The sequence below is a fragment of the Catharus ustulatus genome (assembly GCF_009819885.2).
Source record: "Catharus ustulatus isolate bCatUst1 chromosome Z unlocalized genomic scaffold, bCatUst1.pri.v2 scaffold_26_arrow_ctg1, whole genome shotgun sequence".
Lineage (NCBI taxonomy): Eukaryota > Metazoa > Chordata > Aves > Passeriformes > Turdidae > Catharus > Catharus ustulatus.
In genome coordinates, this window is record NW_024879445.1 from 257 (window position 1) to 70,986 (window position 70,730).

General features: G+C 44.7%; 1 protein-coding gene and 4 long non-coding RNA genes across 14 annotated transcripts; 3 read left to right on the top strand and 2 right to left on the bottom strand.

The window, feature by feature from the left end:
* The first annotated feature begins 4,865 nt into the window (after positions 1–4,865).
* Positions 4,866–14,240, top strand: LOC117011163. The gene is made up of 4 exons (XR_004420880.1): positions 4,866–5,067; positions 13,318–13,495; positions 13,614–13,952; positions 14,120–14,240. It is a non-coding gene; the product is annotated as an uncharacterized LOC117011163 (long non-coding RNA).
* On the bottom strand, positions 5,565–15,783 carry LOC117011162. Of its 8 annotated transcripts, none has more exons than XR_004420872.2 (6): positions 15,203–15,423; positions 14,973–15,058; positions 8,916–9,034; positions 8,036–8,192; positions 7,565–7,782; positions 6,856–6,964 (listed from the first exon to the last, which is right to left on the bottom strand). It is a non-coding gene; the product is annotated as an uncharacterized LOC117011162 (long non-coding RNA). The 8 variants fall into 8 exon arrangements; XR_004420874.2 differs by having other exon boundaries at positions 6,857–6,964; positions 7,565–7,727; XR_004420873.2 differs by having other exon boundaries at positions 6,857–6,964; positions 7,586–7,782.
* Positions 5,715–7,876, top strand: LOC117011164. The gene is made up of 3 exons (XR_004420881.2): positions 5,715–5,844; positions 6,468–6,535; positions 7,594–7,876. It is a non-coding gene; the product is annotated as an uncharacterized LOC117011164 (long non-coding RNA).
* A 1,257-nt stretch (positions 15,784–17,040) lies between the features above and the next one.
* On the bottom strand, positions 17,041–27,909 carry LOC117011175. Of its 2 annotated transcripts, XR_004420887.2 has the most exons (3): positions 27,708–27,909; positions 22,119–23,428; positions 17,041–17,527 (listed from the first exon to the last, which is right to left on the bottom strand). It is a non-coding gene; the product is annotated as an uncharacterized LOC117011175 (long non-coding RNA). The 2 variants fall into 2 exon arrangements; XR_004420886.1 differs by lacking the exon at positions 17,041–17,527 and having other exon boundaries at positions 22,049–23,428.
* An 87-nt stretch (positions 27,910–27,996) lies between these two features.
* Positions 27,997–58,623, top strand: MELK (maternal embryonic leucine zipper kinase). Of its 2 annotated transcripts, none has more exons than XM_033086477.1 (17): positions 27,997–28,169; positions 28,271–28,372; positions 28,645–28,730; positions 29,139–29,255; positions 29,781–29,924; positions 39,334–39,402; positions 40,475–40,567; positions 41,632–41,730; positions 45,263–45,331; positions 45,869–45,967; positions 46,915–47,001; positions 48,376–48,504; positions 50,176–50,395; positions 52,035–52,128; positions 52,583–52,751; positions 57,135–57,238; positions 58,346–58,623. In XM_033086477.1, the coding sequence occupies exons 2-17, from the start codon at positions 28,309–28,311 to the stop codon at positions 58,521–58,523; spliced, it is 1,821 nt and encodes a 606-aa protein (XP_032942368.1). In that variant the 5' UTR covers positions 27,997–28,169; positions 28,271–28,308; the 3' UTR covers positions 58,524–58,623. The 2 variants fall into 2 exon arrangements, with proteins under 2 accessions (XP_032942368.1, XP_032942370.1); XM_033086479.1 differs by having other exon boundaries at positions 27,997–28,091.
* The last annotated feature ends 12,107 nt before the right edge of the window (positions 58,624–70,730 follow it).

Sequence of the window (70,730 nt, forward strand, 5' to 3'; positions counted from 1 at the left end):
AGGTGAGGAAATTCAACAAGAGAAAGGTAAGTCATTTTTCAATACAAAAAAATTTATAGGAAATACAAATATGTTCCTTTTTATACAATGAGGGCATTCAGAAAAAGGGGCAAAAATTGCATCAGAAATAAAACTTTGTGTTTCAGCAGCATAGCTAGATAACAGAGAGAATTTATTAGGTGATCTAATTAGTCTTTAGTGAATGCAAAAACTTACTATGTGTGTAACTAACTAGGATGGACGAGAATAGGAATGAGAACAACGGTGTAAGTGTCACAGAGACCTCTATTCAGGGCTACCTATGTTTTAAAAAAAACAAGAAAAAGAGTAAATTCTCTGTGAAGTAATTCTCACCCACCCAGTTCTGTGACATCAGTAGGGAAGAGCTGTTTTGCACTGCAAAGGCAGCCGGGGTTCTAAGTGCTAGCAGCTTGTGTCTGGGAGAAATCCTGCTCTGTCTGGCATTGTAGCAGATGGAAGCCCGGTCGCAGGAACGGGGCCCTGGACGAGAACATTGGCGCTTTGCCCTCTGAACCAAAACTCCCCCTCCCAGAAGCATAATAGCAGTTTAAAAGAGGTATTTTGCACTGCAAAGGCAGTCAGGACTTTATATGGAGCCCGCTTGAAGCCGCGATAAATCCTGATCCGTTTGAAATTATAGCGGGTAGAGCACAGTCGCCGTGACAGGGCCCTAGACACAAAAGGTGGCCTCTTTCCCTGTGAATGAAAATTCACCCTTCCGGTGTCCTGATATCATTTTGGGGGAGGTATTTGGCACTCCAAAGGCAGTCGGAATTCTAAGTGCTGGCAGGTTGGATCTGGGAAAAATCCCGATCCGTTTGGACTTGTAGCAGGCGGAAGCCCGGTCTAAGGCCCGGGACGCTGGATGCAAAAGGTAGTCAAATTTACTCTAAAAGAAAAGTCACCAGCCCAGTTTCCTGACAGTAGTTTAAATGAGGCATTTTGCACTCCAAAGGCAGTCAGGGTTCTAAGTGGTGGCAGCTTGCATCTGGGAGAAATCCTGATCCGTTCGGAACTCCGGCGGGCAGAAGCTCGGTCCCGGGCACGGGGTCGTGGGCGAGAACGTTGGCCCTTTTTCCCTCAGAAAAAAACCTTGACTTTCCAGTTTCCTAACAGCAGACCTAATGGTCTGTCATTCCAAAGGTAGTCATAGTTCTTAGTGGTGGCAGCGTGGGTGTAGAAGAAATCCTAATCTGTTTGGAATTTTAGCAAGCCGAAGCCCGCTCCTAGGACACGGAGTGTGACCTATTTAATTGTGAAACAAAACTCAACTCCCCCAGTATATACATAGAAATTTGGAGGAGGCATTTGTCACTCCAAAGACAGCCAGGTTGTAAATGGTGGCAGCTTGGATCTGGGAGATATCCTGATGCATTCTGAATTTTAGCAGGCAGAAGCCAGCTCCCGGCTACTGACCTCGAAACACAAACTTTGGCCCTTTCACAGGTGAAGGAAAACTCACTGTCCCAGTTTCCAGATAATCGCTTCGGACAAGGCCTTTGTAGCTCCAAAGGCACCCAGGGTTTGTGAAGTCAGTAAAGAGTAGGTGTTTGGCAATCGAGAAGCAGCCGGGGTCCTAAGTGGTGGCACATTGGGTCTGGGAGAAATCCCGATCCGTTTGGAATTATGGCAGGCGGAAGCCGAGTCTCGGGTCCAGGGCATTGGACACGAATAGTGGCCCTTTAACCTGTGAAACAAAAATCCTGTCCCTGCTTTCCTAATGTCAGTTTAGAGGAGGCAATGGCACTCAAAGAACAGCCAGGGTTCCAAGTGGTGGCACATTGGGTCTGGGAGAAATTCTGATCAGTTCAAAATTTTAGCAGTCAGAATCCCAGTTCCAGGCACAGGGCCCTGGACAAGAAAATTGGCCTTTTCCCCTCTGAAACAAAACTCACCCTCCCAGTGTCCTGACAGCAGTTTGGAGGAGGTGTCGGTCACTCCGAACGAAGCCGGCGTTCTGAGGGGTGGCAGCTGGGGTTTGGGAGAAATCCCGATTTGTTCACAGTTTGAGCAGACAGAGCCCAGTCTAAGGCATAGCACCCTGGACAGAAACAGTGGCCTATTTCTCTGGGAAACAGAACTCACTTCACCACTTTTGTGATGTCTGATTTAGAGGAGGCTTTTGGCACTCAAAGCACAGCCAGGGTTCTAAGTGGTGCAAGTTTGCGTCTGGGAGATATCCTGCACTGTTGGGAATTTTTGCCCTGTCTCGGTCACTGGGCACTGCAGAAGAACATAGTCCCTTTTCCCTGAGAAACAAAAATCCTGCCCCCGCTGTTGTGATGTCAGTTTAGAGCAGGTGTTTGGCAATCGAAAAACAGCCAAGGTTCCAAGCGGTGGCACTTTGTGTCTGGGAGAAATCCCGATCCATTTGGAATTTTAGCATGCAGAGCCCAAGTCCCAGGCACAGGGCTATGGACACGAAAGGTGGCCCTTTTCCCTCTAAAAAAAAAGCTCACTCCCCACTTACCTGATACCCGGTTGGAGAAGGCAGTTGTCACTCCAAGGGCATCCAGGGTTCTAAGTCGTGGCAGCTTGTGTCCGGCAGAAATCCTGAGCCGTTTGGCATTTTAGCAGGTAGAATCCCAGTCCCAGGGCCCTGGACAAGAACATTGGCCCTTTTTCCTTGAATAATCCTCACCCCTCCCAGTCTCCTGATAGCAGTTTGCAGGAAGTGTTTGTTACCCCAAAGGCAGCCAGGGATCTGGGAGATATCCTGCTGCATTCTGAATTTTAGGAGGCAGAAGCCGTCTCCAGCTACGGACCCCGAAACGCAAACATTGGCCATTTCACAGGTGAAACAAAAGTCACCCTTCCAGTTTCCAGATAATCGGTTTGAAGGGGGCCTTGGTCACGCCAAAGGCACCGAGGGCTCCTAGTGTAGTTTAGAGCATGTGTTTGGCACTCAAAGAACAGCCAGGGTTCCAAGTGGTGGCACATTGGGTCTCGGAGAAATCCTGGTCAGTTTGGAATTGTGGCAGGCAGAAGCCAAGTCTCAGGCACAGGGCCCTGGACAAGAAAATTGGCCTTTTCCCCTCTGAAACAAAACTCACCCTTCCCAGTGTCCTGCACAGCAGTGTGGAGGAGGTGTTGGTCACTCCAAACGGAGCCGGCGTTCTGAGGGGTGGCAGCTGGGGTTTGGGAGAAATCCCGATTTGTTCACACTTTTAGCAGACAGAGCCCAGTCTAAGGCATAGGACCCTGGACACAAACAGTGGCCTATTTCTCTGTGAAACACAACTCACTTCACCACTTTTGTGATGTCTGATTTAGAGGAGGCTTTTGGCACTCAAAGCACAGCAGGGTTCTAAGTGGTGCAAGTTTGCATCTGGGAGATATCCTGCACTGTTGGGAATTTTTGCCCTGTCTCAGTCACTGGGCACTGCAGAAGAACATAGTCCCTTTTCCCTGAGAAACAAAAATCCTGCCCCCGCTGTTGTGATGTCAGTTTAGAGCAGGTGTTTGGCAATCAAAAAACCGCCAAGGTTCCAAGCGGTGGCACTTTGTGTCTGGGAGATATCCTGATGCATTTGGAATTTTAGCAGGCCGAACCCCAGACAGTGACAACTAAATACATGGCATGACCCTTGCCCAGTGGTCGTGATTCACCCACAGAAAATCGAGAGCAAATGTTGCTTGTGCTTTAAGAACTTGAAATAACTTTGAAAAAAAAGCAATCTCCTTTTTCTTTTTATTTTTCTTCTTTTAGATGCTCGACTTGCCTCTGTGGTTATGTGCTGAGCTCTTGCTGCAACGGACTGTCAGCCTGAATTGCTGTGAGTTTGTGTTCTTCTCCCTGAGGAATCAGAAATAATTATTAATTAGACCACTGAAATGCTTTCTGAAACCTTTCCCCTTTCCTGCCCTGTGCTGGTACATCTGCTCTTTCTGCATTTGAATTTACAGCTGTTCCCTGAGGCCATTTCCTCTGCCTCACTTGAGTGCTCCTCCTAGCTGGGAAGAACTGGGATAAGTTAGGGGAGACAGAGGGGAAGGTTTTCAGTTTCACCCAGATCCCAGATTTCCCAGGCAGTTAATCCCAGCAGGGAGGAAAAGAGGAGCCCTGCAGCCCTCTCACTTACCCCACAGCATGGGCAGGACCAGGAGCCCTCCAGGGCAGAGCCCTGGTGCTGAAGCCTCTTGACTTTGGCTGCTTAAACATCACAGCTTTTGGCAAAGATGGGAGGAGTGTAATGCTTTGTCATGTCCTGAAAGAGAGGAGGAAAAGAAAATTAAGTCCACTGCGGAAATCAGAAATTCCCAGATTTCACATTTCTGCTCACTGTGGGGTTTATCCAGGTGATACCAATTCAAATACAAAAGTGCCTTTCCCCAGCATTTTTATTCCTCACTATTTCAGACATTAAAAGGATGCTCATTTTTCCTGTTGCATTCTTTGCTTAATTTTAACACAACCATGTTCCTCCCAGACCCCATTTGTCAGTTATTCCATCCTTTACCCCGGGACTTTGCACAAAGGAACACCTGGGGTGCTGCATCACACAAAATCCCAAAGAGAAACCCCTCCAAAACCTGCCAGAGAGAGGTTTTGAGGCACTCCAGAACACTGAGAGCTGTTCATGCCTTGTCAGGTCGCACCAATTCTGTCACATCCACCTGAGCTGTGCTGGTGAGGCAAAGGCTCCCCTTCCTCCTAGGGAATCGCTGTCTGAGACCACACATGTCCATCCTGGGCAGCACCTGAAAACAACAAGGGAAAACGAGAATTATTTCCTTCAGAAAATGAGTAATAATAATCATCAGAAGTTCTGGAGAAATTTAGGAGCATCACTGTCATGTGATAAATACAGGCCCTGCCCATCCTTCCAGCCCAGGTGAAAACAGGAAGGAGAAGTACAGGAAAAAAGCAGAGTCTCTTATTTGGATATATTTCCTAAAGACTCTTCTGCATTGGATGGTCTTTGTGTTCTTTTAAAACATGGATTGCTGCTAAACTGTCCCGGGCCCAGTTTTATCAGCCACAGCCAGGACCGGGTGAGCTACAGCTGCAGAGCCAGGGAGATGCAGGACCTCGGCACACCAAAGGTAAGAGCAGGGGAAAGCGGGGTTTTTCGGCTTACCTGTATTTCAGGTGCTGCTCCCCTTCACAGCTGTGATTCTGCCAAGGTGAGTTCCATTTGCAGAAGCCTGTGTCCCCTGGAGTCAAGGCTGGAAATCCTCACTTAGGATTTCCACTTCACATCTGGATTTGCAGAAAGCGGTTGCACGCACCCATTTCTGTGACAGGTCAGTCAGAAATCATGGAATCAGAAACTTGCTCCTCACTGCCCCACTGGGAAATACATTAAAAAGCCAGAAAAATCCCAAACCAAATAACAGCCCACAAAACAGAGAGCTTAGTGCAGCTTCATCTTCATGTTCTGCCCAGGGATAGAGAGAAAAAGGAGGAAAGCTGTTCTTCCAGGTCTGCATCAAGCACTTTTGAAAGAGCCAATATTGCCCTCACCTGCAGCTGTGGCAGCGTCCCCCCTTCCTTCTGAGGGTGAGAGGCACCCCACAAACCAAAAAGGATCGGCACTCATCCCCACTGGAAGTACAGACATCTTCATGGTCCGTCATTGGCCAAACAAACCCCAGGATGTTTTTGCTTTCCTGACAGACTGGGCCAATTTCATTCCTATTTATCAAGGCTACAGACCCTGTATGGCTCTGGGGTCAGAGCACCTCTGGAACAAGAACCTGAGAGAAGATTGGAGGCAAGAATCAATGAGCAAACTGAAATCCCAGCTATGCAATGAAGGCCTGCTTCTGGAAGGTTCCTTGTGGCTTTTTGCACTCAATGAAAACACAACTTGTGCCAGGGTGAGTGACCTCAGCACCTCATCTTTTTCCCCCTAAATATCCCCTCCTCATTTCCCTGGAGATGAGCTCAGATCCACTCCTCCCCTCCACTGGTCATCCAAGTGTCCATTCTGTTCCACACAGGCCATGGTGACCGCAGGGAGGTCCCTTTGCCTTTCTCCTGCCCCTCTCCAGCCGGAGGCCGCTCCTCTGCTCGCTCTCTCCGGCCTCATCCCGCATAGAGCCTCTCCTCCATTCCCCACCGGCTGCTGCCAAGGAAGGAGAACGCAGAGAGTCCCGAGTTCGGAGCCCTCCCCGCTATCCCTGGAGAGCCCTGGTTGTGCTCCACAGGGGGCTCAGACTTCGCAGAGAAATGGTCTGCTGGGCTTCCTCCGGTTACCTCAGCAATCCTCTCAAAAATGCCGCTTGCCTCCCCTTGACAACCCCTTGCACGTTCCTACACAAACAGTTCTTGTGTCCCCTCTAAATTACCCCGGGCTTACAGCTACATGAATGCCTTGACCTGTACCCACTGCGCATGATTCCGCCAAGCAAAATCGAGAGCAAATGTTGCTTGGGCTTTAAGAACTTGAAATAACTGGGAAGCACAAGAAATCACCTTTTTCTTCTGGTTTTTCTTTCAGATGCTGGACTTGCCTCTGTGGATGTGTACTGAGCTCTCGCTGCAGAGGACTGCCAGGACTGAATGGCTGTGAGTTGTTGTTCTTCTCCCGGGGGAATCAGCATTTTTGTGGTCTAATTAATGATCATTTCTTTCTGAAACCTTTCCCCTTTCCTGCCCTTTGCTGGTACATCTTCTCTTTCTGCCGTTGAATCTACAGCTGTTCCCTGAGGTCATTTGCCCTGCCTCACTTCCATGCAGCTGCTAGCTGGGAAGAACTGGGATAACTGAGGGGAGACAGAGGGGAAGGTTTTCAGTTTCACCCAGATCCCAGATTCCTTAGGCAGTTAATCTCGGCAGGGAGGAAAAGAGGAACCCTGCATCCCTCTCACTGACCCCACAGCCAGACAGGACCAGGAGCCACAGCGCAGAGCCCTGGTGCTGGAGCCTCCTGTCTTTGGCTGCTCAAACAGCACAGCTTTTGGCAAAGATGGGAGGAGTGTAATGCTTTTTCCTGTCCTGAAAGAGAGGAGGCAAAGAAAATTAAGTCCACGGCAGAAGTCTGAGGCTCCCAGCTTTCACATTTCTGCTCTGATTGCTCACTGTGGGGTTTTATCCATGACAGGTGACACCTATTCAGAGTGTCCTTTTCCCAGCATTTTCATTCCTAACTATTTCAGACATTACATGGAAGCAGGACTTTGGCACACCAAGGCTAAGAGCAGGGGAATGTGGGGGGAGAGCTGGAGAAGTGAAGGAGCAGGCATTTTCTTGTTTACATTCATCAGTGCTAGGGAACTTGGAGAAGAGGTGGTGCTGCACGCATCAAGGACAGAATGCCCAGTGCCTTGGTTGTTCTCCTTTGCTCGTAACCCCGGGTTTCAGCCCCTCTCCAGAGGAGCAGAGAATTCCTCCAGGATGAGAGTGACTCTGGTCCCACTGCAGGGATGTGTCCAGTAAACGAGGGGAGTTGTTGAGAGGGCCTGAGCACAAAAACATGAGACCCCACAAGCACTGCAATGAACTCTGTGAGCTGCAGCACCAAGCGTTCACAGCAGGCAGAGGCAGGAGGTGCACGCAGGACAGAGAAGTACCACTGCGCTTGGTGTTTGTGCTTACCTGTGTTTCTGTTCTGCTAACCTTAACAGATGCTCTTCTGCCAAGGTCAGTTCCATTTTGAGAAGGCTGTCTCTCGTGTAGTCAAGGCTGAAAATCCTCACTTAGCATTTCCAGGTGACATCTGGATTTGCCAGGAAGCGGGTGCACGCTGAGATGACCATTTCTGCGACAGGTCAGTCAGAAATCATGGAATCAAAAACTTGCTCCTCACTGCCCCACTTGGAAATACATTAAAAAGCAAAAAAAAAAAACCAACCACCTCAGAACAACCCATAAAAGAGAGAGCTAAGTGCATCTCCCTCTTCATGTTCTGCCCAGGGATAGAGAGAAAGGAGGAAAGCTGTTCTTCCAGGTCTGCATCAAACAGTTTTGAAAGTGCTAATATTGCCCTCACCTGCAGCTGTGGCAGCGTCCCCCCTTCCTTCTGAGGGGTGAGAGGCACCCCACAAACCAAAAAGGATCGGCACTCACACCCACTGGAAGTACAGACATCTTCATGGTCCGTCATTGGCCAAACAAACCCCAGGATGTTTTTGCTTTCCTGACAGGCTGAGCCAATTTGATTCCCATTTATCAAGGCTACAGACCCTGTAAGGCTCTGGGGTAAGAACCTCTCCGGAACAAGAACCTGAGAGAAGATTGGAGGATAGAAACTATGAGCAATCTGAAATCCCAGCTATGCAATGAAGGCCTGCTTCTGGAAGATTCCTCGTGGCTTTTTGCACTTGGTGTAAACACAACTTGTGCCAGGGTGAGTGACCTCAGCACCTCAGCTTTTTCCCCCTAAATATTCCCTCCTCATTTCCCTGTAGATGAGCTCAGATCCTCTCCTCCCCTCCACTGGTCATCCAAGTGTCCATTCTGTTCCACACAGGCCATGGTGACCGCAGAGAGGTCCCTTTGCCTTTCTCCTGCCCCTCTCCAGCCCGAGGCCGCTCCTCTGCTCGCTCTCTCCGGTCTCATCCCGCACGGATCCTCTCCTCCCTTCCCCACCGGCTGCTGCCAAGGAAGGAGAACGCAGAGAGTCCAGAGTTCAGAGCCCTGCCCGCTACCCCTGGAGAGCCCTGGCTGTGCTCCACAGGGGGCTCGGACTTCGCACAGAAATTGTCTGCTGGGCTCCCTTGGGTTACCTCAGCGCTCCTCTCAAAAATGCCGCTTCCCTCCCCTTAACATTCCCTGGCATGTTCTTACACAAACAGTTTTTGTGTCTCCCCTCTAAATTACCCCGGGTTTAAAGCTAAAGGAACGGCATGACCCTTGCCCAGTGCTCGTGATTCAGGCACACAAAATCCAGTGCAAATGTTGCTTGGGCTTTAAGAACTTGAAACATCTTTGAAGTAAAAGAAATCACCTTTTTCTTCTGTTTATTTTTCTTCTTTCAGATGCGGGACTTGCCTCTGTGGATGTGTGATGAGCTCTCGCTGCAGAGGACTGCCAGGCCTGAGTGGCTGTGAGTTGGTGTTTTTCTCCCTGGGGAATCAGAAAATATTATTAATTAGAACATAGAAATACTTTCTGAAACCTCTCCCCTTTCCTGCCCTGTGCTGGTACGTCTGCTCTTTCTGCCTTTGAATTTACAACTGCTCCCTCATGTCATTTGCCCTGCCTCACTTCTGTTCTCTTCCTAGATGGGACAAACTGGGATAACTTAGAGGACAGGTGGCATTTTTAGCTGGATTTTTTCTGAAATTTCTGATTATACTGAAATTAGTTCCAATTCCCCAGTGACATGAGCACAAACTCACACCTGTCAGCCAGTCAGGCCTGACATTCACTGAGGGAAATCTGACTCAGTATTAATAAGTATCATCACCCCAGTCCTCCAGCCTTGCAGTGACTGGACCCAAGATCTAATGCTTAACCTAAATTTCTGTCAGCTTTTTTTAGAAAGATACTGGACAGCAAATCATAAAACAATTTAAAATTGCACAAAGAATAACAGGCACTGACAAAACCCAACCACCCCCCATCATTGGTCCATCCCACTTTTGGGAGAAGCAGTGATAGAGTTGATAAATCCTCTCCTTCCATGCCATTCCTTCCTTTGATGTACATCCCCAAAGAGGATTTACTCCACCTCTTGTTCCCGACGGCACCTCTCTCTCCAGCACAAATCCCGCTGGGCACAGACGCAGAAGGAGCGGACCTAAGGCCGCGGTTCCGGCAGCAGCTGCGATTCCGAGCTCCCTGGAATCCCTGGATGGCTCATCCCGGCTCTCGTGCCCGTCTCACCTCAGCCCGGGACTCTCTGTCCTCAGAGGGAAACACGGCCTGATGGCACACGGCTCTGGCACCCCATTTCCTCTTGTTCCTGCTGACCTGCAAAGCCACAGGTAAACGCAGTCCCTCAGACCTTGCACCCCTGAACACCAGGAGAGCTGGAGTTTCACCCAGATCCCAGATTTCCCAGGCAGTTAATCCCAGCAGGGAGGAAAAGAGGAGCCCTGCAGCCCGCTCACTTACCCCACAGCATGGGCAGGACCAGGAGCCCTCCAGTGCAGAGCCCTGGTGCTGAAGCCTCTTGGCTTTGGCTGCTCAAACACCACAGCTTTTGGCAAAGATGGGAGGAGTGTCATGCTTTGTCATGTCCTGAAAGAGAGGAGGAAATGAAAATTAAGTCCACTGCGGAAGTCTGAGGCTCCCAGCTTTCACATTTCTGCTCTGATTGGTCACTATGAGGTTTTATCCAGGTGAAATCAATGCAAATATAAAACTGCCTTTCCGCAACGTTTTTATTCCGAACTACTTCATATATTAAAAAGATGTTCAATTTTCTTATTGCATTCTTTGCTTTATTTTAATAGAATTATTTTCATCCCAGACTCCATTTGCCAGTTATTCAACCCTTTACCCCTGGACCTTCCACAAAGGAATACCTTGGGTCCTGCATCACACAAAATCCCAAAGAGAAACCCCTCCAAAACCTGCCAGAGAGAGGTTCTGAGGCACTCCAGAACACAGATAGCCATTCATGCCTTGTCAGGCATACCAATTCTGTCACATCCACCTGAGCTGTGCTGGTGAGGCAAATGCTCCCCTTCCTCCTAGGGAATTGCTGTCTGAGACTACAGATGTCCATCCTGCTTTCTTGGTTTCAAAGACAGGTATTTGCCGAGAAAGGCAGGAAAATCCCTCCCTGCAATGCAGAATGTAAACCCCCACCCTCCTGATTATATAAATTTGGAATCAGGGACTCCCAGGCCACGATATGGGGGGGAAGGAAAAACAGCTCTTTGCTAATATATTTAACCAAACAAACAGAAACAGCAGCAGCTAGAAAAATTGCTGACAAAACAAAAACAGTAACTTAGTTTCGGTCTTTTTTTCAGTTTCAGACACGGTCTCTCTCTCTGTGCCCAGTACCGGTTGTGGGGGGAGCACGGCGCATCCCGCGCAGCCACCGAGAGCTGGGATGGTGTCGGGAGCATCCCAGGTAGGAGGAGAGATGGACAAAGGGGGCTCCCCGGTCACCGTAGCCATCTGGAACGGAGAGGCGGCAACGCAGCGTCTCCGGCAGAGAACCCGGCTCCTGGAGTTGGGCTGGTTCGAGATGAACGAGAGCAGCTTCAGGCGCCTTCCCCCCCAGACCCCCACCGACCAAAGAGACACCGAGCGGCGACAGAGCCGACAGGCGAGAGACACGGCGAGCCCCGCCCCGGCCACTTCTTTTGTCCATGCACATTAGGAGCTGGGTGCAGCCCAACGAGCTGAGCTTAGCATGATAATGGGAAGAAATGCCACAGCAGAAAAAGTAGGGGAACAAAGCCCCCAACCCCGAAAACCAGGGCATCACCAGAAAACAACGTGAGAAGGGCAAAATCAGCATGTTTTCTGACAGAAAATGAGTACAGTAAATTCACGAATACAAGCCGCACGGAATATAAGCCGCACTGCTGGTGTGTTGGCAACATTGTTGCCTTTGTTAATAGATAAGCCGCACCCGGAATATTAGCCGCACTTTAGTTCGCAGCGAACTTTCACAAAATCGTCATTTAGTAACACAATCGCAGGATCGCTGGGGCTTACTGGCTTACTGCCGACCTCGGAAACATTGTTTCCAAGTGAAAAAAGACACACCCTTTATTTACAAGCCGAAAAAGACAGGAACAATAGTGTGGTCATTTTGCGAGCATTCCCAATGGATCCGCGTTGCCTTTAAACAACCTCTCAGCCGCGCGGGCAGGCAGCTGAGCTCCGAGCGGAGCCACATCTCCGTGCTCCGTGCTGGCACAGGAGCGGCCGTTGTAGTCCCCGCGGCCCGCGGGGGCTAGCGGCCCCGTTGTAGCCCTCGCGGCCCGCGGGGCGAGCGCTGCTCTGGCCCTCGCAGCCCTGCGGGGGGTAGTGGTCCCGTTGTAGCCCCCGTGGCCCGCGGGGTGAGTGCCGCTCTGGCCCTCGCAGCCCCGCGGGGGGAGCAGCCCCGTTGTAGCCCTCGCGGCCCGCGGGGCGAGCGCTGCTCTGGCCCTCGTAGCCCCGCGGCGGGGAGCGGCCCCGTTGTAGCCCCCGCGGCCCGCGGGGGGAGCGGCCCCGTTGTAGCCCTCGCGACCCGCGGGGGGAGCGGTCCCGTTGTAGCCCTCGCAGCCCCGCGGGGGGGAGCGGCCCCGTTGTAGCCCTTGCGACTGCGGGGGGAGCGGCCGTTGTAGCCCTCTCCCTGCGGGCCGAGCAGCTCCCCCAGCCCTCTCCCTGCGAGCCGATTGCCCGCTTCATCCCTCTCCCTGCGGGGAGAGAGGCTCCCCCAGCCCTCTCCCTGCGAGCCCAGCCAGCCCCGTAGCCGTACAAGACTGAAAACACTTTAAAAAGTACAGAGAAATATCACACACTTTTATCGAACTGCCGAGGTAACTCACCCCGATAACAACCCCCGCCCCTCAGTAACGCCGCCATCCACAGGCAGGCAATAAGCTGTTCTCTGATTGGTTCATCGTCGGAACAACGGGAAACCATGGATTTCAGACTGTTTTGGCTCAGGATTGGACCAGCATGATACTAGGTAAGGGCAGATATCACATTTTTGTCCATAGATTAGCCGCACCGGAATATTGGCCGCATTTCCGGGTTTCCACCAAAATTTTAGTCTTCTTGCTGCGGCTTGTATTCGTGAAATTACTGTAATAATAATAATAATCAGAACTTCTGGAGAAATTTAGGAGCGTCACTGTCATGTGATAAATACAGGCCCTGCCCATCCTTACAGCCCAGGTGAAAACAGGAGGGAGAACTACAGGAAAAGCAGAGTCTCTTATTTGGGTGTATTTCCTAAAGACTCTTCTGCATTGGATGCCCTTTGTGTTCTTCTAAAAAGTGGATTGCTGCTAAACTGTCCCGGGCCCAGTTTTATCAGCCACAGCCAGGACCGGGTGAGCTACAGCTGCAGAGCCAGGGAGATGCAGGACCTTGGCACACCAAAGGTAAGAGCAGGGGAAAGCGGGGTTTTTCGGCTTACCTGTATTTCGGTGCTGCTCCCCTTCACAGGCTGTGATTGTGCCAAGGTCAGTTCCATTTGCAGAACAGAAAAAGGAGGAAAGCTGTTCTTCCAGTGCCTGCATCAAGCAGTTTTGAAAGAGCCAATACTCCCCTCACCTACAGCTGTGGCAGCCTCCCTCCTACCTTCTGAGGGGCCAGAGGCACCCCACGAACCAAAAAGGATCTGCACTCACCCCCACTGCTAGAGCAGACATATTCATGGTCCATCTTTGGGCAAACAAACGCCAGGATCTTTTTGCTTTCCTGACAGACTGGGCCAATTTCATTCCCAGTTCTCAAGGCTACAGACCCTGTAACGCTCTAGGGCCAGAGCCTCTCTGGAACAAGAACCTGAGAGAAGTTTAGAGGCAAGAATCTATCAGCAAACTGAAATCCCAGCTAGGCAATGAAGGACTGCTTCTGGAACGTTCCTTGTGGCTTTTTGCACTTGGTGAAAACACGTTTGCCAGGGTAAGTGACATCAGCATCTCAGCTTTTTCCCCCTAAATATCCCCTCCTCATTTCCCTGGAGATGAGCTCAGATCCTCTCCTCCCCTGGTCATCCAAGTGTCCATTCTGTTCCACACAGGCCATGGTGACCGCAGGGAGGTCCCTTTGCCTTTCTCCTGCCCCTCTCCAGCCCGAGGCCGCTCCTCTGCTCGCTCTCTCCGATCTCATCCTGCATAGAGCCTCTCCTCCCTTCCTCACCGGCTGCTGCCAAAGAAGGACGACGCAGAGAGTCCCGAGTTCAGAGCCCTCCCCGCTATCCCTGGAGAGCCCTCCCTGCGCTCCACAGGGGGCTCGGACATCCCAGAGAAATTGTCTGCTGGGCTGCCTTCGGTTACCTCAGGAAGTCTCTCAAAAACGCCACTTCCCTCCCCTTGACATTCCCTGGCATGTTCCTACACAAACAGTTCTTGTGTCCCCGGTAATTTACCCTGGGTTTACAGCTAAATGAACGGCATGACCCTTGCCTAGTGCTCATGATTCAGACACACAAAATCCAGAGCAAATCTTGCTCGGGCTTTACGAAACTGAAATAACTTAGAAGAAAAAGATGATTTCTTTTATTTCAGTTTATTTTTCTTCTTTCAGATGCTGGACTTGCCTCTGTGGATGTGTGATGAGCTCTCGCTGCAGGGGACTGCCAGGCCTGAATGGCTGTGAGTTGGTGTTCTTCTCCCTGGGGAATCAGAAATTATTATTAATTAGACCATAGAAATGCTTTCTGAAACCTTTCCCCTTTCCTGCCCTGTGCTGAATTTACAACTGCTCCCTCATGGCATTTGCCCTGCCTCACTTCTGTTCTCTTCCTAGATGGGACACACTGGGATAACTTAGACAGAGGACAGGTGACATTTTTAGCTGGATTTTTTCTGAAATTTCTAATTATACTGAAATTATTTCCAATTCCCCAGTGACATGAGCACAAACTCACACCTGTCAGCCAGTCAGGTCGGACAGTCACTGAAGGAAAGCTGACTCAGTATTAATAAGTATCATTAATAAGTATCATCACCCCAGTCCTCCAGCCTTGGCAAGTTTTTGCAGTGAATGGACCCGATTTCTAATGCTTAACCCAAATTTCTGGCAGCTTTTATTCTTTGTGCAATTTTCAATTATTGCATGATTTACTGTCCAGTATTTTTCTAACAACAGGCACAGACCAAACCCAACCACCCCCATCACTGCTTCACCCCAATTTTGGGAGAAGCAGTGACAGAGTTGATAAATCCTCTCCTTCTGCGCCATTCGGTCCGTCACTGCACATCGCCAGAGAGGATTTACTCCGCCTTTTGTTCCCGACAGCACTTCTCTCTCCAGCACAAATCCCGCTGAGCACAGACACAGAAGGAGCAGACCTAAGGCCATGTTTCTGGCAGCAGCTGCGATTCCGAGCTCCCTGGAATCCCTGGATGGCTCATCCCGGCTATCGTGCCCGTCTCACCTCAGCCCGGACTCTCTGTCCTCAGAGGGAAACACGGCCTGATGGCACACGGCTCTGGCACCCCATTTCCTCTTGTTCCTGCTGACCTGCAAAGCCACAGGTAAACGCAGTCCCTCAGACCTTGCACCCCTGAACACCAGGAGAGCTGGAGTTTCACCCAGATCCCAGATTTCCCAGGCAGTTAATCCCAGCAGGGAGGAAAAGAGGAGCCCTGCAGCCCGCTCACTTACCCCACAGCATGGGCAGGACCAGGAGCCCTCCAGGGCAGAGCCCTGGTGCTGAAGCCTCCTGGCTTTGGCTGCTCAAACACCACAGCTTTTGGCAAAGATGGGAGGAGTGTCATGCTTTTTCCTGTCCTGAAAGAGAGGAGCAAAAGAAAATTAAGTCCACTGCAGAAGTCAGAGGATCCCAGCTTTCACATTTCTGCCTGATTGGTCACTGTGGGATTTTATCCTAGGTGACACCAATTCAAATAGAAAAGTGCTTTTTCCCAGCATTTTTATTCCTAACTATTTCAGTCATTTAAAAAAATGCTCATTTTTCCTATTGCATTCTTTGCTTAATTTTAACAGAATTATTTTCATCCCAGACCCCATTTGTCAGTTATTCAATCCTTTACCCCTGGACCTTGCACAAAGGAACACCTGGGGTGCTGCATCACACAAAATCCCAAAGAGAAACCCCTCCAAAACCTGCCAGAGAGAGGTTTTGAGGCACTGCAGAACACAGGGAGCCGTTCATGCCTTGTCAGGCCACGACAATTCTGTCACATCCACCTGAGCTGTGCAGGTGAGGCAAAGGCTCCCCTTCCTCCTACATGTTGTGGGCTGGGGGAGGTTTTGAAATTTTTCCCGTTATTATGTTAAGCTGACAGGGTGGCTCCCCTTTTAGCCGTTAAGTGCTCAAGACAAAGGGATGGCTGGGCTGGCCCTGATTTCTTGATTGCCGAAAGTGGAGTGCTGTTTTTGTCCTTCGGGGGGTGGGCGGACACTGGCAGCTCGCCGGCCGAACTCCGGGAGAGAGGTTGGGATCGGGCCCCCTGGACTCTGACTGCTAAAGCTTCCTGCTTCTGAGAACAACGCTGAGAACCGGGATGCCCACGGTGAGCAAGTTCTTTCCTCACCCTTCTCCCACCTGGGACGGCGCTGCTGCCTCGCTCCCCGGCTTCTGCAGCAGCCGTGACCGAGAGGCTGCCTGCCCTGCTCCATCGGGACTGTGCGGATGAGAAGGGGCATCTGTGACTGGAAAAAGGGACTTAGACTGAGTTTCGTTCTGTTCTGTCACTGTTTTTTTTTTTCACATAGCTGATGCTGCTTTTGTTTGTCTTGTAGATATGTCAGTAAAGAACTGTTACTCCAAACCTATACCTTTTGCCTGAGAGTTCCTGAATTTCCAAATCATAGTAAACTGGGAGGGAGGGGATTTTCACTATCCATTTTTTGGAGAAAAAAAATACTCTCACCTTTTTCTTTTCCTGGCAATACTGTCCCTTTAAACCAGGACACCTGCCATTCCATCAGAAGTCAAAGGTGGTCCATGTAACATCAGAAGACTTATTTTACTGACACCTCATGTTAAAAAAAAATAGAAGAACATAAACATAGGGAAAGGAAGTTAATTAATCTATATAAACCTAATTGTAATGAAAACTTTTAGAGCACGGGATTTTAGAAAGAAATTTGCAGCAGCTCTCCTACCTGAAGCTGCTTCTAAAGCAGCCTTGAAACAATTAGATCAGCTAAATTGTTAGCTGAGTAAGCAATCTCAGGTCAACTAACAATTTGTCAGCTAATGTTCAAAGTGAGAAACGTACAATTCTACAAAACAAAACAGCAATTAATTTTCTTTTGTTAATACATGGACATAAATACAAAGATTTTAATGGAATATATTGCATAAATCTTTCTAACCATTCAGTATCTATACATAAAACATGCAACATCACCAAACAAAACATCACCATCAAAGTAAAATAATAAAAATCATAATTAAATAATCTGTCTAATTAACTAAGTCTCACCCCATTGTGAAGAGAATTTTAAAAAATAAACATGTATGTAATAATTATCATAATAATAATATTTGTACCTTATCTGATATTGGTATATCAGACAAAAAGTTAACAAAGCTATCAAGGCAGTGTTCATAGTTCAAACAGAAGGGGAATCAGTGGCTTGTACTACTGCATTTCATTTAACTTTTCCTATTATACTGTATTTCTGATTTAGGATCCCCCACTGGTTTGCTTTCAAACCAGCATAATCCTGTTCATACCGGTCTTCACATATCTCCAGGCAGAGCAGAGCAGGAGTATCTGAATTTTTCCTCCCAACCCCTGCAGATTTTGGTTCCTTTCCATGCCCCTCCTTCCCAAGGACTGGGAAGTTCCTGGACTGCTGCAGAGTCCCTCAGCCCAGGCTGTGGTGCAGCTGGGTGGCCCGTACCCATAGGAACTGTTGCCAGGTTGCAGGAATCTGGTTTCTAGCAGAACAGAATACTGATGCAGGTCTCATTCTGGCTCATGGACTTGTCACATGGCAGCTGCAAACTGTGGACTGCAAGGCCAGAGGAGAAGGATAAGTAAGTCAGGCAGAGCAGGAAAGACTTTGAAGTTCTAATGTAGACCCAGGAGATCAGAAGACCAATACTACCTAGGACCCCACACAGTTGAAGTTCAGTCCCCCATGACAGTTGCTACCATGGTCCCAAGTATGTCTGTAACCCTAGCTTCCCTGATGTCCCCACTGTCCCCTTTGCCCCTATCATCCCCGTGTACACTCAGATCACAGTGAACAGGCAGATGGTACTGCAGACCATGGGTGGTAGAAGGCATCACTCTCTGTGGACATCATGGAATCCAGGTTCACACCATCAGTGCTGGTATACATGGAGACCCCTGGGAACAGGGGGCATCCATGGAGACAAGGACTTCAAGGGATAGGTAAGGTACATCCATTGTTGTGGCGTGTTTGTGTTTAATGGTTTGGTCTGTAATCTCCCTGTGTTGTTAGTTCATCCCTGGTTTTTACTCTCCTATCCTGCTGTCAATCTTACCTTGGCCTTGCCCCTTATTCTGGTACGTTCTCTGTAATTTCACCCAATTGTCAATCCTCCCTTATGGTAGCTCCCTGCCTCAATCACCCCCAAACCCTGCAATCGTAGTCAACCTGTTGGAACCTCAGAAGCTGAAAGCCTCCCTCTCCTCCTTTACCTGACCCCAGACACCAAGCACACTGCGGAACAAATAGCTCAGAAGGTTCTGCCTCCAGGAAATCCTACTCTGGGGCAGTTCCCCACACCTGGCATGGCGCCAGTGCATCTCCGGTGAGCTAGCGCAGGCTCCAGTGGGTCACATTAGAAGGACAGAGTCATCAAGGACACACTAAGGCATGGCAACAAAAGGCTCCTCCCCACAGTCCTTTGCAGTTTTATGTTAATGTATTCTGGTTCTGCTTTCCCCATTGGCCCAGACTGCCCCTTCCACCCTTGTATCGCCTTTCCCTAGATTGTTCTCCCTTCCCCTGTCCCCATTGGCTCCAGATTGCTACACTGTTCCGCCCCTGTTACCCTATTGGTTTCCCTGGTCCCTTGCCCCACCTATGCACCATTCTGCCCTGCTCGCTTTGGACGATTGATCCCATGCACCAGCCCTTCTTCCCTGTGCTTGAGCCCCAAACGTTCCATACTCCTCATCTTTTGTCCCTGGACCCCTTCAATGTGTGGCTGCTATAAACCCCATCGCAACTCCATTGAGAAGACCCTCCTGTCTTCTTTGTCCGCTCTTTTGGCTAGCTGTGGCTGTGTAGATCTTGTGTGTGCTCGTGTGCTTGACTGCCTTCCACTCAAGGTGCTTTTCAGGAAGGTAGCAGCCCTTTACCATCAAGTACACACAACTATAAAGAATTGCATGTGGAGCCAGAGACATGGCCAGCAGCCAGCAGAATGGTGGGCTGAGCACACAGCATGGCTACATCAGCTTCCTTGGCAGCAGCATTATCAAATGCAAACTCAGCAGCAGACCCAGGTCTCTGCCGGTGCAGTGCAACACTGCAAAGGAACAGCATTGTGTCCAAGACAGAGCCTTTGCATGAGGTGAAGATGAAAATACTACATGTCTGTGAACCCATGCCCTGACAGCATGGAAATGGTTTCAAAAGGAGCCTGGTTTTGTTACCTAATATGCTGAGTGGTTCAAAAGGAGTCTCTGTACAAATGATGGGGAAACTTGGCTGTAACAGTGACTTGGCTGTCCAGAAACTCTTTTCCTTCTGTTTTAAGCAGTATCCTCAAAACTTTCCTGGAGAGTGCTCTGGGGTCCATATTTATTTATTCATAGATTTATTTTTTTCTATTTTCATTCACAATTCTTTATCTTTTTCCCCTCATATTTCCTGCCCTTTTCCTCCCTTTACATTATTCACACTTTCCCCTTCACATTTCTTGCACTTCACCTCTAATTTTTCCTAGTGTTTCTCATGCTTACCCCTTAATTTTTTCACACTTTTCCTCTCACATTTCTTGCACTCTCCCATCACATTTCCTTGCCTTTTTCTCTCCTCGGTTTCCTGCTCTTTGCCCTCTCACATTTCCAACGCTTTTCTCTCATGTCTCACTTTGCCTCTCCCATTGGCAGCCCTTTTTCTCCCTTCATGTTTCCTATCCTTTCCCCTTAACATACATTTCCCCTCATCTTTCTTTCCTGTGACAGTCTCCATGTCACATTTCTTGCCCTTTCCTCTCCCCTAAGGTTTCCTGCCCTTTTCCACCTGACATTTGTCACTCTTTTCTCCCACTTTGCCCCTCACATTTCCTGCCCTTTGTTCACTCACATTTCCTTGCCCCTTTTTCTCTGCAGCTGTCCTGCCCTTTTCCCCCTCACATTGTCCACCCTTTCCCTTCACCTTTCTCCCACTCTGCCCCTCACACTTCCCACCTTCTTTTTCACTCATGTTTCCTGCCTTCTTGCCCTCACACTTCCCACACTTCTCCCCTCATATTCCCCACATTTATCCCCTCACAGTTCTCAAAAATTTTCCCTCGTTTCTCACACTTTTCTTATCATGTTTCATGCCTCTCCCATTTCCTGGCCTTTTCCTGTCCTCATGTTTCCTACACTTCTTCCCTCATATTTCCCCCATTTTTCTCATCATGTTTCCAGGCCTTTTTCACATCTCACATTTCTTACTCTTTTTTCCTTGTTTCCTGCCCTCTTCTCCACTCATGCTTTCCTCCCTTTTTTCACTCATGTCTCCTGCCCTGTCACCCTCACATTTCCTGCTTTTTAAAATAACTGTCAGATGAGGTTACAAATTGGCTTGTGTTTCTCTGTGTGTACAGAACAAAGCTGCAAGACAGCACTAATGAACCTCTTGCCTATTAATCATGTAAAAGTAGGCCCACGCTGTTCTAGTGCAGAGACATGGTGTCTTGGGCAGGACAGTCCCAGGTGACCCTAGGGTGGTTCTGGGGATAGAAACCCCAGGAGGCTGAGGCTAGGGGCAGGAGTAGCTGCAGGGAGCACTGGGAGCATCACCTCCTTAGGAAAGTATCCATACCACCATCCTGTGTGTAGCACACAGGTCTCACACTGGTACCAGTGGCTTCAGCTGGGAATGCTTTTCCCTGGCAAGGCTGACATAAATAGTCCAAAGTCATATTGCTTGCAGTATCTCAATTGGGTCAAGAGAAACTGAGTTGCATTGTTTAATGTTTTACAAACCATAAAAAAGTTCCCTTACCAAGGAGAAAAGTTGCCCAACCAAGCCAGCAGGAAAGGAGACAATCCTTGAGTCCTGTTCTCAGGTGACGTGTGATGATGCAAAGAGAAAGTAAGGCAGGGACAATTCCCCTAACAATCTCCAGAGATCCTTTTGATACCACTTCCCAAACTACATGTGCATGCTCCACTTACAGGTGTAAACCTCTGAAGATATAAATGGCTTCTGAGAAGCGGAGGAGAATTCTAGGAGTTTAGATGATTATGTATGCTTTGTATGAACGAGTGATAATTTTGGAACTTTTGTGTGTCTTCTATACATTAGGAGTAGCAGTGCCCCACACAACTGGATTACCAAAATAATGTCTGGTTCCTAATACTGAAATTACAGTGTTAGAGGGTTTTATCCTTCATGACATTTCAAAGACATGAAAAGCACTGTTTTTCACGTGTTGCTTTCCCAGACTGCTATTTGGAAATGTTTCTTTGATGCATTACACTGCTTCTTCTATGTACATGCAGTGAGTTGCCATCTCATTTTACTCTGAGAAATGGGAATAAGAGAGTTCAAATGAGCATTCAAATATTCTCTTGGTATCATCCTGCAGAGAATCCAAGACACAATGAAGTGGGGAAGGCCTGTTTGTTGGGGGGCTCCAAGGTAAGAAGCTGTCACTAAGGCAGGAGCTGGTTCCTGAATAGTTGCCATGACCTTTGGCAGTCTCTCAATCTGATCCAGCCTGGGAATCCCTGGGGAAAACTGGCCAGTCAGGGTTGCTGCTGAGCCTGGCACAGGCTGGGCATCTCTTGGACAAGCCAAAAAGGGTTGTGGAGCCATGGGGCCACCATGGGTAGCTCCTTTGGAGCTTCCCAGCTAGGGCCTGTACTGTGGTAAAGCAAGATGGAAAACACTTCATGCATCAAAGATGGTGGCAGTTTTGTAAAAGAAGTGCAAAGGTCATGTGTGCAAAGCAGAAAACCACTGCAAAGAGGGCTGAGGAGCCACATGTGTGACTGGGAGGAATAACTGATGTTCCTATGGGTCCCAGTACTCCCTGCAGCTCCACAGGGGACACTGTTGACATGGGTGACAAGGGGGATGTTTGGTACATAGGGACCAGAAGTTCTTGTGGGTCCCTATGAAGACACAGGGACAAAGGGAGCAGGTGGATCTCCACAGAGACACAGAACTGAGGGGGCTGGTGGGTCCCTTGTGAGGATGCAGTGACAAGGATGACTGCTGGATGGAATGCACATGGAATTGGGGGCAGAAGGGTAGGACCCCTGGTGAGTAACAGCGCCCTAGATCAGCTACAGGCCCTGATCTGAAGCATGAAAAAAACAGAAGAACAGGATGCCCGGGTGATGGGCACATGTATTTTGGTGTGTCTTTGAGCTGAATAGGGGTGTTTCTGAGCCCCAAGCCTCACCAGGACTTGGCAGCCTTCAGCAGGCACCAGATGAGGAGAGGCTGGTGCAAGGAGCCTCCGAGGGAAATTTAAACAGCTTTAGGAAGTCCAAGTGTCCTGGAGTCAGGTGAACAGGAGTGCATAACCCAAGGCATGTCATGAAAGGGCAGTGAGGGCACAGCATGCCAGTTGATACAGTGGTTCACCCAGGCAGGGCAGGTAGCAGGGCAAGCAGGAAGGACTCCTCTCATCATCTGAGAGAAGCCAATAGAGAGAGAAAACAGACTCAGCAGCTGGTAAGGAAAAGCACTAAGAGATCCTTTCATCCCCAATCTTACTAGTGTACTACTGTAAGCTTCCTCAGTTAAGGTACTGACACACCATAGAGCTCAATCCTCCATAAAGTCCTTCCAAATCAGAGTATTTTGTGATTCTGCATGTCACAGGTGCCATGTGCAGATGGATGGCATCAGGGCTTGCAACAGGCTGGGGGGAGATCTGATGTGGGACAAGGGGGACCCTACGGGGCTGACAGTGGCTATAAGAGGCTTGAAAGTGTATGGGGTTGAAGGTGAGCTTTAAGAAATGTGGGATGCCAGCTAAGTTTGCGGGGACACAGGGAACCAGAGAAACCATATGAGAGCAAGGGGACACATGGGGGAGCTAGCAATCACCTTCAGGCTCGGTGGCATCACCATGTCCCCCATGTCTCTGACCCCATCAAGGCCATTCCCCTTTTTACCTTCATTTTCAGGAGTGTGACTCCATAGCAGTCCATCATCAACTGATGGGAGCTCAGCCACCAGGCCAGGTGGTGGGTGTCCCCCCACTGCCACCCCTCAGCAGCTGTCACCAAAAATCTCTTTAGATGCTATGGGGAAGGATTAAAGTTCAGAAGGACCAGGTAGCAAAGAGTATGGGGGGGGGCATCCCAAAATGGGCATTGGTGGGGGTCCCAGGGTAAGGTACGGAACTCAGTGGGTGGCAGGAGTGCTGGACTGGGGGTGTCCCCAGATTGAGTATTGGGTGTGTCTGAGGTTTCTCCCCCAGTGTATGTGGTGTGGTGCCAGAGATGCTATTCCATGGACTGTGGAGTGTGGCATCATTCTGCCCATGAAGACTGAGGCATGATTCAGAACACTTCATGCTTGTGATGCTGGGACATTTGGAGCACCTAGGAGCCAAGGGCTGTGGCCTGGGTTCTTGCCGTCTCCAGAGCTGGGTGATGGGAGCTGACTGTGTCCTGATGAGAGCTGAAAGAAGCAGTAGGGTCCAGGTCTGTGTGACAGAAGCTGGGCAGGTCCAGGACTGATGGTGGATGCTGGCAACATCTGTGGGAATACAAGAAGAGAGCAGAACTGTAAGTACTGCTCAGCTTGTCACAAACAACATGGATTTGTTAGCTGTAGTAGGCCACAAGCTTTGGCAGGAGTAAGTAGGGTCAAGCCTTGGCAGAAGCAAACGGGATTTTGGAGAAGGAATGTAAGAGATAAGCAAGTGCTTGGTATAGGATGCTTAGCATGCAGTTTTATGAGGATTTACAGGAAATATTGTATCTACCTGGCTTAAATGAGGCCTAAATTGAGCAATGTTATCTAGTTACAATGAAGCAATATACCTTAGTTACATGACTATTATTGGTGTGCTATTTTTAGCTACAATAGAAAAAGTATATAAACTTTGCTTTGCGGATCAATAAACAGCTTTATGGCTTCTTGTAAGCAAATCATGAAGACCCTGTCTCTTCTTTTCCTCTGCCATCAAACATCCAAGGCTGAGTGAGAGCTAGAGGGCCTGGGGCTGCAATGGGGTCCAGAGCTGGAGATGGGACCTGGAGTGGGAAGTTCCTATGTCATACACACCTTTCTCACTTATATTCCCTGACCTTTTCTCTTCGTATATCCCACAATTTTCCCGTTTTTCATAATTTTCTCCTCATATGTCCCACCCTTTTCCCCCTACATTTTCTAGGCCTTTTTCTTTCCTCATGTTTCTCACACTTTTCTCCTCCTGTTTCCTGCCATTCTTCACATTTCCCTCCCTTTTTTACCTTGTATTTCCTGTCTTTTCCTCTCACATTTCCCATCTTTTAAATATCTGAGAGACTGTAGAAGTAGTGGCCTGCTTTGACCATCCTGATCTCACTTACCAGCTCTTCTCACATGGCAAAGTGCATACTCAAGCATCAAGTACAGCCATAAATACCTGTGCTTTGATGTGCAACCCAGAATGTGTGGGGGATGAATGATTAGGAGCTAGAAACATCCGCTCTACTCTTCTTGCTTTTATGTGGTTACTTTCTCTCGCCTACTGGCTGGCTGTGTTTGGTCCTAAAACTTGTACACAGAAGAAACACATAAACCCTCAACTGTGTTTAATAAAGAAGATCCTGCTTGATGATAAAAGTGGTGGTCCATTATTCTCAATAGCTACACAGACAAGGTTAAAAACTGGCTTCTGTATGTCTGTACATATGGGGCATCATGAAGCTGTCTTGGGGCTCTGCCTCTGGCCAAGGCATCCACCTTCATCCCATGCTTCCCCTTTCCCACAGGTGGACCTGAGGCAGATGCAAGTGAACCACAGGCAGATGTAGGTAGCCCTGCAAGGCAGCCCAAGTCAGATTTCATCTCTCTGTGGGGGCAGGGTGCCATGGTTTCCCTGCTCAGAGAGCTCACAGGACACTGGGAACATAACAAAGATGTATGGAGACTGAGAGAGATAAGACTGAACATCTTCCCACCCCCAGGGACTGCTGACAGGCTGGCAGGAGGAACAGGCAGGAGGCAGGAGAAAGAGCCACAGTCAGGAAGCCTCCCTGCTAAGCTTCTCTTGCAGATGAACAGCCTGGTGCATAGCATGTCACTGCCTTGTTCACACCAGACTGACACAAGGAAGAAATGGCCCATCTGCCAGCAATACAGGTGGCAGCACTACAAAAGCTGCTTCCTCTGCCAACAGAAGCCAGCAGCTGACTGCTTCTGCCAGAGGCAGGAGAACAGCCATCACCATAGTCAGCAACAGCCACCTACTGCTTGACCCTGTTGCTCAGGGCACTCACAGTGAGCAGGGCACAGTCACAGGTGTTCAGAGCTTGAGGGCTGTACCACACCACCACAAAGCCTATGTAGCAGGTGCGGAAGACAAGAACTAGATCCCTATGCCTGACATCCCTCACAAGAACTACATGAGGAGCCAGAGACATGGCCAGCAGAACGGTGTGACTGAGCATACAGCATGGCTACTTCAGCTACCCTGGGCGGACATGCAGGGACATGGCAATGGACAGAGCAGCATTATTAAATGCAACCTCAGCAGCAGGTCTCTGCTGGCACAGCACAAGATTGGAAAGGATCTGAGCACTGTGTCCAAGACAGGAAAAAGGAGGTGAAGATGAGAAACCCAGCCCCTGCAGAGCATAGACTGTCCCTGCACAGGAAAGCCAGACAAATTTTCAGGAGTGTGAAAAAATCAAGAATCATCAGAGGATGCTACAGCTTCTGGAACCAAATTTTCCAAACAAGCGTGCTGCCTTATCTGAACAAAAGAAAGAGTGGGAAGATGATTGCTAGCAAGAGCTGTGCCAAGGGAAGACATCAAGGACAAAGACCGGTCCCATAATGGAAACAAGAGACCAAAAATTGGCTGAAAGGGAAAACAACAAGAAAGATCTGTCTCAAAGTGAATATGTGAGATGAAGAGTTGGTCCAGTGGGAAGATTAGTGATAAAGAGCTGTCATAATGGGAATACAACAATGAGAAAGACATGTCCCAAGGGGAAGATGTGAATGACAGAGATGTCCCAGGGCAAATACAGGGGTGATGAACACTTGTCCAAAAGGGAAGAGAACAATTGCAAAAAATTACCCAGCAGGAAGACAACAAAGACATGTCCCAAGATGGACATCACTATGACAAATGCATGTCCCAGTAGGAAAATAACAATGACAAAGAGGTCTCCCACAGAAAAGACAATGTTCCAACAGGAATAAGAGACCAAAGCATTCCCAAGGGGAAAACCACATAGACCAAGACCTGTCCCAAGGTGAAGACAGCAATGACAAACTGTTGTTGTGAAAACAAAGAGCTCTCCCAAAGGGAAGACGACAATGAAGAAAAACTGTCTCATCAACAAGACAAGAAAGAACAAGTCGCAATTGGAAGATTATGTCAGCTAAAGCATCTGGGACAACTCCTTGGGGCCAGTGAACAGTGTGGACCCTCATACTGCTACCCAGAGGAGGCCTAGCTGTCTCAGCAGCATGGTCACAGAAGTAGCAGGAGAGGTAACCAGCGACCTGAGCATCTCTTGGCCCAGTGAGGGCCGCAGCCTCTGAGCAGCTCTGGCCAGAGCTCCTGAGGAAGGTGAGCACCACGCATCTCTTGCTGCTGAGGCACAAGATGCAGCAAAAATAACAGCTTCTCTGGCCTTCAGTGTGGAGGTGACAGGTGCAGGAGCAGAGAGCTGGGCAGCCGCCCCGCACAGCCCCTTCCTGCTCTCCCACTCCTTCACCTCGCTTGTGGGAAGCCCATGCTCATAGCAGGCAGTGGGCAGGGACAGTTGGAATTATTAGTCCTTTTAGTGCCAAAGACCAAGGACAGAAACTTTGCCAAGGAGGAATAAGAGTGGAAAGACATTAAGATCTGTCTTTAGAGGAAGTCTACAGTGTCCAGAGCTTGTCCTAAGGGGAAGAGGGAAATGACAAAAAGCTGTCACAAGAGAACAAGATTATGTACTTCTATAGTAAAGGGGCTCTCTAATCCTGTCCCTTGAGAGGCACAGGGATTTTCCCTACTGAGCCACATACCACTCCAAGCCTTCCCTTGCCAGATGGAAGCTTATGCCCTCAGCAAGCAGTGAGCCTTTAGCCAGCAACAGCCATCCTGCTTCAGGGCATTCCATACTCTGGACAGGCTGTTCAGTGGCTCCACATATGGCAGAGCACAGGGATGGATGGAGGATTAGCACCCTATTGCCAGAGCCAGGCTAGTCCCTAGAGATATGGCTGGCACTGTGGCTGGAGCCACACAGGCTGGTTTTGCTGTGGATGTTTTGATAAAAGTTGATGACTTTGCAACCCAATCTCCCCATGTTTCCTGCCCTTCTCCTCTCATATTTGCCATACTTCCCCCCCCACCACTTCCTGCACTTTTCCCATACTGTTTTCTTGCCCTTTTTTCTCCTCAGATATCATTTTCCCCCTCATGCTTCCCATACTTTCTCCTTCACGTTGGTTGCTCTTATTCCACTCGTATTTCTCACTCTCTCCCCCTCACGTTTCCTGCCTCTTTAAATAGCTGGCAAATGGGGGTACAAACTGTCTTGTGTTTCTTCCGGTGTACAGAGCAAAGCTGCAATACTGTACTAATGAACTTTTTGTCTATTAACGGCCATGTCATATAATCATATGCCTCACAATGGAGACTCCCGCCTGCCCGGCGCTGCTCTGGCCCAGAGAGAGACCGTGCGTCGGGTAGGCCGGGCCCCGGCGACCCAGGAGCGGTGTAGGGAATGGCAGTCCCGGCCGGCGGGGCTTTGCGGGAAAGCCTGCGGGGAGCGGCGGGAGCCACCATCTCCTCGGAGCAATGGCCCCGGCCGCCATCTTCTACCTGGCACCAGTCCCTGCGGCGCGGACCCCGCTCCAGTCCCGACCGCTGCCCCTGGCTACGCGCTTTCCGGCAGAGGCAGACACTGCTTTCTGTCTCAGCAGGGACTGGTCTCGGCTGAGACCGTCCCCGTCAGCAGCCAGCTGCCAGCACACACCTTCCGGGCCGGCAACGACCACTGCTTTTTTCACTCCCTCCCAGCATGCCCGTGCCTTCCCCGCCCGTTCCGGTTTGGCGGCGCGCGGAGATTGGCTTTTCGCTCCCGGCGGCCGGAAGTGGCGCGTTTGAACGGTAACGGACTCGCTGGGCTGCTCCGCTGGGGGGTCCCTGCCTCGGGACGGGGTAGCACTCGGGGGGGTTCCTGACGCCAGCGCCCCAAGAAACCGGGTAGGACTCGAAGGTCTTCTGGCCGGCCTGACTCGAGACCGCAGCGCTCCCGCGCCTATCGCCCGGCAGCCGTGGCAGGTCCGTGGGATCAGCAGCCGCTCCGCCTTCCCCGGGGGCTGCTGCTGAGTCGCTTCCTTGTGCCCGAAAGCATGAGCGCAATCTGCGGTCTCCCCTTGCAGGTGCTGAGAAGAGCTGTCCGTGTCCTGCGAGTGACAGAATGGCCGGAGATGACTATGAGGAAGTTCTCAAGTACTATGAATTACATGGAACAGTCGGCACAGGTGGGCTCAGTCTGTGAATGCAAACAAGTGTGTGTGATGTGTCCATTCACCTTCATGTTTAGCTGAGAGATTAACTGTTACTTCAGTGTCTGAGGGTCATGTTTTCTCCGTGTATTTTGCGCGGCGCAGCTGTGGAAGTGTAACTGGAAGATGGTAGCCAGCAATTGCTTTTTCCTCTAGCAATGATGCTATGTGCTGTGCATACAGTATTTTCTTCAGGGTGACTGAGATCTTGGTGAGAAAGCTTTATCCATCTCTGTTTCCAATTCCAGGTGGGTTTGCAAAGGTAAAACTCGCACGACATCGTCTCACTGGTGAAAAAGTTGCAATAAAAATCATGGACAAGCTTGCTTTACAGGTAATCTAAAAGATACTTCGGAGCAGTTAATGTGCTGTTCCTGTGGAGTTTTCAGGAGCATGGGTATGACCTGTTGCTGTGGGCTAATGGCAGATGCTGTAAGACTTGAAAGACTTCAGTGGCACTGCAAATCCTGTGCCTTCGTGCAGAGAGGGCAATGTTCTCTGGCTGTAAAACTGAGGCAGTTACATTGCAAGCATTGTAAGTCAAGTGGAGTGCTGATGAGAATAGCAGCATTGTATGTCTGCCCCTTTGGGTTTTACTGACCACTGTGTGACGAGGGAAGGTGAGCAAGTGACAGAGATGGTGCTGATTTAAGTTTGAGCAGTTCTCATGTGCAGACTTACTGTGATGTACGGGCTATCAAACTACTTGGCAATTTCATACCTTGCTGTTGTAATCTTTTAGGATGACTTGCCTCGTGTTAAATTAGAAATTGATGCCATGAAAGACTTGAGTCACCAGCACATTTGCCGCTTGTATCATGTGATTGAGACACCCAAGAAAATATTCATGGTTTTAGAGGTAAGGAATGGTGTTTCTGCTATGGCAAAGATTTCTGGGTTTAGCCATAGCAGTAGGTGGTAGCAGAGTCCAAATGAGACATTTCTTAGAAAATCATCTCAATGATAAGTGTGTCCAAGTTGTTGTAGTTTAAAAATGAAGCTGACACTGTGTTCTGTCTCATTGTAAAAGCCACTTTTCACTGTTTGCAGTAAAAAAATTGACTTTAATTCCCACCTCTCACTCCAGAAAAGAGCACCAGCAGGATATGTGGGACCCAAGAAGTGCCACCAAGTTGTCATGTCTTGGGCAGCTTCTATCACCTGTGTTGGTAGTGTGATATGGCTGTGTCAAGCATTGGGCCAGAGTTGGGCTCTTGGTTTGTTGGATCTGTTGCGCACTGGCCTGGGACATTCCTGAGCACTACTGGGATTAAGCAGAGGGAAGGAAAGAGGAGAGTGCCTTTTTGCTGTCCAGTGTCCTTGTTCACATTTACATTTCATGACTATATCCCAAATGTATTCTTTTTTTCCTGCTTTCATGCAGTACTGTCCTGGAGGAGAGCTGTTTGATTACATAATTTCTAAGGACCACCTTTCTGAGGAGGAAGCTCGCATATTTTTTCGGCAGATTGTTTCAGCAATTGCTTATGTGCACAGTCAGGGATATGCCCACAGGGATCTCAAACCAGTAAGTCTAAACAGTAATCATATTTGCACAAATAATAATGAAGATCCACTTTTATTTCTCTTAATGGAGCTGGTGATAGTTGTCTTCTCTGTTCTGCTGTGCTTAGAGCTCTTTAGTTAACATTTGCTGACAGCCTTTTTTTTACCTACTTCTTTGTTCCTCACCTGAGCTTGGCTGTAGCTGTATCTGAGGAAGAAGCTTCCTGGGGAGGAGAAGTGCAGTAGTGCAATAAAGGTGAAAGTGGAGCAGACATAGATTTGAATTTGACTGTTGGTTAGGCATTTTTGCTATCCCTTTTATTCCAGTTTGTACGCAGGGAGAGTTGTTATTGTTCCTCTCTATTGTGCAAACTGTTCTGTTCTGACAATCAAAGGAAAATGTGACTCCTGCAATGTAAACAAGTGAGGATTGGGCAGGGGAAGGGATGTGCCACAAGACTGATCCTGTGGCTTTGCTGTCACCAGAAGAATTAAGCATGGGTTTAGGGAATGGAAGCCTTGAGACCATTTCTCCTAGAAGGGTTTAGAAGTTTGCATGTTCAGAGACATTCGTAACTGAGAAAAGCAAATTCTTAGGGTACAAGCATTTTACTAGACAGCTCATTAAATCCTTGTGTCCAAATAACTTCTCTCCAAGCAAAGTCTTCCATGTCCTTCTTGGAAGAATTTGGATTGTAGCTGGAGACCTGATGGATTCATAGGATTGTGAGATTACTTGGTTGGAAAGGGACTCCTAGTGACTTCTACTTTTATCTCCTGTTTAAAACAGTGTCAGCCCAAATTTCTTCATCAGTCACATCTTGGACCTCTCCTAGGGTGAGGCACCATAATGTTGCTGGAAAACCTATTAAGCTCTTTACTTCCTTTTTTTATGAGAGAGGCTTTTTCTTAGTACCACTGTGAGTATCTTGTGATGCTTGTTGACTGTAATCATCCCACCATATGCTTCTGTAGAGAGCTAGCACTGTGTCTATGCCCGCTTTGTAGGAATTAAAAGGCTGCCATGAGGTTGTTGCCCGACAGAGAGACACGAAACAACTAGGTTGTTTAGTGCGGTGCTTTATTGAGGGCCCTGGGGTCTGAGGACTAGTGTCCAAAGTCAGAGCCCACCATACCCCTTTTCCGACAGGTTTTTATATCCTTTACAAAGTGATTTACATACAATAGTACAATAGCATATATTCTTCAAGACAATACAGTTACGTAAATCTCATAGATATTATTTCTATAAAGTCATAAATTCTACACGCTTGTCTACTCAAAACTATAGGTTACCCCCCTTTAATCCCCCTTGCTTGTCATCCCACCACCAGAACCCTTTATCATTGATTATACATTAACCTTTATCATTTATTTATTTTACTGTGTTCTACATGCCCTGCTAGATCCTTTAATTATTTATTTTGCTGTGTTCTGCATGCCCTACTAGATCCTTTAATTATCAGTTTGTGGTTCTTAGTACATTCCCAGGGCCTGCTTGTGAACTGCTGCTTTCTAAGCCTTAGCATAACTACTGCTATTGCTATATCTACATTAGCTCTTTTCTTGTTATTTTCGGTATCAACTCCCCCCTTTTGAGCATTCTTCAGATTTTCTGCAAGGATGCTCAATTCTTCAAGTAATGGTTTCCAAGTAGGATGGTGAGTCTTCTCTTTGACTTGGTAGGATTACTTCTTTTCGGGTTAGTGCTCTCATGACACGTCGAGTATGAGTTCCTTCTCTAGCAATCATTCCTAAAAGACATCTATACATAATCATGCAGACTACAATAATCAATACAATCATTATTACATATTGTACAATTGATGATATCCAACCAGAGACCTGGATTCCTAGGGAGCTAAATAGTGCTCCTACCCAATTATGTTGAGCTTCTTCCTGGACTTCATGCACTTTTATTTCAATTTGTTCCAATTGACTTATATCCTTTTCTACTTCTTCTGTGACATTTGGGATATGTACACAGCAATGATCAACCTTTCCTTGGAGGTATCCACAGACTCCGTGCTCTTTTAATAAGAGCAAATCTAATGCCATTCTATTTTGGACTGTCATTCTTGTTGTTGCTTGCAACTGTAAGTTTAGATCCCTAAATCCTTTCTTTGTAACTGCGGCTAACCTCTCAGTTTGTCCCAATAATTTATACAGCATCTCCCGGTTTCTATATGTAGAAATTTGTGCAAACAGGGATTCCAGTACCCATCCAAATTTAACTCCTGATGAGGGTTCATGCCACTCATCTTCATCTCCCAATCCTAGTTCTTCTGCCACCTCATTTGTTTCTCTCTTTGTTCGTGGCTGTATCTCTCTTTGTGTTAATTTAGACTGTTTCCAGAGAGGGCAGAGGGTAGGGACCCCTAACGTAATCTGTGTGACTGGGCCGTTAATGGGCATATGGGTAGTCCATTGTCCATGCCCCATTACCCACACCGAATGCCCTGGACTCCTGACGGTAGTTGCCTGACAATCTTTCCAAGCCCCCTTTATTTCTCCTGTTATTGTATGATTATATCTTTGACATTCACAGCCCCATTTTAGTAGTATCCGGACTGGCACTAAACCAATTTGGGATTCAGGGGTATCACATGTGATGATTTTGCTACAATTCCAGCTAGGTGTAGGGGTCATTCGATCCCGTCTTACTGCTTCGGTCCCTAGCATTCTTAAATGTTTTTGTTCCCTTTGGCCTGACCATTCGATACACCAATGTACTGGTCCTATGTAGCTATAAGATTCTAACAAGCTGGGACCCCAAATCGTTTTCCACTGTTCCCATTCTTCCCTCCCTTCTTGACATACTATCTCATAAGAATATTCAGTGACTGGTTTTTGTCTTTTTTTTATGTCATAAGAACACCATCCTACATCCTTGAACCGCCCAATTTTTGAAAAAACTGCATTTGGTAATTTTTAGCATTCACTCCTTTGTCCTGGTGATGACCATTGCCCTCGAACTGTATAGGTTTCCTCTACCATCTTAGTATGGTTCTGCATTACTTTATTACATCTTTTTGTCCCATTTATGGTTTCTGGAGGCATTTCCCCAACGGGAATGATGCCCCATGGTATTGGATCTCCCGCTGCTTTAGGTAAAGGTAAACATGCAGTGATGGACGTAGTATTTTGTACTTGCCCAAAATCTCTAACTAATCCCACTATTAAATTTTCTTGTCCCAATTCTTGTTGTGTTTTTCCAACTTCTGTCACCTGTCGTACTCTCCTATTCTTTTTTTGAATATCTACATTTATTTCTCCGTAGTTAAAGCTTTCTCTAATCCACACAACACATGAGAATTGTCCTACCTGATCAGCTTGCATATGATATCATCAATGTGGTGCTACCTCTTTGCTGTTTCATATCCCAAAGTGTCACGATCCCTTCTGTAAATACTTCGTCTGTGGTGACTTGTCTCCAAGCTGTATTTACTTCTTTTAATCCAGCTCTCTGGTTGCTAGAAAACAGACAGGTTAAATTTACTCTCGCACCTTCCGGCACTATTACATCTGACTCTGGAACTATGATTTTAACAAACGCTTCTCCCACCTGCATTATACAGACTAATGTTAAAAGAACTAAGGCCTTGCCCTGAACACCATTTTTGTTGCTGACAGAGGCTGTACTTCCCATCTTGGCTGGACCTTCTTGATTCGAGTGTAGTGAATCCAATTTTCGATCCCTTGGACTTTCACTGCCGTGTAGGTGGTCATGATCACCTGGTGAGGACCGCCCCATACTTCTCTCAAGGGTTCCGTATTCCAGTTCTTCACATATACTTGATCTCCTGGCTGGATGTCATGGACAGGATTTTCCAAGGGCAGAGGCTGGTTCCACTGCAATGCTCCTCGCAGTGCTGTAAGGACTTTATTTAGAGACAAAACATAACTTAGCAATACTTGATCTCCTACTAAGTGAGGGTCCCCTTTGTAGGTTGCAGCATGATATGGCTTGCCATACAAAATTTCGTATGGACTTACTCCTATCTTTTCTCTGGGTTTAATCCTGATTCTTAGCAAGGCTAGAGGTAGTGCCTGAGGCCACTGTATCTTCGCTTTCTGACAAATTTTCTTAATCTGCCCTTTTAATGCCTGATTCATCCATTCTACCTGGCCGCTAGATTGTGGTCTTCAGGGCGTATGGAGATCCCAAGCTATCCCTAATACTCTGGCTACCTCTTGGACTACTCCAGCTACAAAGTGAGGTCCCCTATCTGAGGACATTCCTAATGGGATCCCAAATCTAGGAATAATCTCTTGTAGTAAGGTTTTCATTACTTCCTTTGCCTGGTTAGTCCTGCATGGGAAAGCTTCCGGCCACCCTGAAAAGGTACACACATACACCAGTAAATAACGGTACCCTTGTGCTTTTGGTAATTCTGAGAAATCTATTTGCCAATAGTCTCCCGGTTGCGGCCCTACTCGTAGCTTTCCTAATTGTATTTGCCTTCGTGTCACTGGATTGTTTTTAATACAGACTGGACACGTGGCATTAATCCGTTTTGCCATTGTTAACATCTGGTTGGAAATCACCTCATGTTTTAAGAATTGTACTAATGCGTCTGCCCCCCAATGGCACTTGTTATGTTCGATTTCTAAAATTGTTTTCATTACCTTTGTTGGCAACACAACTTGACCTACAGCTGTGACATACCATCCTTTTTCATTCTTCTGGGCCTGGAGAAATTGAGCAAGTTTCTCATCTTCATGTGTATAGCATGGTTTCTGCTCAAGAAAGGAAGTGGCAGGGTTAAATCGTGCTGGTAATAAAGCTAATTGTGTCCATACCTCTCGGGCAACCTGTTTGGCAACTCTGTCAGCCAACTGGTTTCCTTGGAACGCTTTTCCTTCTTCATTTTGATGTCCTCTTACATGCATCACTGCTACTGCCTGAGGTTTATGCACTGCTTCCAATAGTGCTAATATTTGTTCTTTGTGCTTAATTTCTGATCCTTGAGAATTTAACAGTCCTCTTTCTTTCCACAGAGCTCCATGTACATGTATTACTCCAAAGGCATATTTTGAATCAGTCCAAATATTTACTCTTTTCCCTTGGCTCAATTCTAAGGCTCTTACCAGAGCTTGTATCTCGGCCTTCTGGGCTGAAGTTCCCGGGGTTAAGGCTCGAGCTTCTATTATTTGTGTCAAAGTCACTACTGCGTATCCCGCATACCTGGTTCACGTTTTCCACAAAGCTGGATCCATCTGTAAACAGTTTCCATTCCGGATTTTCCAAAGGCTCATCTTTCAGGTCTTTCCGGCTGGCATACACCTGTTCAATGATTTCCACGCAATCATGCGTCAATTCGCCTCCTTCTCCCTGGCTGCTGCTCCTAAGAAATTCTGCTGGATTAAGATGATTAGTTGTTTTTAATTCAATGTCGTCCTGTTCTCGGAGAAGTGCCTGGTATTGTAACTTGCGGCTTGACGAGAGCCAATGCCCCCCTTTTTGTTCCAAAACTGCAATGACCATGTGGGGAACAAATACTTCCATCCTTTTTCCCAGAGTCAATTTTCTGGCTTCCCGAATCAGGAGCACTGTTGCTGCCACAGCTCTAAGACAACCAGGCCATCCGGCGCTTACAGTGTCTAGCTGTTTTGAGAAGTACCCTACTGGGCGTTTCCATGAGCCCAGTTTTTGGGTGAGAACCCCTATTGCCAGTCTCTGTCTCTCATTCACATATAGTTGAAAAGGTTTTGTAAGATCTGGCAATCCTAGTGCTGGGGCTTCCTTTAAGGCTTGTTTCAAACTCTGGAATGCCTTTTCTTGCGTTTGTCCCCACTGAAACACAGGGCTTTTGGCTGCCTTATACAGGGGTTTTGCTTTTAGTCCAAATTCCGGGATCCACAAGCGGCACCACCCCACCATGCCCAAAAAGGATCTTAACTCTTGCGGATTCCGTGGTGTGGGTATGGTGCAAATTGCTTGTATTCGATTAACTCCCAACTTTCGCACCCCTTGTGAAATTTCGCAGCCTAGGTAAATTACCTGGGTCCTTACCAGCTGAGCTTTTTCTTTCGATACTCGGTATCCAGCTTGTCCCAGCATATTAAGTAATCCAATAGTGAGTCTGAGGCAAACATCCTTTTCTGTGGAAGCTATAAAGATGTCATCAACATATTGTATGAGAGCAAATAAGAAAGGTGATTCTTTTACCTGAGTCGTCTTCCATTCTTCTAACTCTCGAGCCAATTGATTTCCAAAAATAGTTGGTGAGTTTTTGAATCCCTGTGGTAGACGCGTCCAGGTGAGCTGCTTCTTGCGTCCTGTGTCTGGGCTCTCCCACTCAAAGGCAAAGTATTTCCTACTTTCAAGTGCCAAAGGGATACAGAAAAATGCATCTTTCAAATCAATCACTGTGAACCACTTAAACTTTTCCGACACAGCTGTCAACAATGTATACGGATTAGCTACAACTGGGTGTATATCTTTAGTGATGTTATTAATTGCTCTTAAATCTTGAACTAATCTATACTTACCATTTGGCTTTCTGACTGGGAATATCGGAGTATTGAATTCTGACTCACATTCCTGTAAAATTCCCAAGCTAAGAAATTGTTCAATCATGGGTGCTATTCCTATTCGTGCTTCCAATTTCAAAGGATATTGTCTTACCCGTACTGGGGAGGCTCCTTCCTTTAGTTCTATTACAACCGGTTGTGCCGCTTTTGATTTTCCAGGTACTCCTGTTTCCCATACCCATGGTACTACAGCTTGCTCTATTTCCTGTGGTATTTCTGCTGCCTCAACTTCTTTTATTACAAACAACTTAGCAATATTCTCCTCAGGAAATTCTAATCTTACTCTACTTTTTTCAAATATTATTTTTGCCTGTAACATTCACAATAGATCCCTCCCGAATAGCGATTCTGGGCTATTTGGCATATATAAAAATTGATGGTCAAATTCTTTCCCCCCAAATTTTATATCTAATGGACGCAAAAATGTTCGTTCCTCAACTTGTCCCGTAACCCCCACTACTTGGATAGTAGAATCACTCAAGGGTCCTAGCTTAGTGTTAACAGCTGAGTATGATGCCCCCGTATCTACTCTAAATTCTAACGGTTCCCCATCTACTTCCATTACTACTTTCAGGTCCTCATCTAGTCAACTTGAATTTTGATAATTCCCCATCATAAAGGCTTGGGCAACACCTTGTGGATTTCCCGGGAAAGCACCTGTATTATTCATCATTCCCTGATTTCCACCCCCACTAGCTATAATTCCTCCCCCAAAATCTATTCCTTGGTTGAGAGGACACTCATTTTTCCAATGCCCTCTGTTTTTACATATAGCACATTGATCTATCCCTAGCTGCATTCTTCCTCTTCCCATATTCAATTGACCCATAAGTCCTCCCGTACCCATCAGCCTCCCCCCCCCTTGCCATCCCTCTTCCTTTTTCTTTCTTTCTACCTCCCACCACCCTCTCCGAGTTCTTTCACTTAAGGGGGTTCGTGGTATATCTGCGGTTTCTACTTTTGCTTCCCGATCCTCCCTTTCTACCTCTGGCATACTTTCTCCAGAGTCACGTTCCTCCATTGGAGGGGCACTAGGGGCTACCAACAAAGAAACATCCTCCTCAGGTTCCGAAAACCTAACCGAGCATTCCTTCTCTTTTTGCCACCCCTTACATCCTTCACAATTCACCTTTAATGTTTTCAAAACCATGATCCCGCACTCCTTTTGCCACTCTGGTTTGTCTTTCAAATAATAAAAGAGGTCTAAATACGGTATTTCATCCCATTTTTCATTACTTTGTAGGAAATGCATCAAAGGTGTAATAATGTCAGGATTCAGTGTACCATTTCTAGGCCATTGCATACCATCGGGTTCATATAAAGGCCACACATTATTACAGAAATCAATCAACTTCCTTTTACTTAGTTCTTGACCAAAATTCCCCGCATTCCAATGTTGTAATAAGCAGCCCAAAGGCGAGTCGTCCGGGATTTCTATCCCGGAACTTGCTAGAGTTTTAAACGTTTTCAAAGGCATCATTCCTAAACAGAATAGACAGGAAAAGAAAGAAAATCTATACAGATAGAAGGATAGACCAACCAACCAACCAACTTGTCACCCTCCGACGCCGCGGGGGAACAAGTGCCGGACCAGCGCAGCTTTCGCCGCGTCTTACAGCCGGCGCCTAGGCTTTACCCAATTACCCAAGACGTCTTTAGCCCAACCCAGCGGAGCCGATGCTTCGTCTTACGGGCAGGCACCCAATACCACAAAAAAATAAAGCACCTTCGGGCTTACCTCCTGCAGTTGTCCGACAGGCGCGGGGTCGGGCACGAACCGATGACTCCCCGAGAATCACTCGGTGCCGGCGTGGAGTGGATCAGGACGCGAACCGCCCCAGCAGCCCTCGGAGTCCTGCCGCGGTCGCCAGAAAACTGTTGCCCGACAGAGAGACACGAAACAACTAGGTTGTTTAGTGCGGTGCTTTATTGAGGGCCCTGGGGTCTGAGGACTAGTGTCCAAAGTCAGAGCCCACCATACCCCTTTTCCGACAGGTTTTTATATCCTTTACAAAGTGATTTACATACAATAGTACAATAGCATATATTCTTCAAGACAATACAGTTACGTAAATCTCATAGATATTATTTCTATAAAGTCATAAATTCTACACGCTTGTCTACTCAAAACTATAGGTTACCCCCCTTTAATCCCCCTTGCTTGTCATCCCACCACCAGAACCCTTTATCATTGATTATACATTAACCTTTATCATTTATTTATTTTACTGTGTTCTACATGCCCTGCTAGATCCTTTAATTATTTATTTTGCTGTGTTCTGCATGCCCTACTAGATCCTTTAATTATCAGTTTGTGGTTCTTAGTACATTCCCAGGGCCTGCTTGTGAACTGCTGCTTTCTAAGCCTTAGCATAACTACTGCTATTGCTATATCTACATTAGCTCTTTTCTTGTTATTTTCGGTATCAAGGTCTCCACTAAAGCTGCAGGCTGAAAAACCATCTCTCCCTCAGCCTCTCCTCATGGAAGAAGTGCTGCAGCACCCTGGACAGGCTGGTGTCCATCCTGGTGTCCTTCCTTGTGCTAGAGGGTGGGCAGAAACTGAATGTGCTGTTCTCACTGTGGTGAACAGAGGGCAAGTGGCTCTTTTCACACCGTCTGGGATATTACTGTCTGCCTTTTCTGTCAGGGCAGGCTGCTGCCTCACAATTTTTTGCTTTCTGTCTAGCAGCCCCCTAGGCCTTTCTGAGCAGATAGGAGCTTGTATTCTCTATGTGGAATATAGGATATATGGCAACAGACCAAAATCTCCAGAACAGAGCTTTAGGTAAAATATGGCTGGTAGTGGCAAGAATAAATAGGATAAAAGAAAATGTGGTTTCTTGGATACCTGGTGTTATGTAAGAATTCATTACCACTTTCACTTTTACTAGGAAAATTTGCTGATTGATGAGGAACATAATCTGAAGCTGATAGACTTTGGACTTTGTGCAAAGCCGAAGGTAAGGGTGTCAGTTGCTGTCATAGCGGAGCTTAATCAGCTACAGTGCACACATGAAAACTGCTGGTGTGACTTCAGGGTGCAGTGCAGAACCTTGCCCTGAATTCAAGCTGTTGATGTAGTTCTCCCACTGCTAATTGATTGGTAAGGCCTTAGCAGTGTGAGACAGTTTCACATTTTCTGAGCAGAATATCAGTTTTTCTCTTCTTACACTTGATTTTTCATGATGATATAAGGCACAGATTACCCTACTCCCACAAAGGCTTGTACTGTAAAGCTTATGTTAGTGTCAATTTGCCCCCAGTAATTTTCAATAGCATGTGTCATTTTCATAGGATTTGTCTGTGTTTGGAGACTGGGGATCAAATAGATTCCCCTTATCTTTACAGAGCCTCTGGATCCACATGGTTGTAGTGAGTTGTTTAACAAGTTTAAAGTTGGTTTCTACATTGCTACTCTGTCTTCTTCACATATGAGATGGGTGCTGGGAAGAAGGAATTTAATGGGAAGACCTTACTGATCCAAAGTTCTCTGTTTGTTTTAGCTGAGTCAAGTTAAAGCACCTTGCAGGAAATCGGAATATTAGACTGCCATCTTGGTGGTACAATGTCATCTCACTGTGATCTACGTAGAAAAAAGCCAAGGCTAAGGAATAACACATTGTTAATATGGAAGCATTTTAGTGCTCTTTATGAATTTATTGCCTTAATAGTGATATAAATATCCAACCAGCCTCCTGCCCAGTAGCTCTTGGATTACTGATTCCCAAGTTCCATCTGTTTGCTTTCTGGTCACAAAGGGAAGTATTCCTATCACAGGAGGAGCTGCAGAAAAGGCTGGATGGGATAACATGTGAAGGAGCAGTTTGGTACCTGAACATTTATAGGATTCTCCTGGTCTTGGACAGTTTTTGCCTGGTGAAGTCATATAGTATACCAAAGCAAAATTTTAGATAACTCTATATACACAACATTGGAAAATGAAGCCTCTGAGGCCTCCAGTATGTCGTTGCTAGAAGACACCATTTATGTTAGAGCAAGTGCTTCTTTGTCATTAATTTTGTCTTGTTATAGGGTGGCCTTGATTACCATCTGAACACCTGCTGTGGGAGCCCAGCTTATGCAGCACCAGAGCTGATTCAGGGCAAAGCATACATTGGCTCAGAGGTAGGTGATACAATTGTGGATTAGGGTAGTTTTTTTCCCTGTGCATCATGTATTTAAATGTGGTGAGATTCAGATATACTCCTTTGGTGTCTTTCTTCAATGTCATGCTGCCTCAGTTGCTCTCTGAAGCTCTGAGACAGAGCAGTCACAGCTTGGATTAGCTTCTGACTACACATTCTGTACCTGTCTTCTTCATCTCTGACTAATCCTTCACTGACCCCAGGTGTTGCTCTACCAAAAATATTTGCCTTCTACTACATTATTCCAGGCAGCAATTTGCTCTGTTAATTATCCGGGTCTTGTTGCAAATTTCTGTGCAGACTCAGTATCTTGTGTACTTTGCCTCTGAAATCTTGTATGAAAATTTGTTATTTCTATTGTCCAGTGTAGTAAAATTAAAGAGAACAAAATAGCATTTTTCCAGCTTTGATTCTATGTACAGAGCATTGGGGTCTGCCAACTCATTCAAAATGCCAACCCATTCAAAATGCTGCAACTCCAATCTCCTCAAACTTCCTTACTATCTGTGTTCTTGGATGGAGTCAGTCTCTTGTCCTTTGCCTCCTTTTTACCACTGTCCCTGGTCTCTAAGTCTTACTTTTTTGTTGTTTTCCACAAAGTCAGTGCTTTTCAGACCTCCTGTATCATTATGATTGAAGTGGGAGTTAAGGCATGTAGACCTTGCCATGTCTATGCAGAGAAGAAACAGTGGGGCTTTAAAGCTGATTGTAACTGTACATAACACTGTCATAATCACTAATAATTTTGAGTAAAAAGTCCCTACAGATGAATTTGATTTCCTTTTTGTAAGTGAAATCCTTGTAAGTTGAAAGTAATGCAACAATTTGGCGACCTAAGGGAAAGGGTAATGGTCTCACTAGTTCTCTAGTGTTCTAGTGAATTGAAATCATGTGCTTTCACTTAGACTGTAATTGTTCTGTCCAGAATTAAGGAACCTACTTTCCACAAGTTGTATATGGGCTTTGCCAAAAGGAGACAATGTGATCAGTTTCTAAGCCATTTTAGACAGATGAGGTTTGCGAACTCTCACTTATATTTTTTAGGCAGATATTTGGAGTATGGGAGTACTACTGTATGCTCTGCTGTGTGGCTTTCTTCCCTTTGATGACGACAATGTCATGGCAGTCTACAGGAAGATCATGGTAGGTATTGATGATACTAGAATACATGAGGAACAGGAGTCATTAAACATTATGGGTGATCTTTGCTTTCTGGTTTGAGAAGAAAAAGGCTTCTCTGCTGAGTTTTGTTATACTTCGCTTCTCTTTTCGTCAGTATTTTGTGGGTTTGTTTCTCTTTTCCCTCAGTCTGTGCAGTACTCTAGCTTGGTCCTATGATACAGTAGAAAAGTGAGTTTCAGGGAAAGCTTTTTCTTGCTAGCGGGCTGGACTTTTATGTCTGAGTGTTTAACTGTCTTCTCCCTAAAAATTACTAAAAATACTCTTCTTGAATGCCAGCCATTCTCATGTCTAGGAAAAGTGGGATTCTGCATCTGCTATTGTACTTCCCTCCTCCAAAAGGATTTGAATAAATAGTAAATAGTGTAATTAAGTCATTGGTTCTTTCCCTGTAAAATCCTCTTGATGTGGCTAAACAGCTGCTGTTCCTCATCACACATGCACCCCTGCCAGCCACTTTTGTGCTTCCGTAAAAATCTGTGTTGCTAAAGCTTGCTCTGAGTGGGATGATGAAGAGCAGTGTAGAGTAATGGCTTTGGATTTGTCTACCTCATTCTCCTTTCACCAAGAGTCTGTTATGGCTTAAAAAAACCAAAAAACCCTCCTTGAGAGTATTTGAGGGCTACTTTGGCAGGGGACAACTGACATTGGTTTGCACAGGAAATGTTTTCAGAGTGCGTAACAGTCTGAGCTCTATAAAGCACCTGATTATTTCATCAAAGATTGTGGATTTTTAATGTGGAATTGGAGTACACTTTGAGTACCTTGACAGAAGATCTATAGGAAGCTCAGTTTGAGTTGTTGGAGAGAACTTTAAATCATTTTTAAAAGGGGAAAAAATAAGCAAAGACTATTTACAAAGTGATTGTGTAAAGGTGTGTAAAAGGTTCAGACAAAATGCCATTAAAATTACATGACTTCCCAACTCATACAGAATATCTTGAGTTGGAAGAGAGCAAAAAGGATCATCAAGTCCAACTCCTTGCTATTTGCAAGACTATCTAAACTAAACCATATGATTAGGAGTGTTGTCCAGATAATGCTAGCAAGCACTTAAAGTTTCTCAGTAAAATTGCTATGAAGTGGAAGCAGCTGAGTTGTCAATAGACTTGAGCTGCTTTTCCCTCTTTGCTTGTGGTGTCAGCTGTGTTGTCTACCCAGAAGGCAGACATTGAGAAGGTACATTGAGAACATGTCCACTTGTAAGCATGCTGTCACATAGGTTGACAAAACCCATTGTGGTGCTCATTACACCTGGATGCAGAACCTGGTAAATGATCCAACTGCTTAAGGCATTCACTGAGCAGAGAAATCAGATGTGAAATGGAGACCTTACTTAAGAATATAAAAAATGATTCTGTGTAGTTACCATTGTCCACCATGTACAAGAACTATTGTCCTGGTTTAGGGCAAATTTTGAGAGAAAAACCTTCAAAGGCCCTCCCCCAACCAGTTCAGGAAGAAATTTCCTTAGAAAGAAGGGGAAAAAACCTGCTTATTCAACAGGCAAATCACAAAAAAATTAACAATACTGAACAACAAAATCTCTGAAGGGATGACAAATTCAGAAAGTCTCTCTCCTGTGGGTAGTAGCTTGGCTCAGTCCCTCCAGTGCTGGAAAATGCTGCTGCCCATGCCAGGCCCCAGTGGGCTGCAGGTGCAAGCTCCTGGTGCTCCCCCAAAGTCCCCAGTCCAGAGTAGGTTCAAATAATTCCAGGAAAAGAAGAAAAAAAAAATTTCCAGGGAACTTCTCTGCTTCAGTTAGTCAAAAACTAACTAAAAGCAAAGGAGAGCACTCTCCACTGTCCACCATGGCAACACAGTCCAGGAGATAAGTGATGAAACTCCTATCTCTGTGCTTTGAAAACAGCTGCCTCAGACATTCCACCGTTTCTACTTGCCCCCCTTCACTCTCAAATCCAACCTTGAAGGTGCAAAACTTGTTGCTAGGCTGAACAGACGAATGGGGATACAATTCAATATCACAAAGTCACTCCAGGAAAACTATGAACTGAGTTTGGAGCGATGCAGTGTCTACCAGTGGAATGTGTTGAAGTGAGCTGAAACAACAAATGAAGTTTTAAAACTTAGTCTGGGAGCAGTCAAAAACTAATCATGTTGCAGGTGTTAAGATGCATACTTGAGATTTTCACTCTGAATTTGTTTTAATTTTATGTAGTTGTGAATTGCAAATTATCTCAAATGAGGACACCCACTATTGGGGAATTTAGTTTCAGACATTTTAAATCCAGAAATTTATTGTAATCTCATCTCAAATCTGTTGCTCTATGTCAAATCTGCTGCTTGAATCTAATCAAAATCATATGGCTTACATGCACTGTTAATTCCCTGGAATGTTCCATATCTCTTCGTTTGTGAATCAGTGGCTTGACTTCTGGACTAGAAAAATTAAGCTGTGGTGTAACTACTGTAAAAAAAAAAAATACTTCTAGTATGACCTTATGCAGCTGGCAGGTATCACAACCTTACCATCGAGTATTGCCCACAGTACAAGAGATGACAATTGCTTTGTTCTGTAGTGATATGCTAAGAACAAAATGTAGATTACCTGTGTTATTTAGTTTCATAGTAAAGCTGTGTTGTAAAACAGCCTACAGAACTATTCCTAAACGACTTAGTAGTAGTGTCTGTAAAGATGTAATTTAAAGTCTTCTATCTGTGATGTCAACACAATACATACTGTGCTTAGAAACACAGCTGCATATAATACCTACTGTTTTGTTATTAAGGCATTTGTCTGTAGAAAGAGAACTGCCATTGCAAAATGATAGTTACGTTACTTGTCCATGACTTTTTACTAATTTTTTTTTGTCTCAATATTCATTCATAAATAAATGATTCTCAGTGGTGAATTTAGTTTGGTTTCTATCTACTGTTACACCTCACATCTGGGAGTTGTTTTAATTTTCTTCTAATCAAAAATTGAAGAAAAACAACAGTAAATAATTGTATTTGAAAAAATCTCACTAGATCTGTATCCTTTCTCCTGTCTACTGTATGAAAGTTTAGCATTGCATGTCACCTGTTCAAAAAAGAATATCCTGAGGATGGTGTAATTTTAGTGTCTGAAAAGTAGTGATTTCATGGAATGTTTGCATTGCAAAGTGTTAATATCAGTCATTCATAATTCAGTAAGTTTGCACTTCTAGAACTTCAGTACTGAGTTGATAGGATGAACCAAGGCAATGTAGAAAGAAACAGGTTAGCTGCAAAAGTGGGTGTAGAAGGAAGTGTCACACAAGCAGAGTGGATGAAAACTGCAGCTGGTGATTCAAACTTGGTATTTTCGTACTTATGCTACTGCATTAAGGTTTTAGTACTGCCATGACATTTATGCAAGTAATTCTTCAAACTAAGTTCACATCTTCCTGCTCTTCTTTTTTTTTACAAAGTGCGGATGTCACTATTGTCCAAGCAATTTAGTAGTTCCTTTTGAGGTTCAATGTTAGTACTAAATCCTCTTCATTTTTTGCAGAGAGGAAAATACAGTACTCCGAAGTGGCTCTCTCCTAGCAGTACACTGCTCCTCGACCAAATGCTGCAGGTAAAGATATTGTTTCTGTCAATAGATGTATAAAGTATTGTTGAATTTGTTCAAAACATTACATCAATGAAATATTTTAAAAACATTCTGTGTTTAAAAAGAAGTTTAATTCTTACAAATTTGTGAAGAAAAGATTACTGTTGCCTTCAGCCAAAAAATCTTTGGGAAAAATGTTTGATTACAAAAATAATTAGCAAAGTTTACACGATTTAACAAAGTCTTCAAACAGCATGCGTTTGGCTGTTCTTCATATGCTATAAAAACGAGCTGTTTTGTAGCCTAAATATACGTTTGGGCTACACCTATGGAATCTAGCCCATGCTGCATATCCCTAGGAGACCTATCGTAAGTGTCGGTTCTATACTTGCTCTTCACAACTAAGATCTTTGAGTATGAGCTTCTTTTTGGTGAAGCTCTGAAACAATATTGGTTTCTGGTTTTGTTCCTAACCACCCTAACCTTCTGTGTAGATGATTAATTGTTTCTTCAATTTTTCTCCACAATTTGAGTATCACTTTGATTTTTATGGCCCACCAGGTCGACCCAAAGAAGCGGATTACAGTCCAACACCTGTTAAGTCACCCTTGGCTCATGCAAGGTTTTTCTGATGCTGTTCAGTGGCAAAGTAAATATCCAGTAAGTACTCTGGTCAGATAGATACTAAAGCATTTCATGTAATATTTGCTGACTTACTACCATCCTCATAGTGTGTGGTATGAAATTATTTGTTACAAGAGGAACTTTGAGAAGGTTGTGTTTCTTTTCTGATTCTTTTATTACTTATTACTTGCTCTTACTATTATTTGCCCTTAATTTCTCTTGAGGAGAAATTTCAGATGTGTTTTCATCATATTCTGCGGCTGAATCTGCAGAGTAACTGAATTCTCAACAAGAAGAGAAGTACTTCTACATATAAATGACCAGCTCCTTCTCTAGGCTGCTTGATCATTACTTTGTTTAATGTGCAAAACACAAATATTCTGAAGAGCATGCTAGACGTGATAATGGTTTATCTTACATGTTTTCCTCAATGAAAATTTGAATAAAAATACAAATTTCACTGAAGGATTATTCATCATGTCTCTCTGTCACTTGTTTTACTTGTGTGAGAGATGAAGGTTGGTATGGAGAGGAAAAAACCAAAATCTGTCGGCAGATAGCTAATGCTTCCCATTGCCACTAGATGCCACTGTTACCCTAGGTAAACAACAGTGTGACTCTGCACCATGAGTGCATGCCGGCTTTTGTAGACACGGGCATGGCTTGTAGCTTTGGGTGTTTATAGGCAGAGGAAAGCATAGCTTCCATTCTACTAAAAATATTACCCACTTTTGGTTGGCTTATTTGAATTTATTATCTCTCACCTGTGAGGATCCAGGCTGTGAAGTTGTTGAAGTTGTATGACTTTTTCAGTCTATTCCTACAATGTTTAGCTGTGATGCTAAACATTTGAAATACAAGGTCTAAAATCATCATAGACTATTGACTCAGCCCACTGGGTTTCACAAACAGTGTCACTGTGAGATATGGGTTATGGGACAAATAGAAAACCTCATATTTCAATATTCACTGTGTTCTTGCAGCTGGGACAGCTTGATGAGGACTGTGTAACAGAACTTTCTGTGTTTCATGAGCAGAGCAGGGAGACTATATTGCAATTAATAACAGAGGTAAGAAGTTTACATCTGTAATTTACAGTTATTAAATACTGTAATAGAGCAAATAAATGTACTGTGTTATCAGACCAACACTTACGTATTCCAAACTATGACATTTTACATGCATTTCAGATTTAAGGAGCCCTTGCAGAACTCTAGCTACAGCTCTAGCTAGAACTCTACTGTAACTACAAGCTACTGGTTTGGAAGTTCAAATTTGTTTATTTCTTGTTTTTTTATTTAATTGTGGTCTTCGTGTTTCCTAAATCTCACTGTTTTTTCCCGTTGTGGTAAAATCCTTCTGAACTTCTGAAAGTCAGAGTAGACTTGTAGAGATGTATAGTTGAATGGATACCATTTCCTGGGTTAACTCTTTGTTTTTAAATGGTTCAATAAAGAGTAGGAAAATAAAAAAATATAAAAAATATCAGAACAACACCCAGTGCAAAATACTGGGGCGTTTTGAGTTACTGTTCACAGATTTTTAAAAATAGTTAGTATGTTTAGTCATTTTTGACTACAATTGACAAAAGTTGAACTGAATACTTTGAAAATAATTGTGCAAATATTAGCAGTAACATTGCAGGCTGCTGAAAAGAGTTAAAACATGATGTGTACTCAAGGTTTTACCTGAATCTGAGAATTTTTCATTAAAACTGTCTTTTCTGCTCCTTTGTACTTTTTAGCAGTGACAATACTTTCGGTTTCTTAACACACTGGGGTTTTCTGCATAACTGTAGCAGAAACAGACTTTTAAAATGTGTGTGATACCTAAAAGAGATTTGTGGAATTAATTCTCCTTGTTCTTTAGCAAATAAGCAGAATAACCTGTCTACAGAGGGAGAAGTCCTTCCAAGTAAGTTTGTGGCATTTGCATAGTCCTTTACTGGAAGACTTCTAATCCCTTGTAAGTTATTCAAACTTAACTCCGCTGTTCTGCAAACATGTCAAAAGTGGTGTCTATGTTCCTCACACACTCAGAGTTGCTGAAAATCCTGCAAAAAGTTGGCACTTGGGAAAGAATGGACAGGAGTTACTTCCAAAAAACTTATGCTCTGACTGAAATATTGGATAAACCAAATTATTGCGTTTGCATTCACTTCAGGATATAGCTAAAGTCTTTACTCCAGCATTTCCATGCTACTGCATGAACTACAAACTAACTTGCAAAGAACAACCAACAGCGTGACTTTTTCTTGATCTCAGGCATGTGATGCAAATCACTTGAAGTCTGAAATTACTCTTCATGTGTAATTAGGGTTGCGTATCAGGTAGAAAAACTTGTAGAGACATAGAAATACTGAAAAGGCTGAGCTTGCCTTGTACTTGCAATGTTTCCAAAGAGGAGATTAAAAGACTTTTTTTTCTTTCTTCCTGACCCCACAGTGGAAATATGACCACATGTCAGCAACATACCTCTTGCTTCTATCCAAGAAGGCTCGTGGCAAGCGTGTTCGTTTAAGGACTCCATGTCTAACAGAGCATGCCAGTACTATGATGTCGACAGGCCTTGAGGTAAACTTGAGTTCAACAGGACAGCATCTTGCTTAAAATCCCGCTCTGCACTGACAAAGCTCAGCCTGGAGAAACATTCTAGTGCTCTAAACATCAGGAAGAAAGCAGAAGCCTGAGTTTAGCTCAACTGGTTAGAGCATGGTCCTGATAACAACGAGGTAGTTGTGATCCTCATATGGCCCATTCACTTGAGAGTTGGACTTGGTGATCCTTGAGGGTCCATTCCAATTCTGAATATTCTGTGAAGTACACAGTCAGCCAAAGTCTTGGGCATTTAAGAGTTCAGTCTTCTTATTAACATGATTTTGCAAGCTGGGTTGCTTCTATGGATTGGTTTTACTAGAATAGCCATCTGGAAGATTTCATACATCAAGTGCCACACAGAATCCCTCCTTGTTAATGGGCTCAAATCCTCTGTTTTCTGGCTTGGGTGATTGCAGATCTTGTTCTGTGGTGACTAACTGCACTCTATGTTTGTCTGTGTTTTTGTACCTTGAGAATTGCATTTGGTAAGGAAAATCTTTTGATACCTCATGATACATCACTTGGGCAGTGTTCTCTGAGACGACATAGGCATTATGGGAGCTGGTGATCAAATTGGAGTCATCCCTTTCCCATCTATTTTACTTGAGCAAATAATACTGGAGAGGAATCTGTTTACTTTGAGTGAAGGAAATGTTTTTCTGATGAGTGGGATTCTACAGGAGTTTTATATATCTTAGGGGAATTTCTATTCCTTGTGTAAAACTTATGTCACCATCATAGGAACTTCCATTATTAGGAACTTAGAAATTAGATTTAGACTTTAATTGCAGTCTTTTCTGATGAAATCTTACTTTTAATTGTGCAGTGGAATCTCAACTGAATATTTATTTTCACTTTGGAAAAACTGTGATGTGTGAAGATATGCCAGACTGCAACGAACTGCCATGGGCATTTGTATTCATGGAATTTACAGATACAGGTTCACTGTTTGAAGAATCTCCCTTAGAAAAATTTAGTACGAATACTTATGGAACGAAGCAGGTGTTTGATACAGTGTTCTTAATCCAAAAGATCTTATTTTCATTGTACTTTAAAATTATTGGATAGGTAAATACTTGGTAGACCCTAGCCTAATGAAGTTACAAATGGAGTAAAGAGTTGTTTCAAGTACGTAGCTGAACACACATTGTGCCTTCCTCCAGGTAATTTGACTAAAACTTGAGCTTTGATCATCTAGAAAATGAGTAAATAAGGATTTAAAAACCAACAGGGAAAAAATAAGGCACAACAAATAAGGTCTCAGACTTAGGCTAGAGCTGGACAAGTTTCTGAAGAAGTGCAACCTGTCTGTACTGGACAAGAATATAAAATTTTGCAATCAAAATTTTGCAATTAAACCAAATGGAAAGTCATAGCTGTGCTTAGGTGAGCTGGTTTGTAATAGCCTTAAATGTGCAAGCTAAAGAATTTAGAAGAGCTGGTGAAGAAGTGGCAAATTTCTTGCAAACCTTATAAGCAAGTTACAGAGGCAATCAGAAGTATTGAATAGTTTCAAACTATTGCACTATACTTAAACATTATAAGGTATTTTTACCCTGCTTCAGAATTCACTTGTCTGTAATGTTCCTGAATGTGATCAGAATACAGCAAAGGATGGCTTTTTTCTTTTCATTACATCTCTTGTAGCATTCGAGGCCCGATGCCCAGCTGGAGGATACGGAATTCACACTGTCAACTCCAGTGACAAGAAAAGTGGCATCAAAGAAGCATAAACACAAAGAGAATGTTGAGACTGTGTCAGCTTTAACAAATGAAATGCCCTTTGCTCTTCCTGCTCCTAAGACTCCTTTTGCAAAGAGTCAGATTGAGACACAAGCTGTTCCCCTTAGGGCACCTGCTTTCAAAGGTATGTAGAATGTAACTAATGAAAGCTTAGAACATATATGTTGCTTGGGGAATCACTGAAACTCAAATATGAGCACAATATTTTCTCATCCAGTACATCTACTACTGGAACACTTACATTTTTTGCACTATTCTGCACGTCTAGTACATCTGGTGGGGTGCTGCAAGAGTTTTTACCATCCATCAGGGCATGGTACTTGTTTTTTATTTACAGGAGTTGCTGCTCACAGTTATCATGTGTGAGCCCCTTTCAGTACACCCTAACATGGAGCCAGTCGCTGTTTGTTAAAGCTTGCACCTAGTTTCAGTTTTCCATGAAGGCTCAGATTGCAGGTTCCTCAAAACTATTTTTCCTTTGTGATTACCTTGAATGAAAAAAAAAGCATACTTTTAGTTAAATCTGCTTTAATTGCTGCTTCTAAGAGAAATCTAACTTCTGGATTTCTTATGGTTGCACGTCAGCATTTTCTTAGGGGCAGTCCAGTATAGCAGTGAAAATGCTTCTGTTAACAACATGTAGGTCTTGTAGCTATGCAATAGACCACAGAAATCTGTCTAAATTATGTCAGCTTTTCTGAGTTACCAGAATTTTCAGTCATCAGCCTGTCTAGTCGTGTATGTATCCCATATGTACATTACCATTTCCTTCAATGATTACCATAAAAGTTTTGGTGTTGGTACTGTAAATGCTAGCTCTGTCCTTCACATGCCAAAGGCTCCTTGCAATAGGAAACTCATTTCAGTTGCTGAGGAGCATTATTCAGAAACTGTAAGTCCTTGCAGGCTGATTTGAGGAATAAGGGATTTTGAACATACTGCTCTTTAATGAGATCATTCATAAAGAATAGCAATACAAGTACTGGTTTATGAGTTTGTCTTAAGATATTACATGATAACTTGTAATGTCTGACGTTTGTCTAAAAACAAATGAGATACTATCTGAAATGGGAAATGTAGAAACATTTCTGGCTCATTTATTTTGTGACATTTCTGAGGATAAAACAAAAAAAGCTAATTCTTTGATGTGTTGAAAGATCTTTGAGATAGAAAAGTGAAGTAGCCATTGGAAATTTTGAGGTTGTTTATCTGGAGCCAGGTGCAAATCTGTAGGGAGCTGAAACTTTGAACATTGAAGTTGGGTTTAATTGTGACAACTTATTTGCTGACTGTTTCACTTGATGCTTTCTCCTGCGCCTTTAAAACCATGCTCTGCAGACAGTGACTTTTTAGCATGTACATTGTGTATTAACCATGACTATATAAACTTACACTCTTCATATAGTGGAAGCGGATCACTGAAGAATACAACTGTTCATTGCAGTGAATTGTTCAGTGTTTATTTGTGGACCAGTAGCAGAGCAAGAAAGCAATTCTAATCCTCAAATTTCTAGTATTGAACTGCAATGGTTACTCTTAAGGTTTGATTTGTAGAGTCCTGTGGGGAAATCAGTCACAGTTTTAATTTGTAGAGTAGAGGCAGCATTAAAAACAAATTTTATGATTCCCAAAATATAGATCTGAGGTAGAAAATGGGGTCTGATGTTACAGCTAAGTTATTAATAATGAGAAATTGTCACTGAAGAAAATAAAATCCTTTTATGCAAAGACATACCTAGTTTGGCTTGGATGTTTTCTTTCAGAGAGTCAGTTCACTGCAATCGCCCCAGTTAAGAAACCCACTAATGCAACAAATGCAGATGAATCAGCAGAAGCTGAGATTCTTCCTGAAACAAGGTAAGTGTCCAGGTATTTGTGTACATTCCTGATTTAGAGCAGGAGACTACCTTAATCCATATGTTGCCTGGGAAGCCTGTTAAAACAGCAAGCTGCTGTTCCTATTCTAGGTTCCTATTCTTTAGAAAGGTAAAAACCTTTCTAAAACCTCTTTTTAACAGTCACTAGAAAACAATGAAGGCAGAGAAAAGTTTTTAAATTATGTAACTCAATGTGATCTATTTTTCATAATGTAGGAGACTTCTTATTCCAGTTCTCCAAAGAACTGGAATTTCTAGCTACATCTCTGGGTTTAAACTTCAACAGACTTTCAAACAGAAACTCCTATAATACATTGCACTTGATTTCATTTTCTTTGTTCTGTCATATCTGGTGATATTTTAGTGACATCTTTGAAATAATTAGTTTTATGTCATTGAGTGAAAAATAACTGCTTAATTTGTTCATGTAACAGGTGTCAGTCAGTGGAATTAGATCTCAACCTTGCACATGTGGATAGCAGCCAAAAGAAGAGAAAAGCCAAAATATTTGGAAGTCTTGAAAGAGGCCTAGATAAAGTGATCACAATGCTTACACCAAGCAAGAAGAAACGATGCACTAGAGACTGTCCAAGGAAACTTAAGGTATGATTGCTGCAGAGGTCTTACATAAGAACAAACATTATTATAATATTAAGCAATTATATTAATTATGAATTCATTATTATCTTACAGTAATTATGATTGAAAACATCCAGTAGCTTCAGAAACGGTTTTGTGAAAGCTTCTGTGACCTCTCTTGCCTGAAATCTACAGTAAAGTGTTCTTACAGTATTCCTGATAACGAGACAGTGCCCCAGTTATCACATTCAGTTATCTGTTAGTCTGGGTTCAGGCAACAGATCCAGGCAGGAGTTTGGCCATTGCTGCTTATATCTAAACCAAATGTGAAGGAAGCAGCATGGCTTTAAAGAAGCCCTACTGGCCAGGTTTTAATCATATTATTTGTAAAGAGATCCCTCACTAAAAACCTGACTTCTTTCTACTGAAGAAAAGGCACAAAGTGTGCACAGGTTCATGACCTGTTGTGAAACGTGGCTGAATAACAAGACACAGTTAACAACTTAGGCTGTGCTGAACTCAGAGGCTGAAATGGACATAGTTGTGGCTTCAGAACCATCCACCTACAACAGATACCACCAGGAGACATCTTGAGCCCTTGTGACCCAGAAAAACAGTGCTCCAATTCAACTTCCACAGTCCAGATTAAATTCAGATTAAAAACCAGTATGACGCTTCAAAGTTTTTAGATGTCCACAAGTAAGGTTACCATAAAAATAAACATTGAGTGTACTTGAAGTGGGCAACTCTATGCTAAAGGGCACAGAGACACTCACCTACCCGCCTGATAAAGTGTTACAAGAAGTTTGCTGCTTACCAAGTTCTAGGATCATGGTGTTGCTAAGAGGGTACCCCACCTTCTCAAGAGCATGGAGAGCTACCTGCTACTACCTTATCATGTGGTAACAACCTTATCATGTGGCTGCAAGCCAAACCACAGACAGGATGAAGGAAGACTATTAACACCTGGTGAGGCAAGTAAAAACATTGGTGCCCAAGTCATCCTCTCACAGTTAGAGAAAAGTGGGCAGCCAGAAGTAAATGCATAGTGCTGATCAACATCTGGCTTCATGGCTGGTGCCATTGAGAAAGTTTTGCCTTTTTTAATAACGGGTTGCACTTCAGTGATTGTAGCCTATTAAACAGAGATGGGATGGGTCCACCTATCTAAAGCAGGCAAGAGAATCTTTGTCCGCCACCTGAACAGTTTGGAGAGACATACTTCAGACTGAAGGACTTGGCAGCGGGATTCAAAATGGCGACATGTGCCATTGCTTCCTCCTTGATTAGGTTTTTGGTGATTAGGTCATACCAACTAATGCAGTGACAGATGTTTCTTGGCTGCCTCTCAGGATGAGGATCAAAGGTAAACCATGCTGAGGGTGTGTATGGCTGTTGCGATTGCTCTCATCACTTCTGTGTAACCCAGTTGCTTGATTACTTCGATGAAATGCCTGGACACAAACATGTACAGCGTGGGGAATAAACAAGAACTAGAAATCTATGTATGGTCAAAGGGCCCTGATCTCAATGCAATGACAGAACATGATGGGATAACTCATGTGACTGAAATGTTGTCAGGGATGGTCAGTGTGATGAGGTAGTGGAGTTGCTCATTATATGAGAGACCAGCCGTAATGAGCTCTACCCAGGGTCAGGTGAATGAGTTGAGAGTTTATAGGTGAGAATTTAAGGGAAAGGTTAAAATAGGTGACACTGTTGTAGGTGTTTACTGTCCTGATCAGGAGGAGGAAATTGATGAGCCTTTCTGTGGACAAATGGAAGGTGGCCTCATGATCACAGGCCCTGGTTCTCATGCGGGACTTCAACCACCCTGCTATTTGTTGGAGGGGCAACACAGCACTCACAGTCCAGGAAGTTGCTGCAGATTATTGAAGATAACTTTTTGACACAAGAGTTGGAAGGGCCAACAAGGCAAGGTGTGTTACTGGACCCTAACAAACCAGGAGAGACTGAGTGAAGATGTGAAGGTTATAGTGACCTTCACTGTAGTGACCATGAGATAATGGAATATGGGATCTGTGTGATGGAAGCGGAGTCGTAACAGGACTAGAACCCTAACTTCTAGAGAGTTAACTTCAACTTCTTCAAAGATCTACTTAGAGGAATCCCATGGGATGGGGCTCTTAAAGAGAAGGGAGTCCAAGAGAGGAGGTCAGTATTCAGGCATCTCTTCCTCCAAGCTCAAATCCTGCATATCCCTGTGATAAAAAAGTTAGGCACAGGGAGCAGGAGAGCTGCATGAATGAACAGAGAGCTTCTAGCAAACCTCAAGTAGAAGAAAGAAATCTATGAGATATGGAAAAAGGGACAGGCCATGTAAGAAGACGAGGAACATTGTCAGAATATGTAGGAATGCCACCAGGGAGATTAGGGCCGACTTGGAATTGAGGCTGGCAAAGGATATTGATTAAAACAAGAAGGTATTCTACAAGTACATCAGCAGCAAAAGTGAGGTTAGGGAAAATGTGGGAATCAGATGGGTGTTGAATCAGATGTGTGTCCTGGTAATGAGAGACACAGAGAAGGCAGAATTGCTGAATGCCTTCTTTGCCTCAGTCTTGAAGCTGGGGATCTGGCTGATCCACTTGGAGGCTGTGATGTCATTCAGGTGGAACTTGACAGGCTGGAAAGTTGGGCAGAGAGAAATCCGAGGAGGTTCAACAAGGGCAACTACAGCTCCTGCACCCTGGGAGGAATAACCCCAAGTACCAAAACAGGTTGGGACTGACCTACAAGACATCAGCTCTGTGGAGAAGGACCTAGGGGTGCTGGTGGATGGCAAGTTGACCATGAGCTGACAGGATGTCCTGGAGGCCAGGAGGGCCAGTGGGATCCTGGAGTGCATCAGGAAGAGTATGGCCAACAGGTCAGGGAGGGGATACTGCTCCTCTGCGCTGTCCAGGTGAGGCCACATCTGGAATGCTGTGTTCAGTTCTGGGCTCCAGAGTTCAAAAAAGACAAGGAGTTGCTGTAGAGGGTCCAGCGAAAGCCATACAGATAATTAAGAGGCTGGAGCATCTTATAAGGAGACACTGGGAGCTGAGCCTCTTTAGTCTAAAGAAGAAGACTGAGAGGGGATCTCATCAATCCACGTAAATACCTCAAAGGAGTGTGAAAGGATGGGGCCAGACTCCCTTCAGTGATGCCTAATGATAGGATGAGGAGCAGTGACCATAAAATAAACCACATCAAGTTTACCTCTACTTGAGGAAGAGCTTCTTTGCATTGACGGTAGCAATGCACTGAAACAAGCTGCCCAGGGTGGTCATGGGCTCTCCCTCTCTGGAGACATTCCAAGCCCACCTGGATACATTCCTGTGAAACCTGCTTTAGGAGACCCTGCCTTGGCAAGGTGATTTGATTCCATGATCTCCAGAGGACCCTTCCAACCAATTCTGTGTACATCACTCAAATGCAACTTACATACTTCAGAAGCTGTACAAGAAAAAAATTGTACTTGAACCTGTAGGCAACACGTTTGAAAAATATAATTACCCTGAAAGAGGGCAAGTTGTTTACCAAGGCATGAGCAATTGTGTAGAAGCCAGTGATGTGTCCCTTCAGCTGACTGGAATACCTACTACACACTGAGAGCTGTCCGTCGCTCATGCACGTTTAGGACAAGGTGTTGGGCTACTAACTGACCAGCCAATCAAACAGGAGACTAAACTGTGCAAATAGTCCAGGAACCTGACCTACTGGAACCTAGATATTCTTTCTTTAAATGTCTTTAGCCTTCTGCCTCAGTTTCTCTTTTCCATAGTATATTCAGAATTCCTGAGACATGTCTAGAGATGCTGGGTTACAGTACGGCAAGACAGTGTTACAGCAGTTATGTCAGAGAGTTGTGTACATTTAAATCCTAATAAGGATCACAAGAAGCACTCTTCTACTGACTTTGCATCCTCAACCTGTGTTAAATTTTCAAGCTTTTTTTCAATCCTTTCTTCTCTTGGCTGCTTCTGTGACTTCAAAAGCCAGATAGGACATCATCATACACTTCCTTCCAATACTTGTGGACATCTGCTAGTTGTTCAAGAGATCACTTAGTGCATAAGATTGTTATATGAAATACTAGATGTGATTAAACCTCCTATAACAGTAAATTGAAAAGTAGTAAGTAACCTCTTTGCTTTATACATTGAAAATTACATGGTACTATGCCTTTTCCTTGTTATCTGAAGTCCTCTGTCTCAGCTTTAGGCCATTTCCCAGTTCTGGACCATACAGCACGGTAATAGTTTTGGGATGTTGGAGCATTTGTCACCATGGTTAGCTGTTCTGAAACATCCTTAGTGAAAACTTTTTGCAATGTCTTCAGTTTTAGGAGAGATTTTTTTTTTTTAATTCCTTTAATTGTTTTAACAAGCTGACTACTTTTAGGCACACTGTAACATTACCACCACTCATCTGCTGAATCCAGACGAACTGTTGAATGAAATAATCAATGTTCTTTCGAAGAAGCAGGTCGAGTATGTTCAGAAGGGGTAAGTGTAAAATATGATGAGTTCGATTTGTATTTGTCGGAATGGTTGCTAGTCCAGTGCTTAGAAAGCAAAGTATTTCAACTTAGTTTCTTGACTTATAGTTTCTTGACATATTGTATCTTTATAGAAAGTGTACAGCACTAAATGAATGTGTGCAATATAACCTGCCCACACAGTGCAAAACTATGTTAAGTCTGTTCTAGCAGAGCTCTTTCACCAACAGGTATAAAACAATAGCAGTAGAGTAACGCTTAGGAAAAATTCACATCATCCTGTCTCATGGGAAATTTTAAATACCAAAAGTTGTTTTAGGTATAGTCACATGATCAAATGAGAGAATTTTGAAAAATAGTGTAGACACCTTTTAAGTCTCATTCTTAGCAGTTAAAAGACATTAGCCTTTAGGCAAGAGGTCAGTTAAAAGGTGTGCAGAAGCCACACACCTTTTTGTGGATTATTTGAATTTGTACTGTTTACTAGCTACGCAAAACTATTGATTGATTAGATTGGCTCTTACTTTTGGTCAACCTGAAAGACGATTTCCTGAGCTCCCAATGCATGAAATAACAATTGTGCTCACTTTTCAATATGCATTTTCTCAAGTTCTTGAGTATTTCAGTGATGGGTATTGGTAGAACATCATAGTATACATCAACCTCTGATGTATTTCCAAACTTGTGATATAGGAGGATGCTGGATTGCACAGCAGCACCTGCTCTCATTGTAATCATTCAAACTCTGCATTCAGTTTTTCCTATTTTCACACCAGCTGAGTTACAACCAACAGAGAGGAGAGTGTTCTTGTCCAGGAAAAACACGTGAGCTTTCCATCATTCCAGCTCTGAGGATGGGGGCCTTTGGCTAACGGGTTCTTGTGGCAGGGTAGGCCATTGGTGCTGCATATCGGTCCCAAGGCGTAATAATAAATATGGTCCCCTGAAACAACAGTATGCACAAAGCTCGCAGGTGACTAATTGGTGGACTGTTTAACAATATTCTGAACAGCAATGGATATTTTATTTAAAGTGCTTCTATTAATTTAAAATAGTACTGCAAAACAAATATGAAATGGTTCAATAATTGTTCTCTTTTCCCTCTGTCTTGCAGTTATACCCTGAAATGTCAAACACGGTCACATTTTGGTAAAGTAACTATGGAGTTTAAGTTAGAAGTATGTCAGCTCACTAAGCCTGAAGCAGTGGGTATCCGGCGACAGAGGCTTAAAGGTGATGCCTGGGTCTACAAAAGGCTGATAGAAGACATCTTATCTAGCTGCCAAGTGTGAGTGGCAGAGTCTTTTATCACGATGTTTTAGAAAGGTATTTTCAGAGAAGCAATTCTTTCTCACAGTCACAGCTATATGTGAAAAATCTGTCATCTTGGGTTTTTAACCATCCCTCTTTGTACATATTCCTTCTGTATGTTTCCTTTAATATTAGGTTCGTAATAAATGTTCTGCAACTGCAACTTTTCTGAAGTGAAATTCTGTAAACCATTCACTTGCTTACATAGTTTTCACATATCTGGGTTAAAAACGTACTGGTTTTATGTGCTGAAGCTTATTGTGGGATGTCTTCAGTTATCAAATGCATGGTGCACAGTAATAGTCATTTGCATAATTCTCTTCCTGTCTCTGCTTAAGTAGGATTTATTGAGATCATTAACTAAGTCACAGCTGTGGTTCCCAGAGTTACACTATATGCTCAGTGTTGTACAAAATAGGACGGGCTTCAATAAATGTGAAGTCAAGAGTGCTAGGATTTAAACTGATCCCATATAAAGCATTGCGCTATCTCATTATGAAACCTCAGTGATGCTTAAAAAGCCTGTGCACTTTCTGATACTCTTGTGTTAACGTGATAATAGGAGGATCTCTGAAGAACACTACCACCTTTGAAGTGTTCTGAATGGAGAAGGCATTTGTCATCCAACTGTCTACAAGGAATTCAGGGCCACCTTTAAGAGAACTTAAGCACCAGAAATAAAACTTGAAATACGCAGAACAAAGCAAGAATATCTATGAATTGGTTGGGGAGTTGCTATCATACTTTAAAAACAGATGCATATCTCCCTGTGCTTGTGCTGGGTGTTGTGTGGAGTGTTTATTTCTGTCTTTAGTTGTGCTACAGCAGAAACCACACCAGGCTAAGCTCAAGCAGCAGCAGTGGGAAGACATGTTGAAGCCTTTCTCTATATGATGATATTCAGTAATACCTAGACAAGTTGACAGTGTGCTGAAGCCTTTTCCTAAACAGGAGTTAACTGCCATATGCTACATGTAAGCTCCACGTTATTGCCCCTTAACTAAAGCCTGAGGCACATTCACCCAAGGGTTGGGTAGGTGAGGGAGCTGAGCATTGCTGGAAGCTTGCAGTGATAGACATGAGATCTGGCTGCTAATGAAAGCTGTCTGCTTGGTCTCTTGTGACCATTACCTCAGGAACTGGAGGGTTACTTTGTCTGTATCAAGATAGAAGCATCTATCAATTATGTTTCCAATGGCAGGTTGTCCAGTTGCTGCTTTATAGACAGGTAAAGGAAGGGGAACATTTTTATCAGATTTCAAGAAAAAGTAGAAATGTTGGGAAAGAAGGAGAACAAAGAGAGAACTGCTACTCCTTGAAATATTTCAGGTCAAGAACATTTTAAGTGCAAAAGGGACTAGTAGGAAAAACAGGACAACATGAACAATGACACAAACCCACCTGAGAGACAATAAGAGAGGTAGTAATGAGAGCCCGGGAGTGGTTGGTCACAGTAATTGATAAGACAGTGTGGAACATTATCACATTCACTTTGGAAAGGTAATCTAATCAAGGACAAGTGGGATACTAAGGAAAAGTGGGAAAGTCAGAAATTGAAATAGAGGAATGCAAATCTGACAGGCAGTCCTGCAAGAAGACTAGGACTTGATGATTATGATTCCCTTCAACTTGACACATTTTATGATTCTAGCCTGTGACAGTAAGACAACAACACTACCCTGTCAGTCACAGCAAGTGCAGGGGCTCTGGGGAAATTCCATTAAAACAGAACTTTGCACTTGGTGAGGCTGGAATCTTGAGGGTCTGGGGTATTGAGAGTGCTGGTGCAATGGTGCCAGCTGACAGGGCAATGCACAGGGGTTTCAGCTTGGTGTTGGCTATGTGCCCCCAACCCCCTCTCCCCAACCCAGGTGTGTACATGTATTCCCCAGCAAACAAGAAACGGGACCAACAAGAAAGCAGGAGCCTCAGGTCTGGGCAAGGGTGTCACATGGGCAGAAGAGTGGGTGCTGGTTTTGAGGGGGACACACAAGCCTGGAGTGTGCCCATGGGCCAGTGTGCAAGTGCTGCATGCTTGCAGTGAGCACTACACTGAACCAGATGGTGAGCATGGGGTCAGTTGGTCAGAATCTAAAATAGGTTCTGGGGTACCCTTGACTATGCCTGCGCTGTAGTAGGTAACTATGCTCTTGTCATCCATTAACTGCTAGAACTGAAGTGTGAATGGCGATGCCCATAGAGCACAGGAGATCTCATATGTAGTGTGTGACTGGCACATGAAGTAATACTTGTATTGGTAAAAGCAGAGCTAGCCTATTTTTCTAACAAATTGGTACTTAAAGCTTCATATCAGCACTTAAATACTTTCAGTATTCCCAACTGCAACATTACACTCCTGTTTGGTTTCTGCATGCTGAAATTTGAATCTGCTAAATATCAGCTATTGGAAATGGAAATCAGCTAAAACTGTCAATAGAGCAGCTGAGGGTTGTAGCTGATGTGTATCCAGAGTGCTGAATTATCATGTGATCTCTGGTTTTCCCTTACTTTCTTGTTTCAATACAAACTTCTCCCAGAGAATTTGATCTGGAATCTTCTGCCTGGAATTTGATCAGAATGAAGTAAGGTAGAAAATGGAAGGGTTGAAAGAAGGAGGCATATTGAAAGTAGTATCACTAAAGAATAGCATGACACATTTTAAATCACCAGTCACAGTCATAAAGCCCAAGGGCTGAAGAATTGAAACATTTACTTGCTTTTTATTCATTGAGATTTAAATTCAGGAGTGACTTCAGAAGTATCCTCAGCTACCCAAACTGCCACTGCTCAAAAGCACATTCTCTGTAACTATCGTCTCCTTATGGTGACAAAACTGATGCTCTGAACAGACAAGAAGTAATCAGGATCTTTTGTTCATTCTTTCTAAGCTAAAAATCACTAATTTGGGTCATATTGTCTTATAAGCTCTGATGTGTGGAATGAGGTTCTTCATAAGCTACCATCCTGACTTTTTTTACTAATATTCCTTGCTGTGAATGCATAACATTTGGTGATAGGAATTAGAAAACATCATCTGTGCCTTTTTAAAACCAAACTTCTGCTACTATATCACTTTTTTTTTTTTTACTAACAATGCTGGTAATCTATTTCACCTGACCTCAGGTGGAACTCAAAACAGGATTAACAGATAAAGGAGCTATGGGGATGAGAAAAAGCATGGGTTGTGCACCAAGCTTGTGGAAGCCTTTGTGCAGACAAACACAGGGCCAGGTTTGTTTTGCTTGCTTGTGTTCACTCAGCCAGGTTGTATAACATCATGGGTGTCTGTCTTGAAAGCATGCTTGCTTTGCTATTCCTAAGGACCTGTACTAATGCCAAACCCTTGGAATTTATTATATAATTGAAACCCAATTTACATTCATTATTTGTCCAGGTTTGGGCTGGGGTTGAGTTAATTTCTTCCCAGGAGCTGGTACAATACCATGTTTTGGGTTTAGGAGGAGGTTAACATTGGTAACACACAGACATTTTAGCTGTTGCTGGACAGTGCTTAACCTAAATCAGGGACTTCTCAACTTCTCATGCTCTGACAGCGAGCAGTCCAGGGGGCACAAGGATTTGGGAGGGGGCACAGCCCAGATAGCCCAACCCAACTGACCCAAGGGATATCTCTAAACCATCATCAGCATTTAACTCTGTGGGCATGTCATGGTTGTTGTTGGCCAAACACCAACCATCCATGAAAGCCACTCAGTCACCCTCCACTAGTGCAACTTGGCAGAGGAGAGAAATTTTAATGAAGGGTTCATGGGTTGAGATAAGGACCAGGAGAAAACACTCCAAGGGCAAAACAGGCTCAATTTAGGAATATTAAATGAATTTATTACTAACAAAATCAAAGCAGGAAAATGATAAATAAGCCCTTAAAAATAACATTTTTCCCCCTTAACACTTCCCTCCTTCCCACTGGCAGTGAAGGGAGGCAAGGAAGTGGGGGTTTTGGTCAGTTTGTCGCACAAGGTTTTCAAGCAGACTTGGCTCAGAGAAGTCATTCCCTCTGAGACCATGTTGCCTGTTCCTGTGGAAGGCAATTCTCTGAGAACTTCTCCAGTGAGGTTCCAATGTCACAAGCAGCAGTCCTCCCAAAACTGCTGCTGTGCAGCACACTCTTCCACGAGGTACAGTCCTCCAAGGACGGACTGCTCCAGTTTGGAAGCAGGGGCCCCCTCTCTCCACCAGATCTCCCACTGCATAATGGCCTCCTCTGGGCATCTACCTGCTCTGTTGTGGGCCCCTCCCTCATGGGCTGCAGTTGGATCCCTGTGGATCCCCATGGACTGCAGGGCCACAGCTTCTTCACCATGGTCATCACCATAGCCTGCAAAGGAATGTCAGCTCCAGCACCTGCAGCACCTCCTTCCCCTCCTTCTCCACTGACCTTGGTGTCTCCATGTTGTTTCTCTCACATGTTCTCACCTCCTCTTTTCTAGCTGGAATTAAAACTGTGCCACCACCTTTGGTTTTTATTTCTTCTCAAATATATTATCACAGAGGCATTACCATCATCTCTAGTTGGCCCAACCTTGGCCAGTACCATATCCATCCTCAGAGCCATCAGGGATTGTTTCAGCCAGACATGATGGAACCTTCTAGCAGCTTCTCACAGAAGCCACCTCTGTGGCCACCACACCATCAAAAATCAGGCCATACCAACCCAACAAAGGGGAGAAGGAAGAAAAGTGGGACAGCATTTGTCTTCTTGAGTTGTGGCTAGGCATAAAGAGTCTTGGTGTTGTGGGTTTGGCTAAACATTCATGACCATGGAAAGTGGGGAATTAATTCCTTGATTAACATTGCTTGTGTGCTTTTTCTTTGCCTGTTAAACTGTCTTGATCTCAAGCCAAGGATTTTAACTTTTACTCTTCCATTTCTTTCCCCCATCTCACTGAGAGTGAGTGAGCAAGTGGCTGGGTGGGGCTGAGTTGTCAGCTGTGATGAAACCATGACAATTGTACATTAACATTGTCTTGATGTTACTATTATGCTTAAGTCTTATCTCTTGATGATGCTACCATTTGTCCAAGTATATGAGTAATTACAATTTACCAATATGATTTATAATACTGAATTCACCAGACTTTGGGGCCTTATCTTGACTCTCCATTTCATCATCCCAGTGTTCAGGTGAGCTTTTAAAAGCAGGTGGTTCCTGTTCTTGTAAATCCATGTATGGATTTCATGCAATAGTCACACTCTTTGTTCTGTATCTACCAGAACTACTGCTCTTAGTACTTTGTGCTATGGATATTCATGTTCTTTCCACTGTACATGTTCTCAGTTCCTTCTTTCTGTTCCTCTCTGATCATTTTCAGTTCTGGTTTCATCATGACAATAAAGATACTTGTCTGGTTGATGAGGCAACATCAGTGGGAACTGAGATCATTCCAGGGGTGGGAGTTAGATTCAGCTGTACAGGGGGTTCTTGAGCTTGGGGCTAGTCAAGCAGCAGCCCCCAGCCCCATCCAAACCTGGAAGCCCTTGGCAGGCAACCAGCAAGGAGAGGGCAATGCCAAGCAGCAAAGGAGATTTAAATGGCTCTAGGGAGTGCAAATGATTGAGAATGAGGAGACTGGGAGTAGGCAAAGAGGGATGTGCCATGTCAGTTTTTATGGACAACGATGAGCAGGAAGGGCTGGTCTCCAGCTCTCTGGGAGCAACCAATAGAGGCAGAAAACAGAGACCTTTTCAGCACCAGTCTTAATAGTGCATCCTCCCTCAGGTAAAGTTTGGCATGCTGTGGAGCTGCTGAAGTTTTGCCATGCCACTGTAGCTGCTGAAGTCACTGCACCAGCTATGTCAGAGGCCTTCAGTCAGCCAGACCTGCTGATGCTACATACAACTCTCCAGGTCTCAGGTTATCAGGAGTGCTGGATGCTTCTCTGTGAGGCTGAGGCTGGCAATCATTCCATTTTCAGGTGTTGTCGATGTGCTGTATCACCAGATGAAGAAGCAAGGGGAAGTAATGCACAGTGAATACACAGAATCTCAATTCAATAGAATGAGAGACTGATGAATTCTCAGAGGTGCTACAGTCTCACAAGTCTTCAACTTCTGTTGTAGTAGAGATCCAGATGGATTCAGAATGCTGTCAAATAGCTAGTCAATGGTCTGTTGAACAGAAGAGCTGGAAGCTGTTCACTGCCAGTTCTAGGAGAAAAGCTCCTCCTCCTGAAGACATGACGATGACCAGTAGGACTGGCACTTTCCACTACACGTAGGAAGGCCTGGAACCAGCAAGACAGTCAACTGATGAGGTGGATGAAGGTACTTCAGAGGTGGATTTGGGCCAACTAGGCCAACATAATTGTATCACACCCTTATTTGTTAAGAGGAAAAGAATATTTCTTATGTCTCCCTGCTAAGGGGAACAGAGCGTTTGATACGGTAAGGAAAATCACTGGAAAATTCTCCGGTCTACTAAGGCTCTCTCATTATTATCTGTTACTGGTTCTTCAAGTCAGCAGTGATGATACAGTAAAGAGAAGTCTGAGCATAAAAGGAATATTAGGACCTTGGGGTGATTGGTTGAAGAATTAGGACCACAGGTAATGTTTTCCACAGTCCTTCCAGTACCAAGGAATAATCTTCAAAGAAACAACATTCAAAGGAACAGGCAGATCTGACAGATCAGCACTGGGCTTTGGGGCTGATGTCATTTGAATTTTTGACGATGGGATAGTCTATACAGCACCTGATCTGCTGACACTTGATGAGATGCACCTCTCAGAGGGGAAAAAGGTTTCTAGCATAGGAACTAGGAGGACTGGTTGATAGAGCTTTAAACTAGTTTGGAGGGGGGAAGGGATAAAACCAGGCTGGGTAGTGAGAGGCAGTGGAGTGATGCACCAAAACTTGAGGAACTGAGTGCTGGTGTTGGCTACAACAGTCCACAGCTGAAGTGTTTCTATTGCGACACACAGCATGAGGATCAAATGAGGAGCTTGAATCCTTGGCCCGGTCCCAGTGATTTGACATCAGTGGCATAAGTGATGAAACCTTACTGGGAGGAGTCCTGTGATCGAAATGTCCTATGGAACACCTACAGATTCTTCAGGAAGAGTAGGCAGGGCAGATGAGGCAGAGGGAGGCATTGTACGTAACAGAAGGGTTAGAATGTAGAGAGGTCACAACTGGCAGTGGCACAACCGAGAGCCTCTGTGTGAGAATCAAGGGGCACTGGAAGGATGCAGATGTCTCTATGGGAGTCTAGCATAGATCTATGGGCAGTGGAAGGATGCAGATGTCTCTGTGACAGTCTAGCATAGATCTATGGGCAGTGGAAGGATGCAGATGTCTCTGTGGGAGTCTAGCATAGATCTATGAGCAGTGGAAGGATGCAGATGTCTCTGTGGCAGTCTAGCACAGATCTATGGGCACTGGAAGGATGCAGATATCTCTGTGGCAGTCTAGCACAGATCTATGGGCAGTGGAAGGATGCAGATGTCTCTGTGACAGTCTACCATAGATCTATATCTGGACGATAACACCAATGGAACTAAGGGATGTGTCCAAGTCACCTGCCCTTGTCCTTCTGGGATTTCTGTTAGAAAACAACTGGGAGCATCACACATTTGGTACAATCCAGGCTAGAAGATGACTAAAACACCTGGATGACAGCTTCACATCCAAGTGCTAGGAAAGCTGACAGGGAAAGATGCCCTGCTTGATTTGCTGTTTGTTAACAGAGAGGGTTGCATGAATGACATGACTACTACCTTTGCTACCACATCCACAAAGTGATTGAGTTTGAAATCTCTGTTGCAAGGAGAAGTGTCAGAAAATTTTCAACCTTGGACATGAGTAGAGCAGACTTTAAGGCTGCTCAGGGAAATAGCAATCATGATCTCTGGGAAAATTCTTCCAAAGGTGCTGGGGTCCATTAGAGCGGGTCACTTTTTAGGCATCATATCCTAAGGGCACAGGAAGAGGCTACTCCAAAATGTTGAAAGTCAAACAGATGAGACAGAAGGCTGGCTTGGTTGAGCAGGGATCTTCTTTTGGAGGTAAAGCAGAAAAGGAAGGTGTATGCCCAGCAGGAGAAGGTTGGGTGATATGGTAAGAACATAGAGATGGTGCTCTGCAGGGAGAAAATTTTTGCAGCCAAAGTTTAACTAGAGCTGAAACTTGCCAGAACTGAGGGGGTGGGGAGGGATGATAAAAAGAGGATTTTAAAATACACTGGCAAAGAACAGTGCAGAAATTACATTGACCCATTCCAGAATGAGAGTGGTCACCTCACAAATAGGGAATTTGACAAGACAGGGATATTTATTGTTTTCCTTAGCTCTCTTCAGCATGTTCTAAGTGAGTCCCACTGCCCTGAGCTGAATGGCCATAGCATGAGAACAATAAACTTACAGTTGATTCTGAAATTGCAGGGATCTGCTACACCAGCTGGATGCTTAGAAATCTATGGGGAGTGGTAGGATTAATCTGAGAGTATGCAAAGAGCTGGCTGATGTCATTGTGAGGCTTCTCTCAATATTTGAATGGTCTTGGAAATCTGGACAGGTCCCACTTAAGTGGAATCTGTAATAAAGTGCATGAAGGATGACCTTGCAGTTCCTGATAAGGCTATGGAGAAGATTGTTCTGGGAGATACTGAAAAACATCTGAAGGATGACATAGACATAGATCACCATAGCCAGCATGGTTTCAGGGCAGTTAAGACCTCCTGCTTATCAAATCTGATTCCTTTGTTTGACAAGGTAGCCTACCTAGATCAAGACAAGCCAGTAGAAATAATCATTTTGGATTTCAGTAAAGCTTTTGATACTGCGTAAAGAGACAAAGATCACAATTTCCTCAAACACTAAAATCGCTGAAGAATCTGTTCTACTGTAGCAAACTATGCAACTACTCATCTGTGATCACCAAAACTCACTCCCCCAGTTCCCTTCCCCACCATTGCCCTTCCCCCTTTCTAATCTACTCCAGATATGCCTCCTGGATTCCTGGAATTTGGACTGTGAGTAAAGCCACCTAATGGGAACTGGAGATAAGACAAAGGTGATACTATTGTCCATTTATCTCATGCCTAAGGAAAGGTAAACAAGTCTTTGGGAGGCTGTATCCACAAGGAAAGTGCAGTCAGCAGCTATGGTGAAAATCAGCTCTGACAAGTCTTCCAGGGGGATACCATAGCCTACTGATTAAAGACAAGAAACCCACTGAAATAGAAAAAGAGAAAGACTGAGCATGGGACTAATTAGCACTAGAAGAAAAAGAATAATTTATGCAATAGAGTAAGAGAACTTATTGTGTAGTCAATGAGCATTAATTTCTTCGTTGCTAAAATGCATAAATGGTGAGAAGTTGTAAGCGACCTCAGAACCCCTACCACTAAGAAGCCCACTCTCTTTCTCTGCCCTCTGGTCTCTACTATTTTTTTCTTTTATCTCTTTACCTCACATTTGCTGTTAGATAAAATCCATACTATTGACTGGTGTTGCTTGCACCTTAATTCAAGTAGAGACATCTCTTTCTGATAATCAGATCGTAACATTCTGTCTCTCACAGGGTCTTTCTATACAATTCAACCCACAGCTGCATAAACACACCATACATGGGGTAAGTAGCTGACTAGTGGGTCAGGCACAAAGTGAATGGTGCAACATCAAGCTGGCGACAGGCCACTAGTGTGGTTCTGCAGGGTTCCATCCTTGGCCCAATTCTCTTCAACATCTTCATAAACAACTTGTATGAAAGGAATTCAAACTAAGTTTGCAGATTATTCAATTTACAGGCTCCCCAGGAAAGTGGTCACGGCACCAAGCCTGTCAGAATTCAAGAAGTGTTTAGACACCACTCTCAGGCACATGGTGTGATTCTTGGGACTGTCCTGTTCAGGGCCAGGAGTTGGACTTTGATCATCCTAGGTGGGTCCCTTTCAACTTATAATATTCTATAGATCTGCGGCATTTTGTCCAGAAAGGGGCGATGAAGCTGTGGAGAAGTCTGGAGCAGAAATCTGATGAGGAGTAGTTGAGGGAGCTAGAGGGGTTCAGCCTGGAGAAAAAGAGGTTTGGTGGAGACCTCATTTTCTATGACTCCCAGACAAAAGGTTATAGCAAGGTGGGGGTTGGGCTTTTCTCTCAGCGAACTAACTGCCGGATCAGAGGAAATGGCCTCAAGCGGCAACAGGGAACTTCTGCATGGATATTAGAGAAAATTTCTTCACTGAAGGGGTTGTCAAACCCTGACAAAAGCTGCCCAGGACAGTTGTGGTCACCATCCCTGGAAGTGTTCCAAAGGTGTGTGGATATGTCACTGGGGGACATGAGTTAATGGTGAACACAGTGTTGCTGCATTAACCCTTTTATTTACTTCTTCTTAGAGGTCTTTTCCAACCTTAATGATTCTGTAATTCTGTGGTCTCTTACTTACTATGCAAATTTCTCTAGTGCCTTCTACAGTTTGTGTCTAGGCCACTAATAAATATACTCAACAAGAGTAATCCCAGACCAATTACTAAAGAACCTACCAGAAATTCTACCCTTTTCAACAGATGATCTTTCATCTTTTTAACTCCTTTATCTCAGTAATTCATGGAGTAACCTCTGCCCTTTTGGCAATCACGTTTACTATCTATTGCAGTATGAAGAACCTTTTGACTTTTTGTTACAGATTAGTGAGAAAACGAGTTCGCAAAGAAGGGCTGGAGTAATTTTGATATCTTAACAAACTGTGTGGCATGTTGATTTTATTTTGAGGAACAGACAACAGGGAACCCTTCCTGCTTTACCCCTACAACTCACCAGTTCACATGTTTAAATTATTTTTCCATTCAAAGCTTGATTGTGCAGATCCTTTTTAAAGACTGTGCTTTAAAATTTTAACAAGAAAGATCTATTTCATAGAGATTATCACTCTTGTTGTTTTTCTTTGTCCCTTCAGAACTTGTCTAGCTGGATGGCTTTGCAGAAGAGTAGATGGGTAGATGGTTCAGGTGCAAGGGTCAGAGGAATTCAAATGAGAAATTGCAGCTGGTTTGCTCTAAAATGGAAGCATCTGCGTAATCTGAGTAGACAAAAACAGAATTACAGTAATTTCACGAATACAAGCCGCAGTAATTAGACAAAAATTTTGGTGGAAACCCGGAAGTGCGGCTAATATTTGGGTGCGGCTAATTTATGAACAAAAATGTGATATCTGCCCTTACCTAGTATCATACCAGTCCAGTCCCGAGCCGAAACAGTTTGAAATCCATGGTTTCCCGTTGTTCCGACGATGAACCAATCAGAGAACAGCTTATTGCCTGCCTGTGGATGGCGGCGTTACTGAGGGGCGGGGGTTGTTATCGGGGTGAGTAACCTCGGCGAGTTACCTCGGCAGTTCGATAAAAGTGTGTGATATTTCTCTGTACTTTTTAAAGTGTTTTCAGTCTTGTGCAGCTGCGGGGCTGGCTGGGCTCGCAGGGAGAGGGCTGGGGGAGCCTCTCACCCCGCAGGGAGAGGGATGAAGCGGGCGATTGGCTCGCAGGGAGAGGGCTGGGGGAGCCGCTCAGCCTGGAGGGAGAGGGGTAGAACAGCCACTCGGCTCACAGGGAGAGGGCTAGAGCGGCCGCTCGCCCCGCAGGGCTGCGAGGGCTACAGCGGCCGCTCCTGTGCCAGCATGGAGATGTGACTCTGCTCGGAGCTCAGCTGCCTGGCTGAGCGGCTGTTTAAAGGCAACGTGGATCCATTGGGAATGCTCGCAAAATGACCACACTATTGTTCCTGTCTTTTTCGGCTTGTAAATAAAGGGTGTGTCTTTTTTCACTTGGAAACAATGTTTCTGAGGTCGGCAGTAAGCCAGTAAGCCCCGGCGATCCCGCGATTGTGTTACTAAATGACGACTTTGTGAAAGTTCGCGGCGAACTAAAGTGCGGCTAATATTCCGGGTGCGGCTTATTTATTGACAAAGACATCAATGTTGCCAACACACCGGATATGTGGCTTATACTCCTTGCAGCTTGTATTCGTGAATTTACTGTACATTTTAAGAAGGGAGAATCCAAACACGCTTGCATATTGAAGTCATGCTAATTATTGAGCCCATAGAGCGACTTTTGGTGTAGATGTAATGCAAAATAAAACCACACAGACTTGACTATCCAGGCTTGGTCAGGGTTGAGGCTGTTAGTCTGATTGCTTACCTTTCTTTCACTAAAGTCAATATACTAACTA

Coding starts and splice junctions, on each gene's coding strand:
- MELK (XM_033086477.1), top strand. CDS start 28,309: ATGGCCGGAGATGACTATGAGGAAGTTCTCAAGTACTATGAATTACAT. Junction 48,505..50,175: donor TGATGTCGACAGGCCTTGAG/GTAAACTTGAGT, acceptor CATCTCTTGTAG/CATTCGAGGCCCGATGCCCA. Junction 50,396..52,034: donor TAGGGCACCTGCTTTCAAAG/GTATGTAGAATG, acceptor GTTTTCTTTCAG/AGAGTCAGTTCACTGCAATC.